Below are 72089 nucleotides of genomic sequence, written 5' to 3'. Positions count from 1 at the left end.
CAGAGAGCTGATGGCAGAGAGGAAGAAACTGCTCCTGAATCATTGAGTGTGTGCCCTCAGGCTCCACTGTGCAACACACACAAAATGCTGGAGGAACTCAGCAGGTCAGGCAGCATCTATGGAGAGGAATAAACAGTTGACAATCTGGGCCAAGACCCTTCGTCAGGACTCATGATGAGGATTCTAATTCTGATGAGACTGAGAAGAGGGCATATCCACTGTGTCCAGTCAGCGGAATGGTAATCTAATGGTCTGGACTAGTCAAAGCACAAAGAGCAAAGTAAATTTATTATTGAAGTACATATATGTCACCATCTACAGCCCTGAGATTTGTTTCTTTGCAGGCAATCACAGTAAATACAAGAAACATAATAGAATCAATAAAAGATAACACTCAACAAGACGGGCAAAACAATGTGCAAAAGGCAACAAACTATGTAAATACAAAAAGAAATAAGAACAGTATATAATAATAATAATATTAATAATGAATTATGAATGATCAGTTAATACAGACAGGACAATCCATAATAACCATCTGGATATAATATTACAGGATAAACAAGATAGAGTAACTTATTTAATAGATATAACCATTCCAAACACACATAACATACAGAAATCAATAAATGAAAAATACCAGGAATATGCTGAATACAAGAGGAAATTGAAAGACTATGGAACATGAACAGGGTATACATTGTCCCAATAGTAATATCTACAACTGGTATCATCCCAAAGTCACTACACAATAGTCATTAAACAATTAGTCCTGCACAGTAATATTTATGTAAATATCCAGAAAGCCACAATACTAAACATGACTAGAGTAAGACCATAAGACATGGGAGCAGAGTTAGGCCATTTGGCCTATTAAGTCGCTCCACCATTGCATCATGGCTGATCCATCTTTTCCTCTCAGCCCCTGTCTCCTGGCTTCCCCCCATATCCCTTCATGCCCTGACCAATCAAGAAGCGATCAACCTTTGCCTTAAATATACATAAAGATGGGGCCTCCACAGCAGCCTGTGGCAATGAATTCCACAGGTTCACCACTCTCTGGCTAAAGAAATTCCTCCTCATCTCCGTTGTAAAAGGACACCCTTCTATTCTGAGGTTGTGTCCTCTGGTCTGAGACTCTCCCACCATAGGAAAAATCCTCTCCAGATCCACTTTATCAAGGCCTTTCACAATTCGATATGTTTCAATGAGGTCACCCCTCATTCTTCTGAATTCCAGTGAATACAGTCCCAGAGCCATCAAACGCTTTTCCAATGACAAGCCAGTCAAACGTGAAATCATTTCTGTGAGCCCCCTCCAGTTTCAGCGCATCCTTTCTAAGATAAGGGACCCAAAACTGCTCACAGTACTCAAAGTGAGGCCAAGAATAGTCCAAAAGCTCCTATCAATTGAGAAGTAATGGTGCTTAGCTATGCCCATATCTCAGATTTACCAGACTGAGCTGAGAAAAAAATAACAATAATAATAATAATAATGAATAGCAATAAATATTGAGAACATAAGCTGAAAAGTTTTTGAAAATGAGTCCAGAGGTTGTAGGTGATGGGTGCATTCAGACATACACCCTCATATTACACAATGACCACCGTAGGTTTAACAGTCTCAATTCCTTTCAAGATAAAAGCAGACCCTGTACAATAAACCAACCAATGCACAGCACAGCTGCTTCCTTTTCTACTAAGCAGAACATCGGATGGTGCGGCACTGCCAAAACATTTCACACTGTGTAACTAACTTTGGCAGTATCACAAAGAGAAACTGTGCAGCCAACAAATGCTCTCTTGTTAAAAGGTTTAGCGTGCATTTAGGTAGTAACTTTCGAAGCCTCTGGACTTCACACCGCTTTGAAATCAATTAAATGCCATTGAAGTGGAAAAGCTCAGAAAATCAGACTCATATTTCCACACAGCAAGTTCCACTAATGGCAAAGTAATCATGATCACATAATCTATTTATGTGACATTTGATGGCTATACACTTGGTGGCCACTTTATTAGACACCTTCTGTACCTAATAAAGTGGCCACTGAGTGTATGTTTGTGGTCTTCTGCTGCTGTAGCCCATCCACTTCAAAGCTCAACGTGCTGTGCATTCAGAGATGCTCTTCTGCACACCATTGTTGTAAAGCGTGGTTATCTGAGTTACTGTCACCTTCCTGTCAGTTTGAACCAGTCTGGCCACTCTCCTCTGATCTCTCTCATTAACAAGGTGATTTCACCCACAGAACTGACGCTCACTGGACGTTTTTTGTTTTTCGCACCATTCTCTGTATATTCTAGAGACTGTTCTGCATGAAAATCCCAGGAGATCAGCAGCTTCTGAGATACTCAAACCACTGTCTAGCATCAACAATCATTTCATGGTCAAAGTCACTTTGATCACATTTCTTCCCCATTGGTCTGAACAACAACTGAATCTTTTGACCATGTCTGCATGCTTTTATGCATTGAGTTGCTGCCAAACGATTGGCAGATTATATACAGTATTTGCATTAATGAGCAGGTGTACAGATGTACCTAATAAAGTGGTCGCTGACTGTATATCAGTTGCTTGCTCTTTTCAAAAGCTGTCAAATAAGATCATTCATAGTCCACAAATACATAACTTTTTTTAATGTCTCAAAAATGGTACATCTGGAAGATTAATAGATGTTTATAACTTTATTAGTTGGTAAATATTTTGTTTTTGGTCATCACTGGGAAATCTAGCATTTCTCACCCATCCCTATTTGCTCCTGAAAAGATGATAATGTCACCTTTTTGTACCCCTGTATTCACATCTATAAAGGGAGCCCACAATTTCAGATGAAGAGTGTTGGCCCAAGATGTTAATCCAACTGACCCCATGCAAATTGAGGAACTGCTGTGTACTTGTTCTTGCAGAAACAGGACTCCAGGACAACATCCCATGCACTGTCAATCTTCAGGCCCTGCCACTCAAGGACTTGGGCTAATATTATTGTGCTTAATTATAACTGGGAAAAGGTCTCTGGCTGTTCACTCGATCTATGCCTTTTATTATCTTGTACAATTCTATCAAGTTACCTCACATCCTCCTTCACGACAAAGAGAAAAATCTCTAGCTCACACAGCCTGTCTCTCCCTCTACTCCAGTCAGCATCCTGGACCAGCACAGTGGTTAGCACAACGTTTTATAGTGCCAGTGACCCGGGCTCACTCTTCCAGCTGCCTGCATGGAGTTTGAACGTTCTCTCCATTACCTCCTGAGTTTCGGATCCAGTTTCCTCCCACAGTCCAAAGACATATAGGTTGGCTGGTTAACTGGTCACTGTATATTGTCCTGTGATTAGGCCGGGATTACGTTGGGGAATTGCTGAGCAGCATGGGTTGAAGAGCCAGAAGGGCCTGTTTCACGTTGTATCGCCATAAATAACTAAATCTCCTCTTCACCCTCTCCAAAACTTACACATCCTTCCTATAATGAGGCAACCAGAAATGAACTCAATGTTCTAAGTGTGGTCTTCCCATGGTTTTATAGAGCTGCAACATTACCTCGCGCCTTATGTTGTAATAAAACCCTATAAGAATATAAGACCCACGCCATCAAAGGGTTCAGAAGAATTTCCCAGTTTTGGAAATGCATGACCCATGTGTAGTCCAGATGAATCTGCAAATGAAAATAATCTCTGAAAGTTGAATTAAAATTTGGACACAATAAAGAATAACCAACTGCATAAGATCCAATATCAGGAGCCAAAGAAGTGTGGTTGTTCAATCCATTGTCAAAAGGCTGCTTTAAGAAACTTTCAAAATAATACCTTTAACAAGAGCCAGGTGTCATGTAAAACTTCTGTATGTGATCACAATCTTTGTCAAATATTGTGGTTGATGAGAATGTTATTGTTACCCAAACATTATCTGCTTTCAGGTAATTCAATTCAACAGTGCACTGAGGCTGGACAAGTTAAAACAATAGCACTGGGCTCCATGGTGATGCAGTGGTTAGCACGATGCTCTTACAGCCTGGGACATCAGAGTTCAGAGTTGAATTCAGACGTCATCTGTAAGTAGTCTGTACATCCTCCCTGTGGGACCGCATGGGTTTCCTCCAGGTTCTCCGGTTTCCTCCCACAGTCCAAAGACGTACCAGTTAGTAGGCTAATTGATCAATTCATAGTGTCCTGTGTTTAGGCTAGGGTTAAACTGGTGGATTGCTGGGTGAAGCAACTCAAAGAGCTGGAAGGGCATTGTAGCTCAATAAATAAATAATACAGAATAAAGTGTTACAGAAGGGCAGTGCAGCTAGACAATAAGATGCAAAGTCATAATGAGGTAGATTGCGAGGTCAAGAGTCGTCTTATCATATAAGGGAACTGTTCAATTGTCTTATAATAAGACCATTAGATATAGGAGCAGAATTAGGCCATTCAGCCCATCGAGTTTGCTCTGTCATCCAATCATGGCTGATTTATTATCCCTGTCAACCCTATTCTCCTGCTTTCTCCCCATAACTGTTGACGCCCTGACCAATGAAGTACCTGTCAAGCTCTGCTTTAAATATACCCAATGATTTGGCCTCCACAGTCGTCCGTGGCAATAAATTCCACAGATTGACCACTCTCTGGCTAAAGAAATTCCTCATCTCTGTTCTAAAGGAACATTATTCAAATCTGAGGCTGTGCCCCTGGTCCTGGACTCTCCCACAATAGGAAAAACCTTTGCACATGTACTCTGTCTAGGCTTTTCAATATTTGATAAGTTTCAATTCGATCCCTCCTCGTTCTTCTAAACTCCAGAAGAACAACACAGTTCTACAAGCAGTCTTAATATGACCTACACAGGGTCAATTGTAGATTTTTGCCAAAAACAACTGAAAAGAATTAAGATTGAGCTGCATTATTGAAATCCAGAACACTATTCCTAAAACTAGGTTTACTGTTGTGTGCTGTTCTGGTTAAACTACCTACAGGAAAGATATAAATACGACAGAAAGACTGCAGAGAAAATTTACAAGTACGTCCAATCACAAACAAGAGAAAATCTGCGGATGCTGGAAATCCAGAGCAACACACACAGAATGCTGGAGGAACTCAGCAGGCCTGGCAGCATCTGTGGAAATGAATAAACAGTCAATGTTTCATTCTGAGACCCTTTATGGAGAATGGAAAAAAATGAGTAAAAAGCTAGAATAAGAAGATGGGGGGGATGGAAAGTAGTACAAATTGGCAGGTGAGGGTCAAGGTAAGTGGTATTTCTTCCCCTCTTATCTCTTCCCTCCTCCTCACCTGCCCATCACCTTCCTCTGGTGACCCTCCTCCTTCCCTTCCTCCTAAAGACCACTCTCCTCTCCTATCAGATTCCTTCCTCTTCTTCAGCCCTTTACCTGTCACCTCACAACTTCTCATTTCACTCCTGCCTCCTCCAACTACCCACCCACATTTCTCATCAGTAACCAAGTAACAACTTCTTCCAAGAATAAGCACAAGAGATTCCACAGATGCCGGAATCCAGAGTTACACTTGAAAAAATACTGGAGGAAATCAGCAGACCAGGCAGCATCTATGAAGAAGGAAACTTTTCATGTTAAGACCCATCATCAGGACTGTAAAGGGGCGTGGAAGAGGACAGGGGGAGGGGAAGGAATACAAGCTGGCAGATGATAGGCGAAGCCAGGTGAGGGGGAAGGTAGGTGGGTGGGGGAGGGTGGAATGAAGTAAGTAGCTGGGAGGTGATGGGTGATAGAAGTAAAGGGCTGGAGAAGAAGGAATTTGATAGGAAAAGAGAGTGAACTTGGGGGAAAGGGAAGGAGAAGGGGCACTGGAGGGAGATGAAGAGAAAAGACCCATTTTCAGTCAGTATTTTTCTTTCTTTTTCTCACTTATTTCAACAAGTTTAAGTGTTTGAAAAATAAACACAACAAAATCCTTGAAAATATTAAACCAAAATATAGAACACTACACACTGTCTCGTGTGTCCGTTTATTTTGCTTCACATCACAGAACCCAGAGTCTATAAAAACATACATTAATGCAAAGTTTTAGCAGAAGTTAACTCTGCTGTGGATGGTCCCAATTCAATTGAATTGACTTTATTACTTACATCCTTCAAATACATGAGGAGTAAAAATCTTTACATTGCGTCTCCATTCAAATGTGCAATGTGCAAATATAGTAATTTATAATAAATATTATGTACAACAGGATAGTCAATATAACATAGAGATACAGTTGCATCAGCATGAATTAATCAGTCTGACGGCCTGGTGGAAGAAGCTATCCCGGAGCCTGTTGGTCCTGACTTTTATGCTGCGGTACCATATCCCAGATGGTAGCAGCTGGAACAGGTTGTAGTTGAGGTGACTCGGGTCTCCAATGATCCTTTTGGCTCTCTTTACACACCTGTCTTTATAAATGTCCAGAAGTTCACATCTGCAGATGCACTGGGCTGTCCGCACCACTCTCTGTAGAGTCCTGCGATTGAGGGAAGTACAGTTCCCAGACCAGACAATGATGCAGCCAGTCAGGATGTTCTCAATTGTGCCCCTGTAGAAAGTTCTTAGAATTTGGGGGCCATACCAAACTTGCTCAACCGTCTGAGGTGAAAGAGGTGCTGTTGTGCCCGTTTCTCCACACAGACGGTATGTACAGACCATGGAGATCCTCGGTGATGTTTATGCTGAGGAACTTAAAGCTGTTCACCCTCTCAGCCCCAGATCCATTGATGTCTATAGGGGTCTGCCTGTCTCCAGCTATTAAAGGAGAAGGGTTGGGCATGGGACTAGCAACGCCATCCCATAAAAACCCAGAGCAACAGAAATGCCAAGAGGAGCTCCAGGGACCCCAACCCTGGGAAAGGAAGGATCTTTGCCCAGAAGACATATGAAATTGTGTGGTGAAAGGTCAGTGGAAGCCACACGGCCAATAAGAGAAGCCGGCTAAAGAACATGACCTTGAAGCAGACACCAAGAAGGTAGGCTACACCTGGGAACAATGTGAAATACTGGCCCAGGACAGAGATCTCCGGTGAGCTGGTGTCGGTGGCTTATACTTCAGTAGGGGTGATGGACTTAACTAACTAACTAACTAACTTTACCAGAAGTTAATGATGTTAGAATGGTCCGAGGTTTCTGATCTTATCAGTGGATTAGTCTACTTTTCAAATTCTAATAAAACCATAAGATTATAAGACATAAGAGCAGAATTAGGTGATTCGACCCATTGGGTCTGCTCCATCATTCCATCATGGCTGATTTATTAACAATCTCAACCCCATTCTTTGCTGTTCTCCTCAAAACAGCTCGCAGCGGCCACTCCGGTGGTGATGTCTGTTATCTGTCAAGTCGGGTGCCGTGCACAATCCTGATTTGATGGAGACAGACATGAAAGCATGGAGGAACATCTGGTGAAACTTCTGAAATGCCTGCTTCGCCGCTGCTGCTACTGTGTGGTCCAGAATCTCCAGAGGGGAAGGCCCCAAGTCCTCGGCAGAGGATGGTGCTCGGAAAGGCTGTGTCGGAGGAGCTGGTTGGAGGCTTGAAGTTTTCGGACGGACTCAGAGTCCGCTGTGGTCGGGTGCTTCCAATGGTGCTGCATCGGCAAGTTTGCGGCGCTTGGAGGTTCATGGCAGGAAGAGTTTCTCCCTTCTACCGTCTGCGTGAGATGATGAGCCTATCAGGACTTTGAGACTTTTTTTTTACCGTGCCCATGGTCTGCTCTTTATCAAATTATTGTACTGCTTTGCACTGTTGTATCTATATGTTATAATTATGCGGTTTTGTAAGTTTTAGTCTTGGTTTGTCCTGTGTTTTCTTGTGATATCTTTCTGGAGGAACGTTGTATCATTTTTTAATGCATGCATTTCTAAATGACAATAAACGAGGACTGAGTATCATAATCTAATCTAATCTAACCTTTGATGTCTTGACTGACCAAGAAGCCATCAATCTCTTTAAATATACTCAATGACTTGGCCTCCATAGCTGTCTGTAGCTATGAATTGCACAGATTCACCACCCTCCAGCTAAAGAAATCCCTCCTCATCTCTGATCTGAATGGATGTCCCTCTGTTCTGTGTCCTCTAGTCCTACACTTGCCACCAGAGGACACATCCTCTCCATCTCCACTCTATCTAGTCTTTTCAATATTCGGCAGGTTTCATTGGTGTTTTCAACAATAGCAATACCACTGAATACATCACTTATCTCCATTTGGTTAAAAACCCAGAAATCCTAATGCAAATGTATCGTGCCTGTAACTTTACTACATGGACCACAGTGAGTCAAGAAACAATTCACCAGCACTCTATTCATAAGATCAATAAGAGAAGGGCACAACCATTGACTTTGACTGTAATGCCTTTGAATAAAATAAACAGATGGAAATCAAAGTCTGCCAGCTTCAGTTTAGAAGTCAGAGAGAGGATCTCATTGAAACCTATCAAATAGTGAAAGGCCCATCGTGTGGAGAGGATGTTTCCAATAGTGGGTGAGTTTAGGACCAGAGGACACTGCCTTTAGAACAGAGATGAAAAGGAATTTCTTTAGCCTGAAAGTGGTGAATCAGTGGAATTCATTGCCACAGGTGGCTGTGGAGGCCAAGTCATTGAATATTTATAAAGTGGAGGTTGAGAGGTTCTTGATTAGTAACAGTGTCAAAGGTTACAAGGAGGAGACAGAGAATGGGGTTGAGAGGGTTAATAAAGGATGGAATGACAGAGCAGACTCAATAGGCCAAGTGGCCTAACTCTGCTTCAATGCCTTACAGCCTGAGGTTTCAGGGAAGTAACCTGAGTGCTTTCTCTCAGTTGGGCAAGAGGTGAAAGGTTCAACACACACAAAATGCTGGAGGAACTCAGCAGGTCAGGCAACATCTATGGAAAAGCGTAAACAGCTGACGTTTCTGGCTGAGAGCCTTCATCAGGTGAAAGGTGGAAGCCACAGTGGTGTAGTGGTTAGAGTGGCGCTACTACAGCTTGGGGCGTAGGTGTTCAAAGTTCAATTCCAACCTCATTTGTAAAGAGATTGTATGTTCTCCCCATGGAATGCATGGGTTTCCTCCAAGTGCTCTGGTTTCCTCCCACAGTCCAAAGACGTACCGGTTAGTTGATTAATTACACATTAGGGTGTATGGGGTGTCAGGGAGGAGTAGCATTTCTGGTGGGGGAACATGTCGCGTCCTTCTCAGGGCAGTTTGTCTACCTTTGGTCCCCACCTGGCACTCAGCTCTCACCTGTGGCTCCCCGTAGCTGTTTGCATGCGACAGCGGCCACACCCCGGGCAACGGCTTCGACAAGCCGGCTAAACCAGGTGAGGGTAGCCGACGGGTCTCAAATCCTCAGTGAGACAGGGAGTTGTCTATCCCTGAAGACAGACTCCAGCGGATTGGGCAGACAAGAACAATGGAAGGTCCAACGGTCAAGAAGGCGGTCTCTGCAAGTGTCGTGGAACGCGTAGAGCAGGACAAGACACAGAAGACGTCCTGGTCATACACTGCGCCTAGTCCCATCTCCAGCCGTCTCGACTCTGTCTTGCCACTGGATCCAGATGGGAATTGGGAAGAGAGAGTGAGGCTGACGCTGCGCAACTCTCCCTCACTTAAACCCAAATCAAGCACTAGTCTCGACACCAAGATCTGGCTGGTAGCGCAGTGACATCAGCGCCGGACTCCGGGAGCGAAGGTTCCTGAGTTCGAATCTAGCCGAGCCGCTCCCGGGCACGCTTTCCATCTGTGCCGGGTTGAGTGTGGAGCTAGCAACTCGACCTCGTAAAAAGTACTAATGGTGTCAAGGTCTTCATCGATGACAATGTATGAACCTTAATTAGACATTGTAAATTGTCCCATGATTAGGCCAAAGTTAAATAGGGGATTGCTGGGACATCACAACTCGAAAGAATAAAAGGACCTACTCTGCACTGTATCTCAAAATAATTTTTTTTTAAATAGCCTCCCCCGATATTCCCCTCCCCATCTATTTTTTTCTCTCTGAGAAACTCCTCAGCAAAGATTTGGATAAAACAAACATAATGAAGTGAGTGATATTTGTTCCTTTCTATCTTCTAACGACATTGAATTTTCTGGTTCTCACAGCTTCACAATCTTGCCTTGCTGTGTAGAAAAGGCATTCAGTCAACACTCCCACGGAAGTACAGTATGTGCTTATTCCTTTGATCGCTGCTGGCTCCTACATTTATCATGTATAAGCCAAATTTAACAAGGCCCAGCAAGGCCTTGAACCACGTGCGTTTTGTACCAAGCTGGAATCAAATATGACGACGATTTCTCTTTCTCCTCTTTCCTCTTTCAATCAGCACCAGAAAACAGTATCAATAGGACTTATCATTCCTTCAGGATTGCCAGTAGTGTTCAACAATAATATCTTACTCTGACAATAATTTATATTTTTTTTGCAAGAGCAATGAGTTTGAACAATACAATCAACACATCTGTGCTTATTTGGAAAAGTGAAATTGCCTCCCAGGACTCCAAAGGTTAGCAGAAGCAAGGCACAAAATTGCAGTGAGAGATGTTAATTGCCTCTTACAAAAGCAACCAGCATGTGTCATGTCTAGATATCAATGCAGGACCACAGGGTACATAATGTCCATTTTGAGATTAAAAACTAAGTACTTTTGAGATTTTGACGTTATGATTAAGAAAATCAGGCAAATATCAATCATGTCATTTTGTCAAGACACACTATCATCCTGCTGTGGTCACTTCTCATCGTTCATTGTGGCTATTTCACATATTTCTATGACTGCATGTTGTATTGTAATGGTGCCAGTAACATTATCCTGTCTTACATAGACATGCGCCTCATACTTTCTGTCAACCTGTCAATCTTCACTCCATGTCACTCAGGGACTTGTGCTAATAATATTTTGTGACTGAAAGTGCTGGATCATAACTATGTATATATACATACATACCCAGTTTGTATGCGCTGCGTGTGACTATATGTACAGTGCTGTGCACCTTGGCCCCAGGACAATGTTTCATTTTGTTGTATATATGCATATGGTTGAATGAAAATAAGCTTGAATTGTGTGTTCATGAACATCTTATTCCATATCCATATTTCCTTCTAACTTTATTTTATATAATTCTTTATTCTTTATAATTGTTGAATTTTGGGTTAGGGTTAGGGTGTTGTTGCATACTAAATCTCACCACAGTTAAGTTCCTGATACATCTAACTGTATATGCCAAATTCTGATGGATTCCGATGTTTTTCACCTAAGGTTCTTTCGGAAGTCAGGAAAGAGGCAAAAACTATTGCTTCGTGATCATTTTATTAAGCATTAATAGAACAAAGAGAATTGGAAATGGACAACAGCAGGAATCTAAAAACCAAGGACACTGAATTGGAAAGGCTAAAAACAAATATGGTGGGGTCACATGTAGAACTCTTTTTAGACCATAGATAAGAAGCATTCCATTCAAATTTGTAGATAAGAGTTACCCAATCAGATAGGCCCTATTCAAATATTTCTTTAATTGAAATACAGCATGGAATAGGCCTTTTCGGCCCTTCAAGCTGCACCACCCAGCAATCCATGATTTAACCTGAGCCTAATCACAGGACAATTAACCTACAAACCTGTACGTCTTTGGACTGTGAGAGGAAACCGGGGCACCCAGAGGAAACACACATGGTCACAGGAAGAACATGCAAACCCCTTAAAGACAACGGTGGGAAGTGAAACCGGTTCGCTGGTACTGTAAAGTGAACCACTACACTACGGTGCCACACACCAAACAACTTCCAGAACTTACAAGGAATGGTAATCACTAGGGGACACTCTGAGTAATTGCATAGACGTATTTTGACCGCTAAGAAACATACTAAGCAGTTACATGTATATAAATAATTACATAAAATCCAATTAATTGTTAAGCAGCAAATAAAATTTTTAAAAAGCCATCTAATCCAACACTAGTGAATAAAGTTGATCCCCAAATGATCCTTAATTGTCAATATGGAACCTACAGAATAAAAAAGAAAAGCCATTTTCAATTGTGGGCCCCTCGTTGGAAGTCAATATCATTATTGGAAATGTGATCTTTTCGACTACTACAGGTGCACATTTCCACTCTGCTCATGGACTGCTTGTCCCACTCCCTTCGGGGAAGAAACTACTTGTGGTAACATCCACGCCAGGATTACCAGACTCAAAAACAGTTACCTTCCCCAAGCAGTAAGGCTGATCAATGCCTCTACTCACTAACTCCAGCACTACTTTATTATTTCCTGTCTGTCACCTTGTATATAGCTTACTGTCACTTTATGGACATACAATCAATCTATGTATGTAAGCTATCTTATGTATTGATATTGTGCTTTATTTTTATTTTAGAAACATAGAAACATAGAAAATAGGTGCAGGAGTAGGCCATTCGGCCCTTCGAGCCTGCACCGCCATTTATTATGATCATGGCTGATCATCCAACTCAGAACCCAGCCTTCGCTCCATACCCCCTGACCCCTGTAGCCACAAGGGCCATATCTAACTTCCTCTTAAACACAGCCAATGAACCGGCCTCAACAGTTTGCTGTGGCAGAGAATTCCACAGATTCACCACTCTCTGTGTGAAGAAGTTTTTCCTAATCTCGGTCCTAAAAGGCTTCCCCTCTATCCTCAAACTGTGACCCCTCGTTCTGGACCTCCCCAACATCGGGAACAATCTTCCCGCATCTAGCCTGTCCAATCCCTTTAGGATCTTATACGTTTCAATCAGATCCCCCCTCAATCTTCTAAATTCCAACGAGTACAAGCCCAGTTCATCCAGTCTTTCTTCATATGAAAGACCTGCCATCCCAGGAATCAATCTGGTGAACCTTCTTTGTACTCCCTCTATGGCAAAGATGTCTTTCCTCAGATTAGGGGACCAAAACTGCACACAATACTCCAGGTGTGGTCTCACCAAGGCCTTGTACAACTGCAGTAGTACCTCCCTGCTCCTGTACTCGAATCCTCTCGCTATAAATGCCAGCATACCGTTCGCCTTTTTCACCGCCTGCTGTACCTGCATGCCCACTTTCAATGACTGGTGTATAATGACACCCAGGTCTCGTTGCACCTCCCCTTTTCCTAATCGGCCACCATTCAGATAATAATCTGTTTTCCTATTTTGTTCATTATCTTTTGTGTTTTGTGCTGCATCGGATCCCGGGTAACAATTATTTTGTTCTCCTTTACACTTGTGCACAGGAAATGATATTGAACAATCGTGAACCTGAACCATATTGTTCTTATATCAGATTTCTGCACTACACTATTCCGTTTTGATATTAAATTTAAGAATTAACGTTATTGTCACAAGGCTACCTCCACTATTCCAAAATCAAAACACTGGTTAAAAATAGAGTTCAATCCAGAAAAATGTGAAGTGACACATTTTGGAAGGTTGAACTTGAAGATAGAGTACAGGGTTACTGACAGGATTCTTGACAGTGTGGAGGAACAGAGGGATCTTGGGGTCCACGTCCACAGGTCCCTCAAAGCTGCTGCGCAGGTTGATATGGTGGTTACGAAGGTGTACAGTACATTGGCCTTCCAGAGTTGAGTTCAAGAGCCACAGGGTAATGTTGCAGCTTTATGAAGCCCTGATTTGACCTCAGTCAGAGTATTGTGTTCAATTCTGGTCACCGCAATGTAGGAAGGATGTGGAAGCTTTAAAGATAGTGTAGAGGAGATTTACCAGGATTTTCCCCGGATTAGAGAGCATGGCCTAAAAGGATAGCTGGGGTTTTTCCCTTTGAAATGAAGGAGGATGGAAGGTGGTTTGATAGAGGTGTATAAAATGATAAAAGGCATAGATTGAATGGTCAGTCAGCAACATTTTCTCATGGTAGAAATGGCTAATATGTGAGGGCATGGTTCAAATTTCAAAGTTCAAAGTTCAAAGTAAAATTTATTATCAGAATACATGCACATCACCACATACAATCTGCAGGCATACTTATCAAATCTATAGAACAGTAACTGTTAACTGTAAACAAACTGCAAATGCAGATATAAATAAATAGCAACAAGCATGAAATAACAGTATAACATAATCCTGAAATGATTGTAGCTATCCCCTTTGTTCAATAGACCTGATGGTTGAGGGATAGTGACTGTTCTTGAACCTGCTGGTGTGAGTGCTGACACAGCTGGACCTTCTACCTGATGGCAGTTGCGAGAAAAGAGCATGGCCTGGGTGGTGAGGATTTTGATGATGGATGCTGTTTTTCTACAGCAACGTTTAATGTAGATGTGCTCAATGGTTAGGAGGGTTTTACCTGTGACGTACTGGGCTGAATCCACCAGCTTTTGTAGGATTTTCCCCTCAAAGGCTCAAAGGTTCCCATACCAAGCCATAATGCAGTCAGTCGACACTCTGTCAACCACACATTAATAGAAGTTTGCCAAGGTTTTCACTGACATGCTGAACCTCTGCAGACTCCTGAGGAGGTAAAGGCACTGTTGTGCTTCCTTCTCAATAACATTTATTTGATGCTCCAGGACAGGTCCTCTGAGATAGTGACACCCAGGAATTTAAAGTTACTGACCATCTCCACCTCTGATCCTCGGACGATTACTGGCTCATGGACTTTTCTTTCCTTGTCCTGAAGTCTACAATCAGTTCCTTGGTCTTACTGACATTGAGTGAGAGGTTGTAATTATTGCACCGTTCAGACAAGTTTTCAATCTCCCTCCTGTATGCTGATTTATCACCCCCCTGATACAGCCCACAACAGTGGTGTCACCAGCAAACTTGTATATGGAGTTGGAGCTGTCCTTAGCCACACAGTCATAGGTGTAAAGCGAGCAGAGCAGGGGCTAAGTACACATCCCTGTGGTGCTCCTGTGCAGATGGAGATTGTGGAGGAGATGTTTTTACCAATCCATTCTGACTGGGGTCTACAAGTGAGGAAATCCAGGATCTAATTGCACAAGGGGGTATTAAGGCCCAGGTCTTGGAGTTTACTGATTAGTTTTGAGGGGATGATAGTGTTAAATTCCAGCTGTAATTGATAAAAAGCATCCTGATGAATGCACTTTTGCTGTCCAGAGTTGCAGGATTGTGTGACGACCCAGCAAGATAGCATCAGCTTTGGTAGGGAAATTGAAGTAGATCCAAGTCGCCATTCACACTGGAGCTGATATACTTCAACACCAGCCTCTCAAAGCACTTCCTCACTGTAGACATAAGTTCAACAGGGCGAAAGTTATTTAGACTAGCTTTAAGGAGATTGGAGGAAAGTATAAGGGGGGGGGTGATATCAGAGGTAGGCATTTTAAACCGTGTGTTCAGCACATGGGATGTGCTGGGAGAGGCCGATACATTAGGGATATTTAAGATACTCTAAGATAGACATATGGATGAAAGAAAAATGGAGGGCTTTGTGGGAGGGAAGGGTTAGGTTGATCTTAGAGCAGGTTAAAAGGCTAGCAAAACATTGTGGGCCAAAGGGCCTGAACTGTGCTGTAATGTTCAGTACTATGTTCTATGTACTTTAGTGGCCTTGTTATCTTTCTAAATCTGTAAACCTTTAAACAGATTTATATAATGTATTCGTTAAAATTACTAAAACATTTGATGCCCTCCGTTGTTGTGTCCCAGCTGTCAATGCGACATGCAAGCCAGGATAGTACGATATGCAGAGCAAGCTGTCGCCCAGGTACAGGCACCCCCTCTCCATGCAGTTGATGAATGCAAAGGAATTGCAGGAGCCAGTACAGTTTGGCACCAATGGTGTTGCAGGAGTCAGTGTTGAACTCAATATAGAACTGCCTTATGGACTCCAGCTCCAGAGGTTTCCTCGGGGTTTACTCCCATGAGTGGGTATGTCCCAAGGCAATAGAGGTTTGAGATCAGAGCTTTCCTTCTCCTAGGTGAACTGCAAACCATGGCTGACAAGCCCCATCTGCCCAAAGTGACTGGCTTTAGGGTGTAGTAACCTGCCTTTTCCGCTTCTCCTGTCAGTAGAATTGGTTCCACTGGATTTAGTATCTAAACCAGGAGCTGGACTTGGTTATCAGAGGCTATTTGAGACACACAGCTCTGGGAGTATTTAATAGATCATGGGAGCTTATCCCCACTACCACCCCCGTGGAGAACAACCTTAAGGAACCAGTTATTAAAAGAATAAAGGTAAATATGATTAAAATATATTAAAGCCCTTATGAATAAATTAAAATATTAAAGTGAAGCAAAATAACTAATGCATTTACATTTTTCACAAGGTCAGGATTGTGGTTAAATACATCAACACCCCAAGATTAGATTAGATTTGCTTTATTTGTCACATGCACATCGAAACATCGAAACATACAGTGAAATGCGTTATTTGTGTCAACATCCAAGACAGTCTGATGCTGTGCTGGGGGCAGCCCACAAGTGTTGTCACACTTCAGGCATCAACATAGAACTTACTAACCCAAACCCTAACCTGGAGGTATTTTTGGAAGCTGGGAGCAGGCCAAAGCACCTGGAGAAAGCCCATGTGTTTACAGGGAGAACATACAAATGCCTTACAGACAGTGGCCGTAATTGAACCCCAATCTTACAGCTGGTGCGGTAAAGCATTGTGCTAACCACTATGCCACTGAACCACCAAGTACAAAGTGTGTCCAGATCCACTCTTCAGCAATTATTGATCCACTGATGTGTCTGTCAGATGGGCCAGAAGCTTTGGACACGGCTGTGGGGGCTGATCTATCTGACCAGAGGCACTGTGGGCGGCTCCGAGGCTCAGCAGGGAAGGGTAAATTCAGGCAAAGTGATAGTGATAGGAGGCTCGATAGTTAGGGGGACAGATGGGAGATTCTGTCGCCATGGAAGAGACACCAGGATGGTGTGTTGCCTCCCAGGTGCTAGGGGCCACGATGTCTCAGAGTGGCTGCGAAGATTCTCTAAAGGGAGGGTGAGCAGCCAGAAGTCGTGGTGTATGTTGGCACCAATGATATAGGTAGAAATGACAAGAGGTCCTGTGCAGTGAGTATAAGGAGTTGAGGAAGATGCTGAGTAGGAAAACCTCCAAGATAGTGATGACTCCGGCATTGCATTCCATACAGCCACCATTCTCTGTGTAAAAAATCGCACCTCTGACATCTCCCCTACACTTCCCTCCAGTCACCTTAAAATGATGCCCCTCTGGTATTAGCCATCTCTGCCCTGAGAAAAAGTCTCTGGCTCTCCACTTGATCCATGCCTCTTATCATCTTGTACATCTCCTTCAAATCACCTCTCATCCTCCTTCACTCCAAAGAGGAAAGGCCTGGCTTCTTCAGCCTTTCCTCACAATCACAATCACAGCCAGGTTCAATATTGCTGGCACACGTCATGAAATCTGTTGGTTTGCAGTGGCAGTACAATGCAATATCTAATAAAAAGTTCTAAATTACAATAAAAAATATATATAATTAAATTAGTGCAAAAAATACTGAGGTAATGTTCATGGGGTCAATGTCCATTTAGAAATCTGATAGCAGCGGGGAAGAAGCTGTTCCTAAATTGTTGAGTGCTTGTCTTCAGGCTCCTGTACCTTCTCCTTAACGGTAGCAATGAGAAGAGGACATGTCCTGGGTGATGGGGGTCCTTAATGATGGATGTCACCTTTTAAAGATGTCCTCAATGCTGGTGAGGCTAGTGCCTGTGATGGAGCTGACTGAGTTTACAACTTTCTGCAGCTTTTTTTGATCCTGTGCAGTGGCCGCTCCATATGTTGATACAATCAGTTCACATGTTCTGCACAGAATGTCTGTAGAAATGTGCTCAGGTTTTTTTTTTGTGACAAGTCAAGTCTCCTCGAACTCCAAATGAACTATAACCACTGTTGTGCCTTCTTTGCAATTGCATCAATATATTGGGCCCAGGAAAGATTCTCAGAGATACTGACACCCAGGAACTTGACGCTGCTCACTCTTTCCACTGCTGATCCCTCAGTGAGGACTGGCATGTGTTCCCACAACTTTCTCTTCCTGACATCCACAATCAATTCCTTGGTCTTATAGACATTGAGTGTGAGGTTATTGATATAGATAGATAGATAGATATACTTTATTGATCCCAAGGGAAATTGGGTTTCATTACAGCCTCACCAACCAAGAATAGAGCAATACAAAAACCACAAACAATCAAAACAACAAAATGCAAACTATGCCAGATGGAAAATAAGTCCAGGACCAGTCTATTGGCTCAGGGTGTCTGACCCTCCACAGGAGGAGCTGCAAGTTCGATGGCCACAGGCAGGAACGAACTCCCGTTCCACCCAGTGTCGTATCTCGGTGGAATATGGCCGGAGTCCACTCAACCAGCTGATCTATCTATTTAACTGTTTTTTTAACTCGAGCATTTTCCAAATCTGACTGATGAAAAGTTATCATCTTGGGTAGGAACTCTGCTCTTTTCCCAGAAAGTGTCAGCTGACTTGTTGAATGCCTCCAAGATCATAGACGATTCTTATCTCAATTGAAAATTTATTGGATTTCAGTCGGCAGTTTATAACAGAAGAGGATAGATTATACGGCCTGCTTGGATCAGCTGCTCAAAATAAAGAAAAGAGAAGAGACATGCAGAAAAATCACTATCTGACAACTTCAAATAGTAGATGACAGAAAGATTACAGGCTGTAGATTTAGAGCCACAGCAGAAGAGGCAAACTTGCCACAGCCTCTGATCTGCTTGACAGATTAAAGGGTGGTGTGTGTATTTTATATTTTTCTTTTTCATTACTTGCAACAGGTCATGATCTTGAAACATATGAAGTCTCAGAGCATTGAACACTAAATCTCAGAGCACAGTACAGGCCTTTCGGCCCAGGATGTTGTGCCGACCTTCTAACCTGCTCTAATCCTTCCTTTCTACACAGGCCTCCATTTTTTCATCATCCATGTCCCTACATAAGAGATTCTTAAATGTATCTGTCTCTACCTCCACCCCTGGCAGGGCATTCCACACACCCACCACTCTCTGTGTGAAAAACCTACCACTGACATCCCCTCTACACTTTCTACCAGTCACTAAAAAATTAGGTCCTCTCGCATTAGCTCTGGGAAGAAAAAAGTCTCTAGCTGTCCTTTTGATTTATGCTTCTCATGAACTGGGAAAAGATTCCTGTTCTGGCAGCAGTGCCTTTGAAAATTTAGACGTTTAGGGCAACCTTCTGTCCCTGGTGTTTCCCAAGGTCAGCAGATTGTTTGTTCTCTAACTATTTCATAGATTTCATCAGAAAATCACTGCTGTTGTAGACTTTGGTTTATAAAAGCCTTTTCCATATAGTGTGTGTGACAAACTCATCATTAATTGCGTCACTATAGTATAGTGCGAACACCTAACTGGACCCAGGATGTAGGATTTCCTTATTATGTTACGTTGGGTTTTCAGCAATACCTAATTGGGAAAACAGAAAATTAAGCATTGGCTGTTTTTGCAATTTCTACAAACACCTTCATCTTCTGGGCATTCTTCTAATTAAGTGTTGACAGTACCCATAAGATTATATTAATGTATGCTGTCAATGCAAGATTAACATCGTTCATCAGATGCTTATTCACCACAGTTATTACCTTACAAACGTGAGGCGCCTGAATCTGTATGGATAACTTCCCTCACCTCAACTCTGAACTAATTTCACAACCTAACGACTGACTTTCAAAGACTCAAGTTCTCAGTTTTGTTTATTATTTGCTTGTTTTCTTTTTCCACATTGGTTGTTTATCAGTCTTCATTCATACATAGGTTTTCATAAATTCTGTTGTATTTATTTATTTTCCTGTAAATATCTGCAAGAAAATGAATCTCAAGGTGGTATATAGTAACATGCTGTATATCTACTTCGATAATAAATGTTACTTTGAACTTTTGAACTCCCATATTTATTTTACTGGCCTTCGGGTGCCAAAATGGTTTAGTGTTTAAGTGATCAAAGACACTGCAGAAACCTCCTTAGTACGTGTCCGTGTCCAAAACTCTACCTTCCTGCTTACTATTGATGGAAAAGTATCATTAGCAAGCAAAGGGGATCAAAGATCAACTCTATTTGCCATATACATTTACACGTATTTGGAGTATGCCATTGTGTGCTTGTGTGACATGCAACTAAATACAACATTCAACAATTAAAAAGAATAAAGAATTATTTAAAAACAAAGAATTGTATAAAAATAAGTTAAAAATCTGGAAATGGAATAAAATATGCATAAACAGATAAACACCAGTATGCATTTACAATGTAAACAGCATTATAAAAAATGGTTTGAAGTGTTTATAGTGTAATACAGGGTAATAGATAGAGGGGATGGGGGTTCTAACTGGAATGGTTGATCAGATTAACTTTTAAAATGGCATGAAGTTTCTGTTTTAGTAGCCCTATAACATTTCCAGAAGGGAGCTTTTGGAAAAGTCAGTTTGCATAGTCTGCAGTGATTTTTCCTGCCCACTTCACTGTCCTGGACACATACAAGTCCCGCAGTGATGGTGGACTGCAGCCAGTGACATTTTCCGCTGAACTGGCAATTCACTGTAGAATCCAATGAAAATATCCAATATCAAGGGACCCACCAGCCATCGACATGTTACCACAGCACTTGTATCAAAACTGTGTTCTTTCCACAGAATCTAGCTTTAATATAACTTTGATGATACCTTCAGCTACAGACACAACGACAAGCTTTCCAAAAGTCATAGTCGGCTTTGGAGGTCAAGTCACTGGGTAGATTTAAAGTGGAGGTTGATAGATTCTTGATCAGTCAGGCAGGAGGATGGGGTTGAGAGGGACAATAAATTAGCCATGTTGAAATAGTAGAGCAGACTCGATGGGCTGAATGGCTTCAGCTCTTGTGTCTAATGGTCTTATGGAATATTTTAACCATATTGGCCTGGAAATTAGTAGACTGAGTGATGCTGCTAATGCAACTTTTGAGACTGCAATGTAATAACAGCCATAAAGTACTGGAGGATCGCAGCAGGTCGGGAACATCTATGGAGAGGAATAAACATTCGACATTTTGGGCTGAGGCCCTTTATCTGGATGATATCACATAAGGTAAGATGGCTTAAGATAAGTAGGACAACAGTATGATATCAGTACAATGCATTATAGTGTCAACAATGAGCGATCAAGCTTCAATTCCTTTTGATCCCCTTTAAGAAAGAGACATCCAAAGACTCTGAGTGAACAATGTCTACCAGGCAGGAATGCAGGTCAGCATGGAATAGATGGGCTGAAGGGCCTGTTTCTGTGCTGTAATGTTCTATGACTCTTTGATTCACTTCTGCCTTAACTGGGCTAGTACTTATTTTTAATAATGGAGCTATGGTAACTTAGCAAAAAGCCTAATGCTTTACAGCACCAGTGTTCAGGGTTCAAATCCGGGCACTGTACATTCTCCCTGTGGCCGTGTGGGTCTCCTCTGGATGCATCTGGTTTCCTCCCACAATCCAAAGTATGCAGGTTTGGGTTAGTAAATTGTGGACATGCTACGCTGGCGCTGGAAGCATGATCGCAATTACAGGCTGCCCCCAACACACTCTCAAACTGTGTCGGTCATTGAATGAAATGATGTATTTCACTGTGCATGTTGATGTATCAAAGTACGTGTGACAAATAAAGGTAAACTTTAAAACCTGCCTGAAAATCACAAAATTGAAAGAATTTAAGCAATACCTGTGGAACTGGAAGAAGATTAATCAATCAATGATTCTTGTAAATAGAGCTATATATAGTTGTGTGGAAGACGCTAAACATTTAATATATGCAGGCAACAGAGTCCTGGAATAGATGTTAAAATTCCACAATAACATCAATTAGGCCTCTCTACAGACAAATGCAATACTGAGATTTGTATGAATTTCTCTACTGCCGCAAAGATTGCATAGAGTGAACACAAATATTGCAATTGCTGAATAAATATAATGACTTCCTCACTGAATTGTTCCCACAACCAATGAACTCACTTTCAAGGAATGTTCTCTGTAGTTATTGCCCACTTTATTATTATTATTTATTTTTTATCTTTTTGTATTTGCACAGTTTGTTGTTTCATGATATTTATGAGCTGCATCAAGAGATGGACGGGCGAAAGTTTTGAAGAGCTTAGTAGAACTTCTCAGATTAAAGACGGATGGAAGACCATGACCGTCCATGTGTTTCTTATATTCACTGTGAATGCTAGCAAGAAGTTGTATATGATGACATATATGTACTTTGATAATAAATTTACTTTGAACTTTGATTAACTGCTTGACCAAAGAGTAGCTTACCTGTTTTGTAGCCTATCAAAGAACTTTCCAGTTTAACTGTACTGAGTCTCTACATGGAATTGGATGTAGAGCATCAGTCCTATATTTAGATGATTGAATTTCTAAATTCCCAAGCAGAGATAATAGTCATAGTCATAGTCATACTTTATTGATCCCAGGGGAAATTGGTTTTCATTACAGTTGCACCATAAAAAATTAATTATTAATAGAACCATAAATAGTAATATGTAAATTATGCCAGGAAATAAGTCCAGGACCAGCCTATTGGCTCAGGGTGTCTGACCCTCCAAGGGAGGAGTTGTAAAGTTTGATGGCCACAGGCAGGAATGACTTCCTATGATGCTCTGTGTTGCATCTCGGTGGAATGAGTCTCTGGCTGAATGTACTCCTGTGCCCAACTCCTGTGGATGGGAGACATTGTCCAAGATGGCATGCAACTTGGACAGCATCCTCTTTTCAGACACCATCGTCAGAGAGTCCAGTTCCATCCCCACAACATCACTGGCCTTACGAATGAGTTTGTTGATTCTGTTGGTGTCTGCTACCCTCAGCCTGCTGCCCCATCACACAACAGCAAACATGATCACACTGGCCACCACAGACTCGTAGAACATCCTCAGCATCGTCCGGCACTTTAGATAAGAAATCCTGCCCTGGATGACTGTCCTATCACATTGTCCTTTGGCTCATTACCATGGTGTCTATCTTCAATTGAATTGGCCAGATCAGTGAATGGCATGGTAGTGTAGTGGTTCATATGACGCCTTACAGTACAGGTGACCTGGGTTCAATTCCCACTAGTGTCTGTAAGGAGATTGTATGTTCTCCCCATGACTGCGTGGGTTTCCTCCGGGTGCCCCTGTTTCCTCCCCCTGTCCAAAGACGTAGTGGTTGGTAAGTTAATTGGTCATTGTATATTATCCCATAATTAGGCTATGTTGGTTTTGCGATGAGACTTGATGGGCCTGTTCCACACTACCTCTCAATAAATAAATGCAAACTTGAGATTCATTTTCTTGCAGGCACCCACAGGAAAACAGAGAAATGCAATAGAACCCCTGATTAACCACACACCAAAAGACTGGCAAACATTCAATGTGCAAGACGGGAATAATTTAAAGAATGTAAACAAATAACACATAGAACATCAGCTATAGACTCTTCGAAAGTGAGTCCACAGGTTGTGGAGTCAGTTCAGTGCTGAGGCAAGAGATGCCAGTCCAGGAGCCCGATGTTCCTGAACCTGGCAGTGTGAGCCAAGACTCCTGCACCTCTCACCCGTTGGCAGCACCGAGAAGAGAGGGAAATGGGCCAAATGCAGGCAGACGACATGGGTTCCAGTGGGGGATCCTGGCTGGCATGGAGTCATGGGTCTGAATACAGAAGAACGTCTGGGTCTTCATATGTTGCATTCAAGATTACTTTCTGAGGGACAGAAATACCTATCAGGAAACTATAATTGTGCAGTGCTTAAAGAGCTCAGAAAACAGCTGTTTTCAAACCATGCTGGGGATAATTCAGTGAAGCCGGTCAAATGGGAGAACGCATTTTCCAAAGTTCAGCATGAGAACTGAAGTCTCGAGGAAACTAGGCAGTTATTAGGAAAAGGAGCCTGTGATAAAATGTACCAGGCTTGCACTGTCCCCAATTACCCATCAGCATGTTTCTAAAGCAAAAATCTGTGCTTCACTACCGCCATCCAAGGGCCTTATTTATGACTGAATAGCAAGGCTGATTAAATCCTTCAGATGAGCAAAGAAACACTTTCACCACCAGTTTAATGCTTGACATTTTTTGCCAGTTGCACAAAAGTGGATCATGTGGATGATCCTGAGTTTCCATCAGGACATTCTCTCTTCTTCCCCCTCCTCCCTCCCATGGGTCAGAAGATACAAAAGCCTGAAAGCTCATGCCACCAGGCTCGAAGACACCTTCTACCCTGCTCTTAAAAGGCTATTGAACGGTTCAGTTCAATACAATGTAGTATAAAGAGATGGACTGTTAACCTCACCATCTACCCCGTTATGACCATAAGACATAGGAGTAGAATTAGGCCATTCAGTCCATTAAGTCACTGCCATCATTCCATCATGGCTGATTTACTAATCCTCTCAATCCTATTCTCCTGCCTTCTCCCCGTCACCTTTGATGCCCATATTAATTAAGAACCTGTCAACCTTCACTTTGAATGTACCCAATGACCTGGCCTTCACATTCTCCACATGACATATTGTCTACCTGCACTGGAGTGGGCAGGGGGGGGGGCGGTGGAAGAAGAGAGAATGCCTACAGTGGGTGGAATCTTTGATTAACTTGGCTGCCAGCTGATTTGATTTGATGCAAATGGTGCATTGTGACCAAGTAACCTAGAAGCTGGGTGGAGACTGGATCACCCATGGGAAACTCACGGGGACATGGGGAGAATGTGCACGCTCCACGCCAGTAGTACTCATGGTCATGGTCCTAGGAGATGTGAAGCCGTGGTGACTCATTGTCCTGGGAGATGTGAGGCAGCACATTGTGTTCTAAGTTCAAAGTAAGTTTACCATTAAAGTACATAATGACATCATATACAACCCTGAGATTCATTTTCTTGCAGGAAATCACAATAGAACAAAGAAATACAAAAGAAAAAAGAAAAAAAAACTACACACAGGGACTGACAAACAACTGATGTGCAAAAGAAGACAACCTGTATAAATAACAAATAAATAGATAGATAGGGGAAAAAGGATCTAGTGCTTTCCCAGCACATATGACGATAGACTCCTCTAAGGCTTCCAGCCAGTTACAGGTATCGATTCTAACCAACGTTTTGATGACAAACTCTGCCATCTTCAGAATCGATAACTGTACCCGGTTGGTAGACCAAAAAGAGTTAATTCGTAGATAGCTAGATAGTCAGGCATGTAGATAAATAAATAAACTAACTGAGATCATGAATTGTTGATGCCTTGAAGTTAGTCCATAGGTTGTGGAACCAGTTCAGTGTTGAGATGAGTATAGTTCAAAGTAAACTTATTATCAAAGGACATGTATGTCACCATATACAACCCAGGCATTCACAGTAGATACAAAGAAACACAACAGAATCAATGAAAAACTGCACAAAAGCATTGACAATCAATGTGCTTAGGAAGAGAAATAGTGCAAATACAAAAAGGAGCAATCAATAAATGGGTGGATGGATAGATAAATAAAAACATAAATAAGTAGATAGATTAATTACACTGAGAGCATGAGTTGTAGAATCCTTGAATGTGAACTTGTAGGTTGAGGAGTCAGTTCAGATTTGAGCCTGGCTCGGGAGCCCGATGGTTGAAGGATTATAATCGCCTCTGTAAAAGCTCTACTTTGCTCTACCACTGAGTGTGTCTCAGCTTCTTACTTCAACACCGAGTTCATCCCGCGCTCATCGAGCAGTTCTCATTGATGGGTCAGCAGTGGAAAGGGTGAACAACTTCACATTTCAGAGTGCCAACATCTCTAAAGATCTATCCTGGGCCCAACACATTGATTCAATCATGAAGAAGGCACGTCAGCAGCTATACTTCATTAGGAGTTTGAGGCGATTTGGTATGTCATCAAAGACTCTAGCAAATTTCTACAGAGCATTCTCTCTGGCTGCATCATATGTTTTCTCAGTCAAAGCTGGAGGGTGATACCCAGGCACTCACCACCATAAGGAAGCTGAGACTGATCCCTCAAAACTAGAAATCGAACCTGCTATCCAACTTGAAGCAGGGAATGCATGAGACATGCTGTATATTATCATCTTATGCAAGTGAGTTGTAACTATGTGGTTTTAATAAAAATCTAGGAAATTCCTTCACAAGTGCCTTACTAAAACTGAGTGGATTCTAACACTTGCACTCAGTTGAAACCAGTCACAGTGTGAAAGCTTTAGCCAGCAATGAACACATGAGTAAGGGCGAACATCATCAAGAAGGCCGACACCATCCAGGCCATGGTCTCTTCTGACTGCTGCTATTGAGAAAGAGGTACAGGAGCCTCAGGTCCCACACCGGATCCTAGTGCTGTGGGACCTGAGGCTCCTGTAATAGTTACTACCTTATAGCCAATGTAGATAATCTCACGCACATCAACTCTGAACTGATTCCACAACCTATAGACTCACTTTCAAGGACTCTACAACTCAGGTTCTCACTATCATTTATTACTTTTTTTGTATTTGCGCAGATTCTCTTCTTTTGCCCATTTTTCTCTGTATAGTTTTTTCATTGATTCTGCTGTGTTTCTTTGTATCTACTGTCAAGAAAATGAATCTCAGGGTCATATCGGGTGACATAATGTACTTTGATAATAACTACTCCAGAAGTTTTTCAGAGGGCAGCCTCTCCTTTCGTGCACTTTCTACAGCAGAAACTGTAGTTTAGCAGCATCAAAGGGGAAGCGTTCCTGCCGTGCCACTGTATCATTTAAGCTTTCTGTCCTCACCACAGCTTCCACTATAATGGCTAGCTACAGTCTTACAGGAGACGCTTCTTGTCTGCGTTTTCTGATCCCTGGCCAACTGTGCTGCTGGCCAGATTTTTTTGGATAAGGTTTTCCTGTTGTTCAAATTAGAGAGGCACAGTCACACTGGGCGGCAAGGTAGCGTCAAAGTCAAGTCAGAGTAAATTCATTATCAAAGTACATGCATACATGTCACTATATGCCACCCTGAGATGTATTGTCTCGCAGGCATTCACAGAAAAATCAAGAAATACAATAGATTTATGAATAACTCTGCATAAACAAATACTGACAAACAACCAGAATCCGAATCGGATTTAATATCACTGGCACGTCATGAAATTTGGTGTTACACGGCAATAGTAAATCATAATGATAAAAACTATAAATTACAATAAACATGAGAAAGTCTGCAGATGCTGAAAATCCAGAGCAACACACAGACAATACTGGAGGAACTCAGCAGGTCCGGCAGTATCTACGGAAATGAATAAACAGTCGACATTTTGGACCAAGTACTGAGGAAGGGTCTCAGTCCAAAACATCATTCTTTACTATGGACGCTGCCTGACCTGCTGAGTTCCTCCAGCATTTTGTGTGTGTTGCTATAAATAACAATAAGTATATATATAAATTATATAAGTAGTTCAAGAAGAGATTTTAAAAATAGTAAGGTAATGTTCCTGGGTTCATTGTCCATTCAAAAATTAGATGATCTGATGGCGGAGGGGAACAGGTGGTTCCTGAAACATTGAGTGTGTGTCTTCAGGCTCCTGTATCTCCTCCTTGATGGTAGCTAAATGAGAAGAGGGCATATCCTGTGAAAATGAAAGTAAATTGTGCAAATCAAAATAAGTAAGCCAATAATACTGAGATACGAAACAAATAATATGTAATGATACAGTTTACAGTGCCAGCAATTGCAAATTGGGGTTCAATTTCCACCATTGCCTGGAAAGAGTTTGTATGTTCTCCCTATGGCCATGTGGGTTTCCTCTGGGTGCTCTGGTTTCCTCCCACAGGTTAGGCTAGTAAGTTGCAGGCATGGTATGTGGCATCGGAAATATAGTGACACTTACGGATTGCCTCCAGCACATCCTCAGACTGTGCTGGTTGTTGGTGCCAATGATGTATTTCACTGTATGTTTTGATGTACATGTAACAATGGAAGCTAATCTCTAACTTCTGTCCAATGTCTGTATACCTTTATGGGGTAATGAATTGAAATGGCCCCGGTATCTATTTTTCACCCACAAACTTCAGAATTACTCTGATTGGTCCTGTATATTTGCATAAAGCTTCAGACATGCTGTTTGCCAAGTATGAGCCCCATTGTCCAATGCCAAAATCTGTTGGCAGTAAGTTATCTCCTCCTGTGGTTCACATGTGACTAACATGAACAGTGTGGAACAAAGGCATTGACATGTATGACCAAGGAATTGAAATGTATGACCAAGACATTGACATGCATGATGTGAAACATCTACAGCTGAACAGTTTCCAGGTAAATCTACTGGTTTTGATAGTACACTTCAGCAATTTGTTTGTTCAGGTGTATGGGGTGTTCAGGGAGGGGTAACACCTCTGGTGAAGGGGCTTGTCATGTCCGTTCCAGGGCAGTTCACTCATCTTTGCACCCCACCAGACACTCAGCTCTCACCTATGTCTCCAAGTAGCTGTTTGCATGCGACAGCAGCCACACCCCGGTACACCCCATCAACAGGCGGGCTAAACCAGGTGAGGGTAGCCGGTGGGCCTCTTAACCCAGTGAGATAGGGACGTGCCTGTCCTAGCATGTGAAGTCATCTCCAGCAGATTGGGAGGATGAGATCTACAGTGAGATCCAGTCACCAGGAACGTTCCTTGGAGAGCGAGGGGCATAACGAGGTACAGAAGCAGTCATGGTCATCCTCTGCAACCAAGGGAGACCCCAGTTGTGACATTTGATCATACTATTAGTACGATCAAATGGAGGGAGGGGAGGAGAAGATGGCGACGCGATGCAGTGCGCGTGGCCGCTCTGAAATGATATCGTATTTGTTAAGTAGGGGCCGTGCACAATCCTGATTTGATGGAGACAGACGTGAGAAGCACGGAGGAACATCTGGAGAAACTTCTGAAATGCTAGCTTCGCTGCCGTTACTACTGTGTGATCAAGAATCTCCGGAGGGGAAGGCCCCAAATCCTCGGCTTTGCCTATTGCCTGTTGCCGGGGCAGGGGTCAAAGCGCTCAGCAGAGATGGTGCTCGGTGCTTGGTGTCGGAGGGCTGGTCGGAGGCTCAAAGTTTTCGGACGGACTCAAGAGTCGGCTGTGGTCGGGTGCTTCCAGAGTGCTGCATCGGCAAGTTTGCACTGGAGGTTCATGGAAGGGAGAGTTTCTTTTCCTTCTACCGTCTGTGTGAGATGATGGGACTTTCGAGAGTCTTTGAGACTTCTTTTTACCATACCTATGGTCTGTTCTTCATTAAATTACGGCATTGCTTTGCACTGTTGTAACTATATGTTATAATTATGTGGCTTTTGTCAGTTTTTTTAGTCTTGGTTTGTCTTGTGTTTCCGTGATATCTTTCTGGAGGAACATTGTATCAATTCTTAATGCATGCATTACTAAATGACAATAAAAGAGGACTGCATGTCCTCATAATCTAATCTACTATTAGACCCTGAGTTCCGAGGTTGAGAGAGTGGAACTGTCCCAATGCAATGGCTTTTCCACTTGGAAAACTCTCCTGCACAGCTTTCACTGTTATCATCGGATACGAAGGACAACCACCACCATCTCCTTCTCACTGTGCTTCCCTCTCTTTCACATGCACACACAGTCAAACAAAGTAAATGTTATATTTACAGAGGAGGGCTAAATATAAAAATCTTATTGTGTGTTGAGAGCTACTGCCATAATCAACAAGCGTCAAATTTTCATCAACCTTCATTCCCCAGAACCATGGCAATTTGATCAGGAGAGATTTTGTTTGTTTATTTATTACTGGTTATTGATTTAATATTATGTTTAACAGTCTCTGGATGGCTTTAATTCTGATTTTGATTGTCAAATTATAAAGCTGATAAATTCTGATTTGTGCTCATAAATGTTAGATTGTGACATACTAGTAGACAATGCAACAGAAAGGTTTTAATACAATAAATTGATACCTTGTCAAGTTTTAAACACAAGAAATCCAGAGTAATACACACAGAAGGAACTCAGCAGGTCAGACAGCATCTATGGAGAGGAATAAACAGTCTACAATTTGGACCAAAACACCTCATTTTGCCAAATGGCTTAATTTTGCTCCTATGTCTTGTGGTCTTCATCAGGACTGGAAAGGAAGAGGGAAGCAAAGGAAGCTTTTCCATACCTAATGAAATATTGCGGTCCAAAATATCAACTGCTTATTCATTTCTATAGATGCTGCCTGGGTGATCTCAAACCCGGCTGCAAAAGGAGGCAGGTTGGGCACGAGCCTAGCAACCCCATCTCATAAAAACCCAGCACTACAGAAATGCCAGAAGAGGCTCCAAAGACCTCATCGCTGGGAGAAGAAAGATCTTCAGTGATGGGCTACACCTGGGAACAACTTGAAAGACTGGCCCAGGACAGAGGACTCTGACCAGCTGCTGTTGGCTACCAATGCTCCATTAGGGGTGAGACGCTACCTGACCTGCTGAGTTCCTCCAGCATTTTGACTATGTTGCTTTGTCAAGCTTTTCTTACTTGAATACAAATAATGAATATCGACTAAAAATGTTTAATTGTTCACCAGTATTGAGTGTTAGGACATCTGGATAATAAGGAGAAATAGTGCCATCAAGTGGTGAATTAAAGTAAAAAGTGACAAATTTGAGTAACACACTCTAAATGCTAGAGGAACTCAGCAAGTCAGGCAAAGTTCAAAGTTTGAATTAAATTTATCATCAAAGTACATATATGTCACCACATACAATCCTGTGATTCATTTTCTTGCAGGCACACACAGTAAATCCAAGGTGCATAACAGAAGCAATGAAAGACTGCACCCAACAGGGTAAACAACCAGTGTGCAAAAGATAACAAACTGCAAATACAAAAGAAAAAAATATATAATAGTAAACAAATATTATTTTATTAATATTGAAAAAGCAGTAATTATCAAGAATATGAGATGAAGAGTCCTTGAAAGTGAGTCTATATGTAGGTTGTGGGGTAAGGCTATCCACTCTGGTTCAAGAACCTGATGGTTGAGGGATAATAACTGTTCCTTAACCTAGCTGTGTGGGTTCTGAGGCTCCTGAACTTTTTCTGATGGGAGCAGTGAGAAGAGAGCATGACTTGGATGGTGGGGATCCTTGATGATGGAAGTTGCTTTCCTGCGACAGCAATCCATACAGATGTGCTTAATGGTGAGGAGGGCTTTACCCATGATAAACTGGGCTGTATCCTCTACTTTTTGTAAGATTTTTCATTCAAGGGCATTGGTGTTTCAACCAGTGTTGCAGCCAGTCAATATAATCTCTAATACACGTCCATAGAACTTTGTTAAAGTTTTAGATGTCATGACGAAACTTTGCAAACTCCTAAGGAAGCAGAGGGACGGTCATACATCCTTCAAGATTGCACTTATGTGCTGAGTACAGGACAGGTCCTCCAAAATAATATCACAGAGGAATTTAAAGTTGCTGACCCTCCCCACCTCTGATCCTCCAATGAGGACTGGTTCATGGACACTGGTTTCTTCTTCTAAAGTCTATACTCAGCTCCTTGGTCTTGCAGACATTGAGTGAGAGACAGTTGTTATGACGCCACTCAGCCAGATTTTCAATCTCCTCCTATATGCTAATTCATCTCCACTTTTGATGCCACAGAATGGGTAATGGAAGAAGAGAGAAGGGGGAGGGGGAAAACTAACAGAAGCTAGTCGAATCAATATCCATTTAGATTCAAACCCTGGAGGAGTATATAAACCAGCATTCTGAGGAGACAACACCCTCAACTGTGATTATTTTGCCAACCACAGCGATCAACCAGACTTCTAAAGGAGCTAGAGGAATCAATGTGCATATTATCAGATTAGAGGCTGGAATATGATGGAATATGAGGTCCTCTTTGCACCTCCAACCTGAGTGTGGCCTCGTTATGGCAGTAAAAGAGGTCTTGGACAGACATTTCAGAATGGGAATGGGAAGTTAGACTGAAATGGATAGCCACTGAATTTTTGGAATTAATTTGAAGGAGACTAGAGTGCTGATGTATCTAACTTTCTTCAGAGATTTGGAGACTGACATGGTAATGATTATTTCACTAATGGAAATAATGGTGAGTAGTGTGAAATATTCCAGTTTGAAAGGAAGAAAGTAACAGCAAAGGTTTTTTAAAGGTGAACTATTCTTGCTGGAATTTAGAGGAATGTCTGCAGTCAAAGAGAAGTAACATCAGGAGCCAGCAAGTCAATAGTACAAGGACAATGGATTATTGGTCCTGTATTTGTTGTCTACCCTGATCCCCAGCATGAATAATAAGTCCACTTTAAACTAACACAGACACAGTGGGACAAATGTTCTGAGCTGTATATATTTCAATGCAATGAGTATTATCGGAAAGGTGGATGAGTTTAAGGCATGGATCAGCGTGTGGAATTATGACATTGTAGCCATTAGTGAGAGTTGATTGCAGTAAAGGCAAGACTGGCAGCTCAAAGTTCCACGGTTCTGTTGTTTCAGACATGATAGAACATGAGGGATTAAAGGGGGAGGGTTGATATTACTAGTCAGAAAATTGTCACAACAGTGTTCAGTCAGGACAGACTGGAGAACTCATCTAGTTAGAAGTTATGGGTAGAACTGAGGAATAAGAATGGTATGACCACATTAATGGGATTATATGATAGATCACCCAGCAGTCAATGGGATTCAGAGGAATAAATTTATAGAGAGATCACAGAATATTGGAAGAACACCATCACTGACCTCATCCACCCTGGAGAATTCCCAACTACTGCCACCAAACTTGTAATTCCCTTACCCCATATTGCTCACTTCTATCTCCCACCCAAGATGCACAAATTGAACTCTCCAGGTAGGCCTATAGTCTCTGCCTGCTCCTGCCCTACTGAGCTCATGTCCTCATATCTCAATTCCATTCTATCCCCATTGGTTCAGTCCTTTCCCACCTCCATCCTCAACACTTTTCATGCCCTTGATCTCCTCAATAACTTCAATTCCCTGGCCCTGACCACCTCATCTTCACCATGGATGTTCAGTCCTGTACATTTCTATCCCCCTATCATGAAGGCCTCAAAGCCCTCCACTTCTTTCTTGACAAAGGAACCAACTAATCCCCTTCCATCAACACCCTCTTGCAAACAGCAGAACTGGTCCACACCCTGATCAATTTTTCCTTTGGCTCCTCATACTTTCTCCAAACTCGAAGGGTAGCCATGGGCACTCGCATGGGCCCCCGCTATGCCTGCCTCTTTATCAGCTGCTGTATGCAGAACAGTCTATGTTTGAAGCCTACCCCAGTTATACTCCCCAACTCTTCCCCTGTTACATTGACAACTGCAAAGGTGCTGCTTCATGCACTCATGCTGACAGCTTGTCAATTTTATCAACTTTGCCCATTACTTCCACCCTGCCCTTAAATTCACTTGGTCCATCCCTGACATATCCCTCCCCTTTCTTGATCTCTCTGTCTCCATCGTTGGAGACAAACTGTTTACCAACATCTTTTATAAACCTTCTGATTCCAATGGTTATCTCGACTCTACCTCTTCCCACCCTATCTCCTGAAATAATGCTATTCCCTTTTCTCAGTTTCTTTGCCTCCAGCACCTCTGTTCCCAGGATGTGGCTTTCCATTCCAGGATATCAGAGATGTCCTCCTTCTTTAAGGAATGTGGTTTCACTCCCTCTGCTATTGATACTGCCCTCAGCCACACCTCCCCCACTCCCCACACATCTGCGTTAACCCAATCTTCAAACTTCCATAATAGTGATGGAGTCCCTCTTGTCCTTACCTACCACCCCATCAGCCTCTGCATCCAACACATTATCCTCCACAACTTCCACCACATCCAAAGGGATTTTATCACTAAACATATCTTTACCTCCCCCAAGCCCCTGCTTTCCAGGGGGATTGCTCCCTCTGTGATTCCTTTGCCCACTGGTCCCTCCTGGCACTTATCCCTGCAAGCAGCCTAAGTGTTACACCTCCTTCCTCACCTCCATTCAGGGCCCCAAGCAGTCTTTCCAGGTTAGGTAACACTTCACCTGCAAATCTGCTAATGTTGTCTATTGTATCCAATGCTCCCAATGTGGCCTCCTCTACATTATTGAGATCTGTCGTAAATTGGGGAACCACTTTGTCGAGCACGTCTACACCATTATCCGGTGGCCAAACATTTTAATTCCAATTCCCATTCCCATTTCTATATGTCAATCCATGGGCTCCTATTGCGCCAAGATGTGGCCACCCTCAGGGTGGAGAAGCAAAACCTTATATTCCATCCGGGCAGCCTCCAACTGATTTCTCCTTCTGGTGAACAAATTTCCCCACCCCACCCCTTCCTCTATTCCCCACTCTGACCTTTCACTTCTTCTTGCCTGCCCATTACTTGCCCCTGGGTCCCCTTCTCCCATTGTCCACTCCCCTCTCCTATCAGATTCTTCCTTCTCCACCTTTCCCACCCAGCATCTACAGACTTTCTCATGTGTGCAAGAAACATAATGTTTTGATAGCAGCTGAATTTAACTTCCCACATATTAACTGGGACTCCCATACTGAAAAAGGGTTGGATAGGAAAGAATTTATCAAATGTATTCAGGAAAGTTTCCTTAATCAGTCCATAGTGTCCCAACTAGAGAGTGTAATACGAGATCTGCTATTAGGGAATGAGACAGGGCAGATGACAAAAGTTTGTAAAGGGGAACACTGTGCATCTATTCATCATAATTCCATTAGTTTCAAGGTAATTATGGAAAAGGATAGATCTGGTCCTCAGATTGAGATTCTAAATTGGAGAAAGGCCCAATTTGATGGCGTCAGAAGGGTCTGACAAGTGTGGTTGTCTTCTGGCAAATGTGTACTTGATAAGTGGGACGCCTTCAAAAATGAAATTTTGAGAGTATAGTGTTTGTATGTTCCCATCAGAATAAAAGGCATGATAACAGGTTTTGGAAAACTTGGTTTTAACCCTGGTTAAGAGAAAGAAGGGGATGCATAACAGGTGTAAGCAGGCAGGAGCAAACGAGGTACTTGCAGAGTATAAGAAATTCAAGAGAACACCTGAAAAGAATATCAGGAGGGCTTAAAGAAGAAATAAGATTGCCCTAGCAGACAAGGTGAAGAAGAATCCAAAGGGATTCTACAGATAACTTAAGAGTGAAAGCATTGCAAAAGACAAAACTGGTCATCCGAAAGATCAGAATAGCAATCTTTGTGTGGAGCTCAAAGAGATGGGGGAGAACTTAAATGCATTTTTTCGATATGTATTTACTCAGAGATACACACAGAGTCTATAGAAGTGAAGCAATACGGCAGCAAAGTCACTAATCCTATACAGATTACAGAGGAGAAGGTGTTTGCTACCTTGAGGCAAATTAGGGTGTATAAATTCCCATGCCTGACAGTATGTTCCCTCGGATCCTGTAAGAGGCTAGAGCAGAAATTGCAGGGGCCCTAGCAGATTGCCGGAGGATTGGAGGATAGCTAATGATGTTCTGCTTTTTAAGAAAGGCTCTAAGAATAAGCCAGCAAATTATAGGTCAGTGAGCCTGACATCAGCTGTGGGAAAGTTATTGGAAGGTGTTCCAAGGGAGCAGATATATAAGTATTTGAATAGACAGGGACTGATTTTGTGCTTGGTAGGTCATGTGTAAACAACCTTAGAGTTTTTGAGGAAGTTACCTGGATAGTTGTTGAAGGCAAGGCAGTGAATGTTGTCTATGTAGACTTTAGTAAGGCCTTTGACAGGGTCCTGCAGGGGAGGTTGGTCAAGAAGGTTCAGTCCCTTGGCATTCAAAATGAGGAAGTAAATTGGATTAGACAATGGCTTCACGGAAAGTGATAGTACATGGTTGGTTCTCTGACTGGAGGCCTGTGGCTAGTGCTGTACTGCAGGGAGTATTGTCCAGTATCTGACATAAACTTTGGCTTCTGCCTTCTCCCATTCCAGTCCTGATGATGATTCAAGCCCAAAATGTTGACTGATTGATTTGCTCCATAGATGCTTCTGACCTGGTGATTTCCTCCAGCATCTTGAATGTGTGTAATTGCCCCATAATACAGTCATCAGCCATATCCCCACTTAACCTGGCTGATAAACGAGAGGCAAATCAATGAACCAACTGATCATGGTTAGACTTTGGACATTGTTTCAGAAGTTCTTTCAGGTCAATATCATTGAGTTGACGTGACTGACCTCCAACACTTAACATACTGTTTTGTAGTTGGTACAAGTCAAGCCACTGGAGTGTTGAGCTACACATTTACACAGACTTCTGTACCTAATAAAGTGATCACTGAGTGTATGTTCATGGGCTTCTGCTAATGTAGCCCATCCATATTAAGGTTCAATGTGTTGTGCATTCAGGGATGCTGTTCAGCACACCACTGTTGTAACGCATGGTTACTTGAGTTACTGTTGCCTTCCTGTCAGCTTGAACCAGTCTGGCCAATTTCCTCTGACCACTTTCGTTAACAAGGACAGAACTGCACTCACTAAAACCACCAGGGATAGGGTGACCCTTGTCCTCACCTACCACCCCACCAGCCTCCATGTCCAGCACATAACTCTCCAGAACTCTGCCATCTCCAGTGGGATCCCAACACCACAAACATCTTTCCCTTCCCCCACCCCCCACCACTTTCTGCTTTCCACAGGGATCATGACACAACACACTTGTCCATTTCTCCCTCCCCACTGATCTCCCTCCCGGCACTTATCCTTGCATGCAGAACAAGTGCTACACCTGCCCCTACACCTCCTCTCTCACTACTATTCAGGGCCCCAAACAGCGCTTTCGGGTGAGGTAACACTTTAACTGCGTCTGTTGGGGTCACCTGCTGTATCCAGTGTTCCCGGTGTGGCCTCCTGTATATCAGTGAGACCAACATAAATTGGGAGACTGCTTCACCGAGCACCTAAGCTCCATCTGCCAGAAAAGGGGATCTCCTAGTAGTCACACATTTTAACTCCACTTCCCATTCCCATTCCAACATGACAGTCCATGCCTGAGTTCCTACAGGATTTTGTACGTATGTTGTTAGGATTTCCAGCATCTCCAGATTTTCTCGTGTTTGTGACGATGCCTTCAATGCTCATTTTACCATCAAAACATGGAGGAGCCATCATGAACTCCCACAACCCCCGATGACCCTGTGACTTCAGTCCCTGAGGTCAATGTGAAAGCATCCTTCAGGAGGGTGAACCTACAGAAAACATCAGCTTAGATGAGTACCTGGTTGAATACTAAAGACCTCAGCAGATCAACTGGCTGGAGTGTTCAGATATCTTTAACTTCTTGCTTCGGCTGTTTGAGGTACCCATCTGCTTCAAGGAGGCCTCAATCATACCATCACCTAAGAATATAGTAACCTACCCCAATGACTATTGTCCAGTAGTACTTACATCCACTGCGAGATGCCATTTCATTGGCTCTTCACTCAACCCTGGAATATCAGCAAAGGTGCATACATCTGGATGCTCTTTAACAACTACAGCTTGGTATTCAGTGCTATCATCCCCTCAAAACTAATCAATAAGCTTCAAGATCTTGGCCTCAATGCCATCTAGAGCAATAGGATCCTCAATTTCCTTACTTGCAGACCAGAGTGAGTTCAGAGAGGCAACAACATCTCATCCACAATCTCCATCAGCACAGGTGCACAGGGCTGCGCGCTTAGCCCCCTGCTCGACTCACTTTGGACTTATGACTGTATGGCTAGGTTAAGTTTGCTGTAGACATCACTGTTAATGTTGGAATCCAAGATTGTGATGAATCCATGTTCAGGAGGGAGACTGAAAATCTGGCTGAGTGGTGTCAGAACAACCACCTCTCATTCAATGTCAGCAAGACCAGGGAGCTGATAATCGACTTCAGGAGGAGGAAACTGGAGTTCCATGATAGTGTCTTCATCAGGGGATCAAAGGTGGAGAGGGTCAGCAACTATAAATTCCTCAATATTATCATTTCAGAGGACTAGTCCTAAGCCCAGCACAGTAGTGCAATTACAAATAAAACATGGCAGCACCTCTACTTCCTTAGAAGCTTGTGAAGATTCAGGATGACATCTAATACTTTAACAAACTTCGATAGATATCTGGTGGAGAGCATGTTGACTGGTTGCATTGCAACTTGGTATGGAAACACCAATGCCCTCGAATGGAAATTTCTACAAAAATTAATGGATACGACCCAGTCTATCACTGATAAAGCCCTCCCCACCATTGAGCACATCTACACAAAACGCTGCTGCAGGAAAAACAGCATCCATCATCAGGGACCCCCACCACCCAGGCCATGCTCTCACTGCTGCCATCTGGAATAAGAGATAGGAGCCTCGAAATTCACACTACCAGGTTCAGGACAGTTATCCCTCAACCATCAAGCTCTTGAACCAGTGAGGATAATTTCATTCAACTTCACTTGCCCCATCACTGAACTGTTCCCACATCCTATCCACTCACTTTCAAGCATTCGTCAACTCATGTTCTTGATACTTATTGCTCATGTATTTATTATTATCATTATTTAGGATTATTTGTCATTATTTAGGATTTTCAGTTTGTTGTCTTTTGTATATTGGTTGTTTGTACGCCCTGTTGGATGCAGTCTTTCATTGATTCTATCATGGTTCTTGGATTTACTAAGTATGCCCGCAAGAAAACAAACCTTAGAATCACATATGGTGTACTTTGATAATAAATTTACCTTGAGCTTTGAATTTCTGAGATACTCTGGCACCAACAATCATTCACACATTCAAAGTAATTTAGATCACATTTCTTCCTTCCTTAGTTCAACAACTGAACCTCTTGACCATGTCTGCATGCTTTCATGCATTGAGTTGCTGCCACATGATTGGCTGATTAGACATCTGCATTAATGAGGTGTTATAGGTGTAACTAATAAAGTAGCTACTAAATGTATGTTGGAATTCATTTGTCAATTTTCGGCCTAATTCAACAAAAAATCTATAAATTAATGAATGTAATCTACATGAAACTGTCTTATGTTAAAATTCAAGTTCAAATGGGCTTTTCCCACCGTAAGAGTCAAATTTTATCACTTTGAAATGAAACCAAAAACTAACATACTCTGAAACTGCAAATGAATGGGTGAGTTGTATATTTCAGTCAAAAGTCAAATAAATGGCTCAAGGTAGTAACCTGCCTTCAAGAGCAATAAGGGCTAAGCATTAAATGGCATCTTTACTACTAACATCAAAATCTTTTAAGTATACAGTACCTGCAGTTTATGTAACTCCATGGAAATCATGAGTAACCTGAATTTTCGAGTAATATCACTTTCCTTAAGGTATATATTATTTATATGCATAACAACATTTGAATTAAGGATGTCTTTGGCATCCTAATATCTATGTCTTCTTAACATTTTATTTCTGCCTTGCATTCTTCCAGATCCAAACTCATTTCTATGACAAATAAAAGATTGGCTATATATCCCTGCACATCAATACTAACTCTAAAAGATGAAGTAAGGTGGTCTCAGTTCATTTCCTCATGGGCACTAAGTGTGTGGCCCTGTAGTATAGTGGTTAGCACAACTGCTTTATAGCGTCTGCTATCACTGATTGGGTTGAATTCCAGTCACTGTCTGTAAGGAGTTTCTATGTTCTTCCTGTGATCATGTGGGTTTCCTCTGGATGCTCTGGTTTCCTCCCGCATTCCTAAGACATACGGGTTAAGGTTAGTAAATTACAGGCATGCTACGTCCGTGTCAAAAGTGTGGCAACACTTGCTGGCTGTCTACAGCATAATCTTCGCTGATTTGATTTAACGCAAACAACACATTTCACTTCATGTTTTATTGTACATGTGACAAATAAAACTAATCTTTTCTATCTTCTAATTTGGTAATTTTCCTCTTCTAATAAAAACAACATCAGTTCACTGATGGATTCAGTATTAGTTGGTAAGAGTTAAAAGCATTGCCTCACTTCCAGACAGGTTTTGGCAGACAATATTTGGCACGCAAAAGAATGATCCATTTTTCTAAACTCCCCTCACATTTAAACTTCAAAATTTGAAAATAAATAAAAACTTTGGTGCAGGAATTATAATTTTTTATTAAGACTACTTACAGTAAAATATATCAAAATATTGATAGGAATGTCTCAAGTGCATCACGTTTATACCATTACCAATAAGTGGCAAAAGTAATTTTATTTAATCTAAATAGTTTATAAATACAAACTCAGGACAAATATACAAAGCAATTTAGAATTCTTTCACTCAAAAGCAAGGTTCGATACAAATGTATTTGGCTTTATACAAAGATATTGAATGTTTTCTTTTCCCTTTCTTATGCAACTAAAGTCTGTTATATCATGAAGTTGTTCAATATTCCGCAGTCACTTTGTTTTTCCATAAAAAGGCTTAGATGTCTCCAGTCATAATGGCAATGAATTCTTCCTGGTTAACTTAAAAAAAAACATTTATGAACACTTTTGCGACAAAAGTTTTTTTTAAACTAGAAAGGAATTAAACATGATTCACTTCAGGCACCATGTCAGTACACGAAGAAGCATAAACAGGGATGTCTAGTTGGTTTCATTTGAATTTTCTTGATGTCACATCTGCTCAGTTTCTATGCAGAACCAGTGATCATCTTATATTATATGGATTAACAAAGAGTCTACAGATTTCTCAATGTCATGACCCTGCTATAAGAGATTTTTTTAGTGTAAATCATTCAAATTTTATATTATACTAGAGACAAAGATACAGACACTCTGCACATTATACATACTGTACATTATCTCATTAGATTGTAAGAAATATTCATGCTCTTTCTGGAATCAGAAAAAATGTGTCAAACATCAAGAAAATGAAAAATAAAATCAAATTATAAATCAGTTAATAGTTCAACTACAAAGACAATATACATTACAAATTTGGAAGTATCTGTAACACGTTTTAAAAAACAAATCTGAGTGACATTTACAATAGTTTATAAGGGTCTGATAAGGAAATACCTAAGCAAAAAGGTAACTAGACAATCTGACATGCAAAAGGGAACCTCAGGGATTTAATATTGCCATATGGTAATAGCCAAAAGTTATTGCATATCCTTTAAATGTTTTCTCAGAATGTCCTCCTCCCAATATCGTAATGGGTTGCTGAAGTGCTTGATAAAATACTTGAAACTGACTATTGAAACAAGGAAATACTGCTAAGTTATTTTGGTTACTTTGCTAAAAGAAAAAAACAATTAGCCTCAGCTCAGCTGCTCCAGAAAACAGTAGAGGTAAAGGTACTCAAGAATACAAAACACTACACCAGATTTTGTGTCACCTATTCTTACAGAATTACTCTATTCTAGATATAGAATGTAAAAGTGTACAATAACAAAGGATTTAGGACTACAGTATTTCCATACAGCATAGGAAATGATTGTTGCAGTCTTATCAGGTCCATGCCAACCCAACAGCAATTGTATTCTTCCACTAATGTTCCCTGTAATCTATTCCCCCACATTCTGCTCAATTCCTTCTCTCAGATTTGCCACTCATCTACATACTTGAGGCAATTTACAGTGGCCAATTAATCTACAAATCCACACATCTAAACCCCAAGTTGTTGGAGCTGTGCAGCAGCAACTCTACTACCTGTGCCAATGTGCCATTCCAGTAACAAGTATCAAAAACGTTATTTGAAGGTGCCAAATAGGTCAAAAATGAATCTGATTATTCTCAAACATACTAAATAGGTCTTCTTTCACAGTCCTTCAAAGTCAAGAAAAACTTTTATGTTCTAAGATACAGTAAATAATTAAAAGAACAACAGAAGTTTTGTATTATGAAAAATACATTAGATTGAACAAAAGATTAACAGCATTTTACTCAGTTGGTGACATTATTCATTGCCAATTTTAAATTACTGAAAATAACTTAAAAATTCACTTACTCTCTCCATCTCCATCTTTATCAAACTCATCAATCATCGCACGTAGCTCTTCATCACTCATATTTTCACCAAGCTCTCTTGCAACTCGGCGCAAGTTACGAAGATTAATTTTACCAGAGTCATCATCATCAAACAGTTTGAATGCTTTTAGCATTTCTTCTCTTGGATCTCTGTCCAAAATCCAGTCGGTCACTATCCAGTAAAATAGCAGAATATGGTACATTAAATGTAACTAATTTTCATACAGTTTCCAAATTAGAGGAGAAACTAGCTTTAGAAGTTGCAGCTGTGAACTCGCTAAGTTTAAATATACATCACTATTAGTTCTAAAACCCACAGATTGGTATATTTAAAACAGAAAAGAAAATGGAAGATGGCAGAGGGGGAAAACTGTTGCTGAATCGCTGAGTGTGTGCCTTCAGGCTTCTGTACCTCCTACCTGATGGTAACAGTGAGAAAAAGGCATGCCCTGGGTGCTGGAGGTCCATAATAATGGATGCTGCCATTATGAGACACCGCTCCCTAAAGATGTCTGGGTACTTTGTAGGCTAGTGCCCAAGATGGAGCTGACTAGATTTACAACCTTCTGCAGCTTCTTTTGGTCCTGTGCAGTAGCCCCCTCCATACCTGACAGTGGTGCAGCCTGTCAGAATGCTCTCCACGTTACAGCTATAGAAGTTTTTGAGTGTATTTGTTGACATGCCAAATCTCTTCAAACTCCTAATGAAGTATACATGCTATCTTGCCTTCTTTATACTGTAGCTGCATCAATATGCTGGGACCAGGTTAGGTCCTCAAAGATCTTGACACCCAGGAACTTGAAACTGCTCACTCTCTCCATTTCTGATCTCTCTAGGATTGGTGTGTGTTCCTTCGTCTTACCCTTCCGGAAGTCCACAATCAGCTCTTTCATCTTACTGATGTTGAGTACCAGGTTGTTGCTGCAGCATCACTCCAGTAGTTGGCATATCTCATTCCTGTACGCCCTGTCGTCACCACCTGAGATTCTACCAACAATGGTTGTATAGTCAGCAAATTTATAGATGCTATTTGAGCTATGCCTAGCCACACAGTCATGTGTATATAGAGAGTAGAGCAGTGGGTTAAGCACACACCCATGAGGTGCGCCAGTGTTGATCGTCAGCGAGGAGAAGATGTTATCACCAATCTGCAAAGATTGTGGTCTTCCAGTTAGCAAGTCGAGGATCCAATTGCAGAGGGAGGTACAGAGGCCCAAGTTCTGCAACTTCTCAATCAGGAATGTGGGAATGATAGTATTAAATGCTGAGTTACAGTCAATGAACAGCATCCTGACATAGGTGTTTGTGTTGTCCAGCTGGTCTAAAGCCGTGTGGAGAGCCATTGAGATTGCGTCTGCCGTTGACCTACTGTGGCAATAGGCAAATTGCAATGGGTCTAGTCCTTGCTGAGGCAGGAGTTCAGTCTGGTCATGACCAACCTCTCAAAAGCATTTCATCACTGTCGATGTGAGTGCTACCGGGCAATAGCTATTAAGGCAGCCCACGTTATTCATCTTAGGCCAGGGGTGTCAAACTCATTTTAGGTCACAGGCCAGATTGGGCAAAATGCGACTTCATGCGGGTCGGATCAGTTGAGCACATATGCGTGCTCCCACAGCTTTCGTTGCCTTCGTTTATTCAACCTGCTCTCATGTGTCTCAGTCTCTGCTATAACTACAAAGTGTTTCACTTTACGAATTTTGTTTCTTATGAAGTAGATTGCCTAGCAAGCATTATTTTTATGATTGGTATTAACTTACAGTTGTAGGCTACAAGAAAGTAGTGATGAGAGAGAAAAAACGATGCTATTTTGACCAAGGTTGTTTTGGGAGCCACACATTTTCCATTAATAATCCATTTGAAATCGAACATTAACAGCCACAAATGTCGACTTAACGAAACAAATTGTAAATGTAGGCTACACAACTGCACCTAATTTTTATTAGTCTGCTACCAGCAATCAAACTCAGACAATGAACACAGTTAGCCTCTAATTTTTATTGAAGTGATCACATTTACAATAATAGAATAGTCAGAAAATGAATGAATCGCAATATTGTGACACTCAATATTTCATAATGCATTTTGCTTACATGTCGCAGTGCATCGAACAGTGTCACTCATTTTTCACTTGCTGTTTCCAGACACCTGACATCTCTTGGCTTTCACCAGCCTGTCAACATCAGGGCAGACAGAAGGAAATCTGCAGATGCTGGAAATTCAAGCAACACACACAAAAACTGCTGGTGGAACTCAGCAGGCCAGGCAGCATCTATAGGAAGAGGTACAGTGGACATTTTGGGCCGGGACCCTTCGTCAGGACTAACTGAAAGAAGAGATAGCAAGAGATTTGATCAACTTTCCAGCTCTTAGATCCACCCCTCCCCTCCTGTCTTCTCCTATCATTTCAGATCACCCTCTCCCCCTCCTACTTTCAAATCTCTTACTATCTCTCCTCCTCTCCTATGCATGCCTCTCCTCCTCTGTCTCTTCTTCTCTCATCTTTTTTAGTCCTGACTCTTTGATCCTGGAGTTGTGCGGCCCTGGCCTCATCCGATTTTTGTTCTCTCGCTCTCCTTGCCACTTCCCGATGACGTTTGGCATCACCTCTTGACCATAATGTCCCCCTTCCCTTTCCACGTGGCATAATTAGGCTGACCAATTTTTTTTTTACCCTAATGCTGGATAGAAGATACGAAGCAGTATCACCAAAGGATGTTGATTATTCTTGATGATGTGGTTGGCGCTCTCCTAAATGGACGTGATATAGTCACTGCTGTCTTTTGACTGCAGCAAAGGGTTTTATTGGTGTCTCGAAGTACGTCATTACAATAAGATTTAATTATCTCTTACTGATGGGTGGCAGTTAGATCAGTCCCAATCCTGCACATGCTGATGGTGGGGATTAGCAGAATGTGACCCCACGAAATAGAGCTGCCCTGCCCTTTTGCTCCGGTAGGTGTCACTGCTGAGACCTGGCCGTGCGCATGCATCGAGCTGTCACGGCCCAATTTCCATGATGGCCGATCGGGTCTCGAGTTAAAAGGGAGCTTGTTTATTTTGGTAAATGAGCAATTTTATACGACTATATAACCCTGAACTTTGCCTGCATTCTGTAAGTTAGTGCATTTTAATTCAATTTAGCCAAAAAAAGTGCCGCTGTAATGCACCGTTTGCGTTAATTGGAGGTCACAAACAGACAAACAGACAGACAGAGCATGACAGTCTTAGTAGTATATAGATAGAATGAGTCCAGACCCACAGTCTCAAATTTATACTTCAAAGCCGAGTTACACTGAACTTCAATTAGTTCCATTTGGAGTTCCTCCAGCACACCTGATGCTGCGTTGACAGCAAACGGCGAGCAAAATAGTGAGAGTTCCTTCTTGAGCTGAGTGAAGACTTGGAAACAACCCTGAAACTCACTTTTCAGCCATGATATTTTGTCCTTGTACCTGTCCATATTGTCATTATTCCCATGAGCGACACACACAGACTGCAAAGAGGGGAAATGAGCTGGGTTGCTCCGGGACAGTTGCATCTCCCACCGGTCTAATTTAATTTGAAAGGCACAAATGCTGTTGAAGCATTCCATAACAAGTTTGTTGCGGCCTTGCATGTTAACATTAAGCACATTTAAGTGCTCTGTTATACCCACCAAAAATGCAAGATCATGAAGCCAGTCTGGGACATCCAGCTCTGCCACTGGCTTCCCTTTCTCGTTGATGAATAGTCCAATTTCCACAGGTAATTGAAAAAAATGTTTGAGCACAACCCTTCTGCTCAACCAGCGGACTTCAGTGTGGTAGGGTAAGCCATGTCCAATATTACTTTCGGACAAAAGAGTGTCAAGTTGCTGATGGTTGAGTCCCTTAGCTCTAATAAAATTAACCATTTTGATTACTACATCCATGACATTGTCCATTTTCAGGCTTCTGCTACATAACGCCTCTTGGTATATAATACAATGAAAATTCCAGAATTCCTGCTCTGGATTCTCTGTCTGAACTTTCTCTCCGAGTTTCACAACAACACCTGCCTTTTTTCTGACCATGGATGGTGTGCCATCTGTTGCCATGCTGACAGCATGACTCCAGGCAACCCCCAGTCTGTCCAAGGCCTCGACAAGGCTGGAGAAAACGTCTTTCGCCGTTGTGGTGTTTGTCATGGGCACCATCTCCACAAACTCCTCGGTGACGGTCAAAGATGCATCAACACCACGAATACATATTCCCAATTGAGCTATATCAGTCACGTCGGTGCTCTCATCAATTACAATACAGAAGGCAATAAATGACTTCACTTCGTCTTTTAGTTGACTGTTCAAATCTCCTGCAAGGTCCCCGATTCTCTCTGCCACAGTATTTCTTGACAGGCTGATATTACCAAAAGCCTGTCTCTTCTCAGGGCACACCAGCTCAGCCGCCGTCAGCCTGCATGCTTTGATGAATTCCCCCTCTGAATATGGCTTCGACGCAGCAGCTATTTTGTTGGCAATATAGCTGGCTTTGACAGCTCCATCATGAGTCTCTTGACTTCTGGTGAACACTGATTGCTGTTTTTACAGACCTGCTTCAAGCTCGTTTACCTTTTGCATTCTGAGTCGTCCTATGTACTTGTCATATTTTTCTTCATGTGACGTCTCAGTGTCGGTTGACATGGTATTCTTTTGCCACAGCCACTTGTTGCGAGCATATCAGACACACAGGTTTGCCGTTGACCTCACAGAAGAAATAACTATCTTGCCAATTATCGTTGACTATCCGACCTTCACAGCAGCAAACAGTCTCAGCCTTGCTACAGGTGTTACTTACCTGAGTACTCTGTGTGTTTATACTGTGTCTGACGATGTAAGTGGGGCCCTAGTGGTCTTCAGTGCAGGGTGGTAGGTGCTTATACGCTGCGGGTGGTTAACTGCCGCCTATTGTTTTCTAAGTACACACAAGCTGCCAGCGCAGCAGGTGGCACAGACAGCAGTGGGAGAGAGAGCGGTGAGGGAGACAGAGAGCGGCTGCCGTACAGATACATAATAAATGGTCGTGAATATACTTATTTTTCCCCCAAATCATTCCCACGGACCAGACTGGACCCCTTTGCGGGCCGGTAGTGTGACACCAGTCTTAGGTGTTGATATAATCGTTGCCTTTCTGAAGCAAGTGGGAACTTCCACCCATTGCAGTAAGAGGTTGAAAATGTCCTTGAATACTCCCAGTAGTTGATTCGCACAGGGTTTCAGAGCCTTACCAGGTACTCCATCGGGACCTTCCGTCTTGCGAGGGTTCACTTTCTTTAAAGACAGCCTAACATCGGCCTCTGAGACGGAGATCACAGTGTCATCAGGTGCAGCAGGGATCTTCACAGCTATAGTTGTGTTCTCCCTTCCAAAGCATGCATAGAAGGCATTGAGTTCATCTGGTAGTGAAGCATCACTACTATTCATGCTATTGGGTTTCGCTTTGTAGGAAGTAATGTCTTACAGATCCTGCCAGAGTTACGGTGCATCCGATGTCGCCTCCAACCTCATTCAAAATTGTCTCTTTGCCCTTGAAATAGCCCTCCGCAAATCATAGCAACACACACAAAAAATGCTGGTGGACGCAGCAGGCCAGGCAGCATCTATAGGAAAAGGTACAGTCCACGTTTCGGGCCGAGACCCTTCGTCAGAACTGGCATCTGCAGGTTTCCTCGTGTCTCCGCAAATCATATCTGGTTTTCTGGTACAGGCCTGGGTTGCCAGACTTGAGCAGATGACGTTCCTCCTGGTTCATCCACGGCTTCTGGTTTGGAAATGTACAGTAAGTCTCATCCACATAGGATTTAATGAAGTTGGTAACAACAGTAGCATACTCATCCAGGTTCAAAGATGAATCCCTGAATACAGTAGAATCCACCGATTCTAAGCAGTCCTATAGGCGCTCCTGTGCTTCCCTTGTCCATACTGCTCACTGACATCACTATGGGTGTCACTAAGACCACTCAGCTGCAGGCCTTTGCTTCATCAATAACCTTCCTTCCAGAAATTCAGAAGTTCATAAGATATAGGAGCAGAAGTAAGCCAGTCAGTCTGTAGAGCCTGCTCCACTATTCCATCATGGCCAATTTATTATCCCTCTCAACCCTTTTTTCCCTGTGAAATGGGAATGTTCACTCTACAACATTCAAGTCTTTTCACATCTTTTCAACAAATGAAACACACCATGCTTGTGTGTGCAAAGACCAAAAATAACATCAAGGTTTGGGCTGATGGACATTGATATTTAATGGCATCACTATTTTTCTCCAACACCAACATCCTGTGATTTTTCATTAACTAGAAACTCAGCTGAACTAGCCAGGGATCAGATCTGGAAATCCCATATCAAGACTCTTCTTTCTATTTAAAATTTTGATTTAGGTGAAATTAAAGTGTCCTTGCTTCTCTCCACTCCACGTCATTAAAGCCCTTTGCAAATGCAAGTTCACAATGCTGTACAGCACAGCTGCACCACATTCTATTTGTAATCATGATCAACATTCAGTATCATCGAGTCCAGTTTAGAGATCACTACATAACCTTCATCTCTGAAGGAGGGGAGGAAGGATGAAATAACATTTCATTACGAATCAGTACCTTGAAATAGGATTCTCCAAGCGTGCTAAAATGAGCAATTTGGTTTTTTTGAGCTAATACCACAGAGTCACAAAACCAAGATGGATAATTGAAGTATTTGTGCTTTCAAGATAATTTTATAGTCTACCTCCCTTTATGTTTCACTGATTCACTTAGGTTTTTGTTTTTGAGAAGGTCTTGAAACACTTTCAACCATTATACTTTTTTGTAAAGGTATTCCTTTGGCACAATGTAAATTTACTATCAAAGTATACGTCACCATATAGTTCCAGGATCCAGTGACAATGAAGGATTAACAACATTTTTCCCAGAGACTCTATAGGTGTAGTTCCACTGGGCAATAGTGCAGAACTCATGATGGTAGAAGTCATAGGTATTAGGGGTGCATCATACTCCTGACTTGCATAGAGCTCTAGGGAGTTTCAGGTCACTGAATGTATGACCTGCCTCTGGCCTGCTCTTAAAGCCATGGTGTCTGTGTCTGATCTATTTGGGGTTCTGTTCCATTGCTTCTCTAGGATGTTGATGTTAATGCCACTGTAAGTGAAGGATACATGGCTAGACTCTCTTGTGGGAATGGTCACCTGCCATTTTCAATCGTACTGTTAACGTGGTAAAGAAAGCAAATGCAATGTTGGCATTTATTTCAAGGGGAATAGAATATAAAAGCAAGGAGATAATGCTGAGGCTTTATAAGACACTAGTCAGGTCACACTTTGGAGTATCGTCAACAGTTTTGGGCCCCATGTCTCAGAAAGGATAGAAACATAGAAAACCTAAAAGATGTGTTGTCATTGGAGAAAGTCTAGAGGAGTTTCACAAGGCCAATTTCGGGAATGAAGGGGTTAAAATATGAGGAACATTTGGCAGCTTTGGGCCTATACTCATTGCAATTTAGAAAAATTCTGGGGGATCTTGTTGAAACCTACTGAATGTTGAAAGGGAGGGTGGATGTAGAAAGAATGTTTCCTATGGTGGGGGTATCCAGAACTAGAGGGCATAGCCTCAAAATTGAGGGGTGACCTTCTAGAACAGAGGTAAGGAGGAATTTTTTTTTAGCCAGAGAGTATTGATTCTGGGGAATGTTCTGCCACAAACTGTGATAGAGGGCAGGTCCGTGGGTATATTTAAGGCAGAAGTTGATCGTTTCCTGATTGGTCAGGGCATCAAAGGATATGGCAGGAAGGCAGGTGAATGGGGTTGAATGGAATCCAGAGCTGAGCAGACTCGATGGGCTGAATAGACTAATTCTGTTTTCTAGGTCTTATGGTCATTTATCAGCCCATGCATGAATATTGTGTAGGTTCTTGCTGCATACAAGCACAAACAGCTCATTTGCTGAGGAGCTGTGATCAGTCTCCATTTCTACTTGGTTAATGATCTGTAATGCACAAATCAGGCCCTTCAGTCCACATGTCTTTGAGCATCATACTTGTATCTATCCCTAACTTTCCTTCTGGAAGCTCTCTCCAGATAGCAACTATCTAGTGTAGAACAACTTGCTCTCCCCTTTTACTTTAAACCTCTGCTCTCTAGTCTCACTCACTCTGGGGAAAAAGACCAACCATCTACCCTATCTATGCACCTCCATCCTGTACAAATTGAAGTTCATCCTCAACCTCCTATACTACAGCAAGAACAAACTCCATCTATCCCATCTCTCCCTGCAATTAACACCATCGACTTCAGAAAACATACTGGTGAATCTCCTTTGGACTCTCTCTAACACTATCACATCTTTTCTGAGGTGTGGTGACTAGTACTGTACACCATAATCTAACTGTGACTTAACCAAAGTTACATACAGCTACATTCGAGCCCTTGCTTTAGACCCTCCTGCTTATCAGACATTGCAAGGGAGGAACAATCTACTTTTGCCAGATCTTCACACAACTGAAATCCTCCTTTCCTTATTTTCCAACAATCTCTTTTTCCATGATTTCCTTGAGACTTACCAAACTATGGTCACTGATTCCTAAGGATTCCTCCATAGGCACTTTTCATTTACCTGACCTCATTCCCAAAGATGAGATAAAGAACAGTACCTCCCTTGTAGAACTATCCACAAACTGTTTAAAAAAAAACCTTTGGTTGTATTTTACAAATGTCATCCCAAAGAGGAAATGGACCAAAGAGAAATCATATTTAACTCTTGACTGGATTTTAACACCAGAGATGAAGTGAGAGCTGCCACCTCGACATCAACACAATACTTGACTGTGTGGCATCAAGGCGCTCTGAAAAACTGAATTCAACGGACATTAAGTGGAAAGTCTCTGGTAGTTAAGATCAAAGTTTGCACACAGGATTTGATCAAGTCTCATGCCCTTGAGTGGTCCCCAATCCTAAAGATCACCATAAAGTCCATAGATCAAGGAATCCAGAAACTGTAGTTACAAAATGATGCTCACTCTAACACACCCACAATCTTAGTGTCTTGCAATAAAATGCTTATAAAAAGTTACTAAGCTACAGCTTTTTGATTATACTTTTGTTGCTAAATCACAAGCTGCAAAATGATATTACATTTAAAAGTTGTCAGAACAAAATCTGTATTAGGGAAAATCTTGGCGGAAAATGTCTGGTCAAACATCCCAAAGAACAGTACTTCAACAGGAAATGTGCAGATACTTCAATACTAAAAAGGCACAAATGGGCCCAACTTCCAGGCACAGAACTTAAATCTTGAACTTTAACCAGTAGTGATTCCCAATGTCAGTACATATCCCATGGAGGGGAAGCCAGATTAATATTAATAAGTGTGGGTAAGTATTGTGGAAGTATCAGACTAAGACAGTGAATGGAGTTTGTATGAAGCATAAACAACAGAATGGACCAGGACAGCCAAATGGTATTCTTCTGTGCTTCAAATTCAATGCAATACAAAAAGATCCAAATTGGATTTCATAGTCAGGGAAAAACACATTCTCCTAATGCTGAAATGGGAACTCTACAAATTAAAAACATGTCTGTGTATAGAGAATGAAAGGAATTACCAACTTCACTGAAGTCCTCGAAAGAAATTTTGCCAGTGCTATCCCGATCATAATCTTTGAGAATCTTCAAGACATCTGCTTTCTTTACATCAAATCCCAGAGCTCTCATTGCAACCTAACAACGGAATCAAAAAAATTCATAGGCCATCCAATATCACAATACTACAACTCTAAAATGAAGCACTGGATTTCTGACATTCATTTTAATTTTTCTCCATCATTAAAACAAGCATGATGAATGATCTCATCTCAGAGTACAGCTTGCTATGGATTACAAAAGCATTCAGTTAAAAAGCAATATTCCCACACATTTTGCCAAGCACTTAATGGAACCAGCTCTTCAAGTGGGAATTTATTGCTATGAGCTTGCAATAAAATAATAAATAAGAGACCAGTGCATAAAGTAAAAATGCCAGTAGTGAGTGATTTGCCACATCAGAGAGCGCAGCATACCCACGTAATCAGTAAAAAACATGAAAGAGAATGAAGCAGCTGGCTGTGGTGAGATGGCACAATTAAAATTATAATGACCTAATTGAGTTCTACTGTACTGAAAATTGATAGACAAAAGTCTTCCAAACACTGTCCATAGTAGTGCAGCAGTTAGCGCAACACCATTACAGCTCAGGCGCTGGAGTTGAGAGTTCAATTCATCCATAAGGTGTCTGTACATCCACCCCACGGAATGTATGAGTATTCTCTGGGTGCTTCGGTTTCCTCCCACAGTCCAGAGACATACCAGTTAGTAGGCTAATTGGTCAGTGTAAATTGTCCTGTGATTTGGCTAGGGTTAAATTGGGGGTTACTGGACAGTGCAGTTCAAAGGGCCTGAAGTGCCTATTCTGCGCTGTACCTCCATTAATTAATTAAAGAGGTCTTAACCAATTCAAATCTGTGGTATCATTACAGAACAAAATTAAAGTGACACAAGACACATTCCATCTTGGGCTGATGAAGCTGTCACACAAAGCAAGGGATCCAAGACAATCTGCAGCGACTGAGGTAGGAACCCTGTGTTGGATCTGACTGTTTAATTTTAATTGTTATTTTCTATGCAGTTTAACAATTATATACATAATTTATTTGTATATATGCATAAATGTTATGCCTTTATATGCATAAGTTTAATATGCCTCTAGTGGTTGTACAAAGTATAATTCTGAAAGCTTCCTCGTCCTTTCATTAAGTGAATGAACATTTTCTCATTAGTTAATTTTTACTGTAATGTTGAATAAGTAATTTCTAATTGTTATATATGGAATTTTCTTACCTTTGGACATAAAAGTAGCTGTATAATGCCACATGCCATCTTTAGATCCTCTCTTTTTTAAGTAGTAAACCCACCCCCCCCCATCACTGTTCTGTTCATGTTCTCTTTGGTCTATCAACTCTTAATGAAATGATCGTGAAATGTATTATGCCTGTTCCTGTCCTCTACGTTTGTAAAAGAACCTTGGAGTTAAAAACCAGTATCCAACACCCGGGAACAAATTCTACCTTCAGAAGATAGGTCAGGTGCAAAACATGTATTTGCTCTACAGCACTTAACACAAAAGATCAAGAATAATCTTATTTCCAAAATAGAGGGAAAGCAAAGTGCTTTCAATTCTATTACAAGGATGCAAATCAGTGATAACAATCCTTTCATGTTCAGTTCTCAAATATGTCAAGTTTTCCTCAAACTTACTCATGTCATTTTGTTAAGTATGAAGCCAACATAGGATTTGGAACCATGAACAGCAGAAACTAGACAAGTCTTTTATAGCATGTCACATGCCCAATTTCCATTCATTATCATGTGCAAAATGCACAGAGGAACACCACCATCTCATATACCTTTTTGCACTATTTATTATGTAATTTATAGTAATTTTATGTCTTTGCATTGTCCTGCTGGTGCAAAACAAATTTCACGTCAGTAAGACAGTGATAATAAACCCTATTCTGATACACATTTTAGATGTACATTTTTCTTCTTCCTTGCAGGGATAAAAATGGAACTTTGTACTCAACTGTGCAGGGACCATCACCACTTGGACTGCAGCAGTTTAAAAACATAGTCATAGTAGTCATACTTTATTGATCCTGGGGGAAATTGGTTTTCGGTACAGTTGCACCATAAATAATAAATAGTAATAAAACTATAAATAGTTAAATAGTAATATGTAAATTATGCCAGGAAATAAGTCCAGGACCAGCCCATTGGGTCAGGGTATCTGACCCTCCAAGGGAGGAGTTTGATAGCCACAGGCAGGAATGACTTCCTATGACGCTCTGTGTTGCATCTCGGTGGAATGAGTCTCTAGCTGAATGTATTCCTGTGCCCACCCAGTACATTATGTAGTGGATGGGAGACAATATCCAAGATGGCATGCAACTTGGACAGCATCCTCTTTTCAGACACCACCGTCAGAGAGTCCAGTTCCATCCCCACAACATCACTGGCCTCACGAATGAGCTTGTTGATTCTGTTGGTGTCTGCTGCCCCAGCACACAACAGCAAATATGATAGCACTGGCCACCACAGACTCGTAGAACATCCTCATCATCGTCTGGCAGATGTTAAAGGACCTCAGTCTCCTCAGGAAACAGAGGCGGCTCTGACCCTTCTTGTAGACAGCCTCAGTGTTCTTTGACCAGTCCAGTTTATTGTCAATTCGTATCTCCAGGTATTTGTAATCCTCCACCATGTCCACACTGACCCCCTGGATGGAAACAGGGGTCACCGGTACCTTAACTCTCCTCAGGTCTACCACCAAATCCTTAGGCTTTTTCACATTAAGCTGCAGATAACTCTGCTCACACCATGTGACAAAGTTTCCTACCGTAGCCTTGTACTCAGCCTCATCTCCCTTGCTGATGCATCCAACTATGGCAGAGTCATCAGAAAACTTCTGAAGATGACAAGACTCTGTGCAGTAGTTGAAGTCCAAGGTGTAAATGGTGAACAGAAAGGGAGATAAGACAGTCCCGTGTGGAGCCCCGGTGCTGCTGATCACTCTGTCGGACACAGTGTTGCAAGCACATGTACTGTGGTCTGCCAGTCAAGTAATCAAGAATCCATGACACCAGGGAAGCATCCACCTGCATCGCTGTCAGCTTCTCCCCCAGCAGAGCAGGGCGGATGGTGTTGAACGCTCTGGAGAAGTCAAAAAACATGACCCTCACAGTGCTCGCTGGCTTGTTCAGGTGGGCATAGACACGGTTCAGCAGGTAGACAATGGCATCCTCAACTCCTAGTCGGGGCTGGTAGGCGAACTGGAGGGGATCTAAGTGTGGCCTGACCATAGGCCGGAGCAGCTCCAGAACAAGTCTCTCCAGGGTCTTCATGGTGTGGGAGGTCAATGCCACCGGTCTGTAGTCATTGAGGCCGCAGGGGTGCAGCGTCTTCGGCACAGGGACAAGGCAGGACGTCTTCCACAATACAGGAACCCCCCGGAGCCTCAGGCTCAGGTTGAATAGATGGCGAAGTACTCCACATAGCTGAGGGGCACAGGCTTTGAGCACACTGGTACTGACACCATCCGGTCCTGCAGCCTTGCTTGGGTTGAGACGTTTCAGCTGTCTTCTCACCTGTTCAGCTGTGAAGCCCACCGTGGTAGTTTCGTGTGGGGAAGGGGTATAGTCATAAGAGCAGGGTGGGGGACTGTGAGGAGGGGTAGGAGGGGAGAGTGGAATATGTGTTGGTTGGGGGCCGACAACAGATGGCTCATGTGAGGGATGGGCAGGGGCCACAATGTCAAATCTGTTAAAGAACAGGTTAAGTTCGTTGGCCCTGTCCACACTGCCTTCAGCTCCTCTGTTGCTAGTTTGCCGGAACCCAGTGATGGTCCTCGGATCCCTCCAGACCTCTCTCTTGTTGTTCTGCTGGAGTTTCCACTCAAGCTTCCTCCTGTACCTGTCTTTAGCCTCCCTGATCCTGGCTTTCAGGTCCCTCTGTATTGCCCTCAGCTCCTCCCTATTTCCATCTCTAAATGCCCTCTTTTTAGCGTTCAGGATGTCCTTAATGTCCTTTGTTACCCATGGCTTGTTATTTGAATAACAAAGGACAGTTCTTGTCGGAACATTGCAGACAAACAGAAGTTCAATCAGTGATGCACTCTGTGAGCCCATCAATATCCTCTCCATGTGGCTCACAGAGTGCCTGCCAGTCTGTCACCTCAAAACAACCCTGGAGCGCCTCATAAGCCTCCTCCGACCATTTTCTCATTGTCCTCAAAATAGCAGGTTTACTCTTCACCAGAGGCACGTAGCAGGGTTTTAGATGCACCAGGTTATGATCTGACCTTCCCAGTGGGGGGAGAGGAGAGGAGCTGTATGCATCCTTAACATTAGTGTACATCAAATCCAGAGTCCTCTCCCCTCTGATTGTACAGCTCCCATACTACGTGAAGTTGGGCAGTGTTCTAGCCATGTTAACATGGTTGAAGTCACCCGAGATGGTAATGAGGGCACTCGGGTGCTGAGTTTGTAATCTGGCGATGATGGTGTAAATGATGTTACACGCCGACGTTGGGTTGGCAGAGGGTGGGATGTACACAACAACCACAATTGCATGCGAGATTTCCCTTGGCAAATAATATGGCCGAGTCCAACAGCAAAAAGTTCAATATCCGGGCTACAAACACGTTCCTTGATTGTAATATGCCCGGGATTGCATCATCTGTTGTTTACCAGAACCGCAAACCCCCCCTCCTTTACGCTTACCGCTCTCAGTGCAATTCTGGTCAGCTCGAACGGTCTGGAAGCCCTCTATGGAAACGCTTTGATCAGATATGTCCTCGTGCAGCTACGTTTCAGTAAAACATATGACACTGCTGCCCGAAATGTTCTCTGACTCCTGACAAGCTCCTTCAGTTCGCCCATTTTATTCCCCAGCGATCTCACATTTCCCATGATGACAGAGGGGAGACATGGCTTATAACTTCTCTTCTCCATAAGCCTCTGTTGTCTCGACCCGGTCCTCTTCCCTCGCCTTTTTGATCCCCCTCTGCATCCTCTGTGTGTTTTCCTCCAGATTTCAGCCGGGATGTCCACTGCTCTGTTCGCTAAACCGGCCAGCATGAGCGCAATCAGCTGGTCCCTGGAATAAACAATGCGGCCATCCTGCTACCACGCTAACGAGACATGTCCAAATGTAACTATTTCCAGCGCTAACAAAACAAGTAGAACTCTCTCCACAACTAGGACTTGGCAATAAATGCTAGTTATGTCATGATACCTCATAAGTCTACAAAGGATTACAATACTCCTGTACACTTCATGTTTCTTCACTTACCAACTCCCTTTGTACAACTCTTTCATAATATAGTTTTTTCCTTCTGCAGACCACCCTTTTGTTTTTTCATCCTTTCCCATGTTTGGTTTATTTGAATATCTTCTGAACAAATACAAATCTTGTGCTGATGTAAAAAGTTAATTTGTTAAGCGGTAATGCCTTTTTTTGTTCTGTTATTCTACATATTCTGTCAGTCTAAGTATTTCAGATTTCTTAGTTCGGATTTTCAGCACTTTTGTTTTCTCCTCTGTCCATGTGTACCAGCAGACAACACAATTGTCAATCAGTTTGCGATTACTGCCATAGATAAAAGCAAAAGAAGTTAATAAACAACATTACTTTATATAGCAATGAAGATGGAATTAAATAAGAAAATGCACCTTCAATTCATGATAATCTATTGCTTTATCCTTATCCGTATCAAATAAGTCAAATGCCTCCTTAACTTCCTGTTTCTGCTCTTCCGTCAGTTCTCGCCGCTTTTTCCTTTTTGACTTATCCATGTTAAGCTCCGTTCTGAAACAGTTAATCACAGATTACATATTGCTATGAGAGGTTCCCTACTAAATTCTCTCTTCCCCCCAGATGCCACTTGATCTTCAGCATAAGTAACATTTTCTATTTATGTGACCATATAGTTGTGGAGGTGGATTTAATTAATGCAGAATGCTTAAATTATCTTAAAAGTATAGTTGGTGGAATAATCCCAGGATCTTCTACATTCATTTCGATTAATAATTGCAGACATTTGATGGGTGGCACATTAGTTTGAATCATTTCTTTTTGGATGATGCTGAGTAAAAGAGGTAAATTCATTTACAAAATTAAAGTAAACTAATATTTTAGCTAATGCTTTGCTAGATTTCTCTATATAATCCAGAGCTCCCAGATACATTCAAAATCTAAAAGTTCAATCTGTGCAAATGGCTAACTCTTCAGTTATTTACGATGCTATAACCCAAAGAGTTGAGCCCTCTATTGGTCGGAGTTGATCGTGGATGTTGTGTCCCGGCTGTCTATGTGATACACAAGTCAGGGCAGTGCGATATGGAGAGCAAGCTGTTGCCCATGCAGCAGATTCTCCCTTCATGCAAGTGATAAAAGATAAAGAGTGGCAGAGACCACTACAGTTTAACACCAGTGGCATCGCAGGAGTAGCCAGTCAGCATTGAAGTCAATGTAGGACTGCCTTGGGCAGTGGTTCCCAACCACAGGGCCACAAAGCATGTGCTACCGGGCCGCAAGGAAACAATATAATTTAGCGGTATAATATGATGAGTGAAAAACATAAGTCACTTGAGAGTTTCTTTGGAAGAAATGGTAGGAGACAAAAAAGGCCTAACAATGATGATAATGCAGAGACAGTTGAGGCCGAGACTGCAAAAAAAAAGAAAGCTTCCTTCAACAGAAAATACGAGTCGTACATAAAATATGGCTTTAATGTGACCGGTGACTCGCACACTCCCAAACCCCCTGTGTGTGATATGTGGAGACAAGCTGTCTAATGAGGCAATGAAGCCCTCAAAAGTGCTTCGGCACCTTGAGTCCAAGCACCCTGCACTTAAAGACAAACCCGTTGAGTCTTTTGAGTGGAAAAAACTTGAGCAAGCGGGACAGAAGCAAGTGCTGACAGCCACCACCTCCACAAATGCTGCTGCTCTGAGAGCGTCGTACTTAGTGGCTAGCCGTATTGCTAAGGCTAAGAAACATCTGTTTGAGCAGCTTTGCGAGGAAATGGATGCAGAGCACAAACGCCTTCTCTTACACACTGAAGTCAGGTGGCTATCAAGGGGGAGAGCCCTGGCCAGGGTTTTTGAGTTAAGAGAGCTGCTACAGAGATTTCTTTCAGGAAAAGAGTCACTACTGGCAGCACACTTCAGTGACGAGGAGTGGATAGCAAAACTTGCTTATCTGTGTGACATCTTCAACCTGCTCAGTGAACTCAATTTGTCACTTCAGGGGAGAATGACAACTGTCTTCAAGTTGGCAGATAAAGTTTCTGCTTTCAAAGCCAAACTGGAACTGTGGGGACAGCAAGTAGACACGATATGCGCGATCACACATCTTTGCTGTTGACAGAATCCGAGCGTTATGCATAAGGGCTACGCCGTAGGCCTGATTTATACTTTTGCGTGCCCCTACGCCGTAGCGAGCACACGTAGTTGTGTCTGCGTCGCTCTGCAATCCACCACCAAAACGCTAGTTGGCGGTGGGGTTTCTATGCTGCTTTGTTGAGTTTCTTCGTGAGAGACACGGACGAGGAAATGCATTTAAAATATTTTCGGATGTCGGCAGGTAGATTTGACGATTTGGTTCATCGTCTCCAACCATTTATTTCGCATCAGTGTACAGACATGGCGGAGAAAAGCAACCGGAAATGCGTATGAGGAAATGCGATGCTACCAAGTGGACCAATCACAGTTGGTGTGGTCTGCGTCACTGCAACGCGCGAGTTACATTTTTGGGGAGGTGCACGTCACCCTACAGCATGGGGTACGCAGTACCTATGGCGTACATTTGACACACAAGTATAAATCAGCCTTTACTTCCCAATCGCAAATGACCCAAGACGTGTAAAAGAATAGGTCCGTGACCCATTTGTGAATGTCCCCGGTGAATCATCCATGTCAGTGTTGGAAGAAGATCAACTCCTGAAGCTTGCAAATGACGGTGGGCTGAAAAGTATGTTTGACATAACATCTCTGCCGGCATTCTGGATCAAAGTCAAGGCTGAATATCCTGAGATAGCCACAAAAGCACTGAAAACGTTGCTTCCATTTCCAAAATTATATCTCTGCGAAGCGGGGTTTTCTGCAATGAATGCAACGGAAACTAAATTGCGGAATAGACTGGACATAAGGAACCCCCTTCGAGTATAGCTGTCTCCCATCACCCCTTGATGGGACCGTCTTGTTGCAGGGGAAACAAGCTCAGGGCTCCCACTGATTCAGCGATATTGGTGTGTTGCAATGATTTTATATGTTCTGTGACCAGAATACACATAGATTAAGATGTTAGCTGGCCTGTGCTGGCACCAGTGGGATCAGCAGTTGGTCTGCCACCTGTCTTCAGGAGAAAGAGAGATAAGGAAAACAATGGAGCAGCATTTGGAGATGTTAATGAAGGGATGGGAGAGTTTAACGGAAGGAGAGCTGTCAAGATCGGCTCCCCCTTTGAACCCTGAACTGTTTGAAGTTATGGGCAGGCGATACCCCAGCAGGGGGATAAAAAGGGACAGGTTCGCTAAGGCAACACACACACGACACCACGAGGTAACGAGACCCTGGAAGCGGTGCGCCTCCCATAAGTCGGTGGGAAGTTTTGGAAGGCTGGTCGCGGGACCAAGCCATAGACGCACAGGGTGGAAAGGTACAATCGGCGGGAACCTGGTGTGTGTCCGCCCTTGCCTGGGTGCCAGGTTCACCGCAGAGAAACGATCGTATCTGGAAACGGAGGGGTCACGGTTGGTGACCTCAGAAGACATCACAAAGGGCTCGCCCGAAAGCTGACTGCGAAGAATATCGAAGGTCTGTGTGGAAGCCGTTTGAATATTCATTCGTTTTGCTCTCTCTCTCCTTCCCCCACACAGTCCATCTCCCATGGCAGTGATTACTGCGAACTGAACTGAATTCAATTGAACAGAACTTTGCGTCACTTTGAAACTGGTCATTTACCCCTAGACGACGATAGAGCTTGATTGATCCTGTTATCCTAATTCTGTGTACATGTGTGTTTATCATTGCTGAACTGTTGCATTTATTATCCGTTTGATTAGAGTACTGTGTTGCTTGTTTCTTTAATAAAATTTTTTTAGTTCTAGTAATCCAGACTCCAACTGAGTGATCCATTTCTGCTGGTTTGGCAACCCAGTTACAGGGTACGTAACAGTTCATACGAGGAAAATATGCACTGTGTATTTAATATCCAAACGTTACTTAAAATGATATGATGCTATTGACTTATAAGTGACTTGTAATTGACTTATCACTATATTCATGCCAGGAAAATATGCACTGTGTGTTTAATATTAAATTCGTTAGATAAACCCTTTTAGAAACAAAATTGAGTGTATTAGCCACTTATAAGTGACATAGTTGACACCACCTATATTCCGGTCGTTATATACCGCCCGCCCCACCCCCACCCCCGGTCAGCCGGTCCATAAGAATATTGTCAATATTAAACTAGTCTGCAGTTCAAAAAAGGTTGGGGACCCCTGGCCTTAGGAACTCCAGTTCCGGATTTTTCCCTCAGTGATTACTCGTGAAGCCTTGCCCTTGAGTGGATACAAAGAACATAGAATAGTACAGCACAGTACAGGCCCTTCGGCCCACAATGTTGTGCCGACCCTCAAACCCTGCCTCCCATATAAGCCCCCACCTTAAATTCCTCCATATACCTGTCTAGTAGTCTCTTAAACTTCACTAGTGTATCTGCCTCTACCACTGACTCAGGCAGTGCATTCCACACTCCAACCACTCTCTGAGTAAGAAACCCTCCTCTAATATCCCCTTTGAACTTCCTACCCCTTACCTTAAAGCCATGTCCTCTTGTATTGAGCAGTGGTGTCCTGGGGAAGAGGCGCTGGCTATCCACTCTATCTATTCCTCTTATTATCTTGTATACCTCTATCATGTCTCCTCTCATCCTCCTTCTCTCCAAAAAGTAAAGCCCTAGCTCCCTTAATCTCTGATCATAATGCATACTCTCTAAAGCAGACAGCATCCTGGTAAATCTCCTCTGTACCCTTTCCAATGCTTCCACATCTTTACTACAGTGAGGCGACCAGAACTGGACACAGTACTCCAAGTGTGGCCTAACCAGAGTTTTATAGAGCTGCATCATTACATCCGACTCTTAAACTCTATCCCTCGACTTATGAAATCTAACACCCCATAAGCTTTCTTAACTACCCTATCTACCTCTGAGGCAACTTTCAGGGATCTGTGGACATGTACCCCCAGATCCCTCTGCTCCTCCACACTACCAAGTATCCTGCCATTTACTTTGTACTCAGCCTTGGAGTTTGTCCTTCCAAAGTGTACCACCTCACACTTCTCGGGGTTGAACTCCATCTGCCACTTCTCAGCCCACTTCTGCATCCTATCAATGTCTCTCTGCAATCTTCAACAATCCTCTACACTATCCACAACACCACCAACCTTTGTGTCATCTGCAAACTTGCCAACCCACCCTTCTACCCCCACATCCAGGTCGTTAACAAAAATCACGAAAAGTAGAGCTCCCAGAACTGATCCTGTGGGACACCACTAGTCACAACCCTCCAATCCAAGGTATAGCCGCAAAGTAGCGGAAGTTGGAAGTCAGAGTTTTCCCTCTCCTAGATGAGCTGCCAACCACGGCTGATGAGCCCCATCTATCTGAAGTGACTGGTTTTAAGGCGCCAGTAACTTGCCTTTGTCCCTTCTCCTGTCAGTAGAAATGGATCCACTGGGCTTAACAGCTAAACCACACCTGAAGTCCAGGAGCTGGACTTGGTTGTCACAGGCTATTTGAGACACAAACTATTGGGAGCATCTAATAGGTAGTGGGAGATTATGCACACTACCATCCCTGGCTATGACAACCTTAAGGAACCAATTATTAAAAGATTAAATGAGTAAATACAATTAAAATACATTAAAGCACTTATGAATAAATTAAAACATTAAAATGAAGCAAACTAAGTAATATATTTCAAAGTTGCTGGTGAACGCAGCAGGCCAGGCAGCATCTATAGGAAGAGGTGCAGTCGACGTTTCAGGCCGAGACCCTTCGTCAGGACTAACTTCATTATATTAATAATATAATTATATTAATAATATAAAATAATAGCTTTTAGGCTCAATAAAGGGTGTGGGGGATGAGGACTCAGCTTCACGGCAAGCATCTCCATGTAAAAGTAAATTTGGTACAGGTATTTATGGAGCAATTAAAGCTGCCCAAGATGAACTTCTGGCATCCATGCCTTTGCTGCAAATTGCTGTCAAGGGTTTTCAATGTTATTCCTTTGCTGATCAAAAATCCTAGACTCCTGACACAGGCGGCATTATACAAAGCTACAGATGCTCATGAAAGCCACCCACCAATACCTCCTGGCAAACATCTGACATCCTTCAATCTTGTAGGCCCCCTCTCAAAAAAAACTCATACCAGGCCAAACAAGAGGGGGTTCACTAATCTAGTTGCTGTATTTCTCACAAGAGATCTGTCCTTCCAGGTCAGAATAAACAATTAATCAATGGATTTTGTTTTCTCCTTGACAACGTCTCCAACAGTTTATCCCGATGATAACCAGCCTTCACCCTTGTAGATATTCCCTTTGAAGAATCCAGGCACTCCTCCGTACTCACCGCAGTTTAAAACCAACCGATGCTACCTGATCCGTTTTCAGCAATTTCTTATTCCAGCAACTAAGTACGGCCCAATTTCAAAATGCAGCATTCGAATTTGACGCTCCCCCTACCTCCCATCCCATGGGATGTTCCTTTCTGGAACAAACTACCAGTCATGCAAATGCCTTACAAGACCCATATCGAGTGTGTCAAGTACACGAATTTCAATGATGACCATATTTACTAACTACCGCCAAGGGTAATCTCAACACTCACCTCAGGGAGACACTCATCGCGCCGACAGTCTCCCTCTGCGGCGGCACGACCTTCCTCAACTCCCATTGGTCGATATGCCGTTCGTCGCTGAGAGGCGGAAAGGAACGGCGTTTGTTTATTGGCTTGCTGGACTGTCAATTAGAGGACTTCACGCTCGACGCCATCATCGGCAGAGGCGCGAGGAGAGACTGTTATTACCCAGCAGCCACGGCGGGCGAGAGGCCGGATGTGTCCGTCTCCCAGGGTAACAACCCCCCCCCTGCGGCAACGACTCTGCCTTTCGCATCGGTGACAATAGAACTGGGTTGCAACTCCAGCCTGACGACATGAACAGTGATTTCTCACTATTCCAGTCGTTTATCTCCCCACTCCCTTATTCTGGATCCCCTCTTACCTCTTCTCGCCTGCCTTCTTTCCTTTCTCCTATGGTCCACTCTCCTCTCCTATCAGATTCCTTCTTCTGCCCTTTACTTTCCACCCAGCTTCTCACTTCACCACCCCCACCCACCCAAGCACGTATTCACCTCCCCCACCCACTTAAGCACTTTCCACCTACCTAGACATCTATCCAACTTTCCCCAACCCATCCACTTTCCCCCTTAAATGGTTTCACCTACCACCTCCCTGGTTCTTACTTCACCCCCACCACCAACCTCGCTTTCTTACCCCTTCCTCTCCAGTCCCGATTAAAGGTTTTAGCCTTAATCATCAACTAATTATTCTCTTCCATATAAATTGTCTGATATGCTGAGCATTTTGTGTGCAGCTCCAGACTGCAAAGGTTGTATTATATTTCCTTGAATGCATCTGAGGGAAGTGACAAATGAAGAGATACGATATTGTTGCTGATACACAGATGAGTTGAAAACACAAGAGACTCTACAGATTAGAAAATTCTGGACCAACACGAAAATCCTGAAGGCAGCATCCGTGAAGGGAAATGGACAGGCAATATTTTGGGCCAAGGCTCCTCATCAGGGCTGGAAAGAAAGATAGCAGAAGCCAAAATGATGGGCAGGAAGAAGACATAATTCAAACTGTGAAAATAATAGTTAAGAAATTAACAAGCTGCTAGGACCAATGAAATGCAATGTGAAAATATTACAAGATAGAAATTCAAATTCAAGATTATTTCCAGTACACAAATATAAAGGAGAACGGAACAAGTATGAGAATAAGGGAAGGCGATATATAGGTCGCAAATCTCAAAGTGAAAGGATATATATGTGGACAAATTGCTGAAAGTGACAGGTTAGTTTGAGAAAGCACTTAAAAGAATACAGAATCCTGGGCTGGATGAACGGTGACAGCCCGAAATATCGTTTGTTTATTCCCCTGCCTGATTTGCTGAGTTCCTCCAGTACTTTGGATGTGTTGCTTTATTGACACTTAAATGGCCACAGCTTGAATATTATACCCAGTTCCAAGTATCAATTTCCAAAAAGATGTTTAGATCTTAAAGGTGCAGGAGAAACTTATGAGATGATTCCAGGAATGAGGGACTTCATAGACATCAATAAATTAGTGAAATCAGGGTTGTTTAGACATTAAAAGGGACTGTTTTCATTGGCAGAATGGGGTTAGCATAACACTTCACAGTGCCAATGATTAGGGTTCAATTCCCGCCACTTTAAGAAGTTTGTACGTTCTCCCTGAGACCGCGTAGTTTCCCCCCCCCCCCCACATTTCAAAGACATGCAGGTAAGTAAGTTGTTGGCATGCTATGTTGGAGCCAGAAGCATGGCGACACTTGCAGCTGCCTCCAGCACATCCTCGGTCTGTGTTGGACTTTGACGCAAAAAAAACATTTCACTATATGTTTTGATGTACATGTGACAAATAAAGTTAATACTTATCTTTAAACTTTAGAGCTAGAAGCCATGGAGTAAAGGTGATGGGAACTATATTAAAAGTGACATGAGGATTTTTTTGCAACAAAAATAATAGAATGCCCTACAGAAAGTTACTCTATGAGATCTGTAAGACCAGCATTTATTGTGATGGAGCACTGCTTAAAATATCAGATTAATAATTCAGCAATTTTGGCTGAAAATGTAAGTACACAGTTCACATCTTAATGTGACAGCAGTGCAATTTGAATTTAGATAATAAAATGGAATTCAGAAAAATACTGACAACAACAAAACTACCAATTTTTTGTAAAAATGCTTCTAATTCAGTTTTTCTTCAGTGGAGTAAATCTGCCACTCTTGTCTGCTCTGTTCAAAATATAATTCCAAATCCAACCATGTTGTTGACTCTTAAATGCTGCTGAGCAAGATAATCGATGGTATAATTATTGCGGTGTTTCAGATGGGAAATTTTTTCATTACTTATCTAGTAACTTTTAAGGCTTGATGGGTTCATCTATGCTGTAACATTGTTATAATTCTGATTGTTATAGTTTTTTTGTTTATTAATAAAATATTTTGTCTTAAATTTTATATGAAAAGGAAAAGGAATGGCTTGATTTATTGAATCCTTACAATTTTGAATCAGGTTCTTTACATACAGTTGCAAGAAAATTGCAATTACCTGGTTTTCTGCATTAATTACTCACAAAATGTAGTCTGATCTTCATCTAAGTCACAATATAAACACAATCTGCCAAAACTAATAACACACGAACAATTGTACCTTTCATGTCTTTATTGAACACATTGTTTAGTCACACAGTCCAGCTGAAAAAAATGAAGCCTTGTATTTAATAACTGGTAGAACCTTCTTTAGCGGTAATAACCTTCACCAAACGTTTCCTGTAGCTGCTGATCAGACTTGCACAATGCCAAGGAGGAATTTTAGATCATTTCTCCATACAAAACTGTTTCAGTTCATCAGCATTTCAGGGATACCTTGCATGAACAATCCTCTTCAGGTCACGCCATAACATCTCAATTGGGTTAAGATCTCTGACTTGGCCATTCCAAAATACAAAATTTCTTCTTTTTAAACCATTCTGTTGTTGATTTACTCCCATGTTTTGGATCATTTACTTGTTTCATCCAACTTCTAATAAGCTTCCGGTGATGGACAGTTACCTTGACATTCTCCTGTAAAATGTCTTGATACAATTTTGAATTTATTGTTCCCTCAATGATTGCAAGCCGTCCAGGCCATGAGACAGCAAAGCAGTCCCAAACCATAATATTCCTTCCACCGTGTTTCACAGTTGGGATGAGGCTTTCGTGTTGGTGTGCAGTACCTCTTTTCCTCCATAGTGGTGTGCATTTCTGCCAGAAGTTCAACTTTTGTCTCATCTATCCACAGAACATTGTCCCAGAAGTATTGTGGAACATCCAGGTGGATTTTTGCAAATCTGAGATGTGCAGCATTTCTTTTCTTTTGGAGAGCAGTGGTTTCCTCCATGGTATCCTTCCGTAAACAGCATTCTCGTTCAGTTTGTCTTATAGTGGACACATGAACAGAGACTTTAGCAAGTCCTAGAGATTTCTGCAGGCCTTTTGCTGTTACCCTTGAGTTATTTTTCATTTCCTTCAGCATTGCACATTGTTCTCTCAGTGTGATCTTTGTAGGACACCTACTCATAGGGAGTAGGAGGCAACAGTACTGAATTTCCTCCATTGGAGAAAATTTCTCTTACTGTGGACTGATGAACACTCAGGTCTTTAGATATGCTTTTATAGCCTTCTCCAGCTTCATGCATCTCCACAATTCTTCTTCAAAGGTCCTCTGATTGTTTTGATCGAGGCATAGCACACATAAACAGATTTTTCTTGAAAAGAGAAGGCTGTCAGTAACCTGACTTTATGTGTCTTTTTTATAGGGCAGTGCACCTCTACAACCCAGACCGCCAAACAGCTTTTTTTAAGAAGGCATTACCAGAGGTTCACATACTTTTTGAACCTAGACTATGATTGATTAAATGGTGCACTCAGTATTGACAACAGGTAACGGTTCAACAGTTACTATTCTATAGATTCGCTAAGTATGCCCACAGGAAAAAGAATCTTGGTTGTATCTGGTGACAAGTATGTATTCTGGTAATAAATTTTACTTTGAACTTTGTAGTACAATTGTTTGTTTAGGCAGATTGTGTTTGTCTATTATTGTGACTTAGATGAAGATCAGACTACACTTTGAGTAATTAATGCAGAAAACCAGGGAATTGCAAAGGGTTAACGAAGTTTTTCATGCAACTGTGTGTGTGTGTATGTATATATATATATATATATACACACACACACAGACACACACACATACATACATACATACATACAGAGGCATTGATCGTGTGGATAGTCAGAAGCTTTTTGCCCAGGGCTGAAATGGCTAGCACGAGGGGGCATAGTTTTAAGGTGCTTGGAAGTAGGTACAGAGGAGATGTCAGGGATAAGTTTTTTTTACACAGAGTGGCGAGTGCGTGGAATGGGCTGCTGACAGCGGTGGTGGAAGCGGAAATGATATGGTCTTTTAAGAGACTCCTGGATGGCTACATGCAGCTTAGTAGAGGACTATGGGTAAAGCCTACGTAGTTCTAAGGTAGGGACATGTTCAGCACAGCTTTGTGGGCTGAAGGGCCTGTGTTATGCTGTATGTTTTCTATGTTTCTATACATAAAACATCACCAATTGAACAACGCACATGCACGTTGTCCTCCCCTTTTAGGTTAATCTAATCACATTTATGGGAAAAATACTACATAGCACTTTTATCTCTTTAAAAGAGTGAATGGTGCAGGGAGGGCAGGGGTCAATGCACTACCTTGCTAAGTGTTTAGGTTTCAAACCACGAGTCTTTAAGAGGGTGACCTAACACACACAAATCTGATTCACCAACAGAATGAATGGAGCAACATTTAATTCCCAAAATGCCCATTTCCCTTAGATGTTTTATAAAATTGAACATAAATAACTTGGAAATCCTTCCCTGTTTTGCTCCCTCCCCACAAGGTTTGTCCTTCTTCATCTCTAATACCCTTTACTTTTACAGCCCTCTGTGCTCCAATTTAGACTGATACCGCTTCTGTATAGGGAGTTACATTATAAGCCTTCTAAATCTTGTCTCGTCTAGAGACTTATTCTCAAGCAGTTTTTAGTAACTTTCCTAAAAATCACTTTGTATAGCTTAAATCAAATTGTAGGACTTATAAAACACTTCAGAGTATTTTGCAATAATAGAAATCCTTGTCGAAATTGCATGATTAATTAATACTGCTGCATCTGATATTATCACAGCAATGAGCTGTCTACTTAACCATGTTGAACACCACAAGTTGTATTTTGGTTAACTCCACTGAAATCTAGAGAACATCACCAAGAGAAACAAATACTACATTTTATACTGTCTGAATGATAGGTACTCAGCCTTTTACAGAGGCAATTAATAGCTTAATCTCAAAATTTGTGAATTGTAACTATTTAGAAAAGGAGCTATAGTTTAAGATGGATAAAATTAAAATTTATGATATTAAGGATCCACATAATGGAGAGAGGTTTGGGGATTGGTGGAAAATTACTGACAGTCAAAATTAAAGAAAGGGATTTTGTAATCAGTAAATACAAAACATTTTTTTTCTTTTTTCTTTTTATATATATATATCAATAGAGAAAAGGAAAAAAAAACCCAAAAAAAACCCACCGTGCAACTAACTAAAAGCAAAGCAAAGCAATGGGCTAACTTGAAACCAAACAGAGTTAAAAAACTTAAAATAACGTCCTCAATCCCGACCTCCATTAAAAACAGTAAAAAAAACAAGAAGGGTATATATTACATTAAATGAAAATATTGAATAAAAGATCTCCAGGTCTATTCAAATTTAAATGAGGAGTCATAAAGATTGCTTCTAATTTTCTCCAAATTCAAGCATAATATCGTCTGAGAAAACCAAAAAAAGGTAGTTGGAGCATTAAGCTCTTTCCAATGTTGTAAGATATATCTTTTCGCCATTAAAGTAAGAAATGCAATCATTCTACGGGCTGAAGGGGAAAGATTACTGGAAATTTTAGGTAGTCCAAAGATAGCAGTAATAGGGTGAGGAGAGATATCTATATTCAATACCTTGGAGATAATATTAAAAATGTCTCTCCAAAAAGTTTCCAGAGTAGGGCAAGACCAAAACATACGAGTTAAAGAGGCTATCTGCCCTGGACATCTATCACAAAAAGGATTAATATGAGAATAAAAGCGCGCTAATTTATCTTTGGACATATGTGCTCTATGAACAACTTTAAATTGAATTAGGGAATGTTTAGCACAGATAGAGAAAGTATTGACTAATTGTAAAATCTGCCCCCAGTCATCCACAGAAATGATAAACCCCAATTCCTGTTCCCAATCTACCCTAATCTTATTAAATGGAGCTTTCCTAAGTTTCATAATAATATTATAAATCATAGCCGATGCACCTTTCTGACATGGATTAAGGTTAATTATAGTATCTAAAATGTATGTAGGAGGAAGCATTGGAAAGGAAGAAAGTATAGTACTTAGGAAATTTCTAACTTGTAAAAATCTAAAAAAATGTATTCTTAATAAGTTATATTTATTAGATAATTGTTCAAAAGACATAAGGGAACCATCTAAAAATAAATCCAAAAACCGTGAAATACCCTTAGTCTTCCAAATTTGAAAAGCACAATCTGTAAAAGAGGGAGGAAAAAATATGTTACCTAAAATAGGAATCGCTAACTCAAATTGATTAAGATCAAAAAACTTTCTGAATTGAAACCAAATACGTAAGGTATATTTAACTATCAGGTTAGACACCTGTTTAAGGCGTTTCAAATCAAAAGGAAGAGAGGAACCTAAAATAGAGCCAAGTGTATAACCCTGAACAGATTGTAATTCCAATGCTACCCATTTAGGAATGGATAGTATATCCTGGTCAAGTAACCAGAATTTCATATGTCGAATATTAATTGCCCAATAATAAAATCTAAAATTAGGTAATGCTAAGCCTCCAACTCTCTTAGCTTTCTGTAAATGTATTTTACCCAGTCTCGGGTTTTTATTTTGCCAAATAAATGAAGAAATTTTAGAGTCGACTTTGTCAAAAAAAGATTTTGGAACAAAGATTGGTAATGCTTGAAATATATATAAAAATTTTGGCAAAAAAAACATCTTAACTGCATTAATACGACCAAAGTTAAATATAAAGGAAACCATTTAGATGAAAGTTGAATAATATGGTCTATTAATGGTAAAAAGTTAATCTTAAATAAATCTTTGTATTTACAAGTAATTTTAATCCCAAAATATGAAAAGTAATTATTAATCAATTTAAATGGAAAGTTATGATATAAGGGAAGTTGTTTATTAATCGGGAAAAGTTCACTCTTACTAAGATTTAATTTATAACCAGAAAAGAAACTGAATTGTGCTAATAACTCTAAAACAGCCGGGATGGATTTACAAAACATTTTAATTCCCATTCCCGTTCCAACATGTCGGTTCATGACCTCTTCTAGTGCCAAGATGAAGGGTGGAGGAGCAACATCTTATATTCCACCTGGGTAGCCTCCAACCTGACGGCATGAACATCCATTTCTCCTTCCGACAAAAAAATTCCCTCCCCCCCCCTCTATTCACCATTCTTGCCTCTTACCTCTTCTCACCTCCCCCCGGTTCCCCTCCTCCTTCTCCAATGGTCCACTCTCCTCTCCTTTCAGATTCTTTCTTCTCCAGCCCTTTAACTTTCCCACCCACCTGGCTTCACCTATCACCCTCAAACTAGTTTTGTTCTTCTCGTCCCTCCCCCCTCACCTTCTTATTCTGGTGTCTTCCCCCTTCCTTTCCAGTCCTGAAGAAGAGTCTCATCCCATAACATCAACTTCCATAAATGCTGGCTGACCTGCTGAGATCCCCCATAATTTTGTGTGTGTTGCTTTGGATTTCTAGCATCTGCAGACTTTCTTGCATTTATAATTCTGCAGGTCAATTATTGGATCCGTATGAAAAGAAAATGGTATCTTAAGCAGTTTAATATAAGTCAGAGAATGAACAGAGAAATATTATCTCTTGATTTCATAGAATACCAGATCGGCTTCACTAGAAGCAGTACTTGGAACGCTCTCTCTCAATGAAGAGCAACTATAATAATTGCAAAACAACAGACCAGAATCAGAAGTGGATTTTGATCATTGGACAAAAGAGTAAGGAAAGGGATATCATAGAAACATAGAAACATAGAAAATAGGTGCAGGAGTAGGCCATTCGGCCCTTTGAGCCTGCACCGCCATTTATTATGATCATGGCTGATCATCCAACTCAGAACCCAGCCTTCCCTCCATACCCCCTGACCCCTGTAGCCACAAGGGCCATATCTAACTTCCTTTTAAACATAGCTAATGAACTGGCCTCAACAGTTTGCTGTGGCAGAGAATTCCACAGATTCACCACTCTCTGTGTGAAGAAGTTTTTCCTAACCTCGGTCCTAAAAGGCTTCCCCTCTATCCTCAAACTGTGACCCCTCGTTCTAGACCTCCCCAACATCGGGAACAATCTTCCTGCATCTAGCCTGTCCAATCCCTTTAGGATCTTATACGTTTCAATCAGATCCCCCCTCAATCTTCTAAATTCCAACGAGTACAAGCCCAGTTCATCCAGTCTTTCTTCATATGAAAGACCTGCCATCCCAGGAATCAATCTGGTGAACCTTCTTTGTACTCCCTCTATGGCAAAGATGTCTTTCCTCAGATTAGGGGACCAAAACTGCACACAATACTCCAGGTGTGGTCTCACCAAGGCCTTGTACAACTGCAGTAGTACCTCCCTGCTCCTGTA

The 72089-nt window shown here is 41.9% G+C and overlaps 1 protein-coding gene across 1 annotated transcript; it reads right to left on the bottom strand.

The window, feature by feature from the left end:
* Nucleotides 1-39887: 39887 nt before the first annotated feature.
* cetn3 (centrin 3) lies at nt 39888-63420 on the bottom strand. Its single transcript, XM_063068482.1, has 5 exons — nt 63348-63420; nt 57117-57252; nt 51459-51573; nt 41833-42024; nt 39888-40346 (listed from the first exon to the last, which is right to left on the bottom strand). Exons 1-5 carry the CDS (start codon nt 63362-63364, stop codon nt 40303-40305), a joined length of 504 nt encoding a protein of 167 aa, XP_062924552.1. The 5' UTR covers nt 63365-63420; the 3' UTR covers nt 39888-40302.
* Between the last annotated feature and the right edge of the window lie 8669 nt (nt 63421-72089).

Source organism: Mobula hypostoma, chromosome 16, assembly GCF_963921235.1.
Source record: "Mobula hypostoma chromosome 16, sMobHyp1.1, whole genome shotgun sequence".
Classification (NCBI taxonomy): Eukaryota; Metazoa; Chordata; class Chondrichthyes; order Myliobatiformes; family Myliobatidae; genus Mobula; species Mobula hypostoma.
This window is presented reverse-complemented; position numbering and strand designations above follow the sequence as displayed.

Bases quoted from the DNA above. Each gene is read 5' to 3' on its own strand.
- cetn3 (XM_063068482.1), bottom strand. The intron at 51,574-57,116 runs GTGCATTTTCTT...TTCCGTTGTTAG, and splicing joins TAGATTATCATGAATTGAAG to GTTGCAATGAGAGCTCTGGG. The intron at 40,347-41,832 runs GTAAGTGAATTT...TTTTTTTTTAAG, and splicing joins TAAAGATGGAGATGGAGAGA to TTAACCAGGAAGAATTCATT.